The sequence below is a fragment of the Scyliorhinus torazame genome, chromosome 30 (assembly GCF_047496885.1).
Source record: "Scyliorhinus torazame isolate Kashiwa2021f chromosome 30, sScyTor2.1, whole genome shotgun sequence".
Taxonomy (NCBI): domain Eukaryota; kingdom Metazoa; phylum Chordata; class Chondrichthyes; order Carcharhiniformes; family Scyliorhinidae; genus Scyliorhinus; species Scyliorhinus torazame.
In genome coordinates this window covers 10,861,181-10,932,551 of record NC_092736.1, presented here as the reverse complement: position 1 = coordinate 10,932,551, position 71,371 = coordinate 10,861,181, and the positions used below count along the sequence as shown (strand labels likewise).

The window sequence follows — 71,371 nt, the reverse complement described above, 5'->3', positions numbered from 1 at the left end:
TATTTAATAGGGCAACACAAGGTCCACAATGTAAATACATAGACACCGGCATCGGGTGAAGCATACAGGAGTGGAGTGTTAATCAGGTCAGTCCATAAGAGGGTCGTTTAGAAGTCCGGTTACAACGGGAAAGAAGCTGTTTTTGAGCTTGTTTGTGCGCGTGCTCAGACTTTTGTATCTCCTGCCCGAGGGAAGAAGTTGGAAGAGTGAGTAAGTTGGGTGGGAGGGGCCTTTGATTATGCTGCCCGCTTTCCCCAGGCAGCAGGAGGTGTAGATGGAGTCAATGGATGGGAGGCGGGTTTGTGTGATGGACTGGGCGGTATTCACGACTCTCTGAAGTTTCTTGCGGTCTTGGGCCGAGCAGTTGCCATACCAGGCTGCGATGCAGCCAGATAGGATGTTTTCTATGGTGCATCTCTAAAAATTGGTAAGAGGCAATGTGAATGTGCTGAATTTCCTTAGTTTCCTGAGGAAGTATAGGCGCTGTTGTGCTTTCTTGGTTGTCGTGTCGATGTGGGTGGACCAGGACAGATTTTTTTTGTCCCTTCCCTGCCCCCCAAAAAATTCAAAACCTGCACTTCCCTCGCACCCACCACAACCTCAGGATGTCCCAATACACTTTACAGCCAATTAAGTACTTTCTTTCTGATCGGGGACACAATGGTATTGTCGCTGGACTCGTAACCCACGGACCCAGGGTAATTCTCTGGGGATTCGAATCCCACCAGGGCAAATGGTGAAATTCAAATTTGCTAAAAATCTGAAGTTAAAAGGCTCACGGCAACCATGAAACCTTTGCCATAAAAAAACCCATCTGCTTCCCTAATTCCCCTCGGGGAAGGCAATCTGCCACCTTTACCTGGTCTGGCCTACATGTGACCCCATTGACTCTTAAACTATCTAGCCTAGCCATTAGGAATGGGCAACGAATGCTGGCCCAGTTCACATCTCATGAATGAAAAAAAGAGGGCAGCACGGTGGCGCAGTGGGTTAGCCCTGCTGCCTCACGGCACCGAGGTCCCAGGTTCGAATCGCCGGTTCTGGGTCACTGTCCGTGTGGAGTTTGCACATTCTCCGTGTTTGCGTGGGTTTCGCCCCCACAACCCAAAGATGTGCAGGCTAGGTGAATTGGCAATGCTAAATTGGAAAAATGAATTGGGTACTCTAAATTTAAAAAGAATAATTTTAAAAATTAATAAAAGGCATTGAAGTATCGCTCTTGGAAACTCCAAAGCGTGCACTGGAAGCTCCCACAAACAGCAACAGGTAATCTGTTTCAGGTTGGGGGATAGGAAGGAGACGGGAGGGGGCTAAGATAACTCGCCATTGTTCGCCCCTCAATTGGGTCTTAGTGCTCCCCCTCTCCCCCCCCCACCCCCACCCCACAGTCTTGGACTTGAACCCACAACCTTCTGAGTGGCCCACTGAGCCACGGGTGACTGCCAGCAGCTGCCCCTGCAAATCATGTTTTAAAATCCGTCACGTAGGGAGTATTGATTTTAAAATCAGGATTATTTACCCTCGGTTGATTGGAGGATTATTCCAAATTCCAGTATGGGACACTGACCCTGTGATGATTGTAACAAACACATACACATAGGGGCCTGCTGCTGGCTGTTAATTGTCCCTGCACAAGAATTGAACAATCCAGTTTGTCTGCACCACGCCTGTTGTTGGAATGAAGCACGCCCTCTAACAATGCGAAGGATGATTGCCTTTCCGAAGCCCATTAGCAATCAACTCTGCAGTTCCCAGCAATGTGGCCCCATCTGGTGGCAGGAAACTCAACCGCAATTAATCGTCAGCCTTGGGAACACTGGTGCACATTAGAGGCAAGTGCAGCCCTGGGTGCTGCTGTGTTAAATTGCCGAGCCGAGCTCTCAACAAAGGCTCACCCAGGACATAATTACAGTTTGCTTCCCGATAGTTAATTAAAACTGGCACTAAACATTCCAATAACCAGCACAGGAGGAATTTAGTGTTCGAGGTTGGACTGTTTGAAAAGTGCATGGCGATTCTAACATTCTATCGGTTATACAATCAGTAATTCTGCTGCCAAATATCACATGGAAACACGTGTTGGAAGATTTCATCAATGAGATAAGCCATTTCATTTTAAATCTGGAGCCTTTTCCTTTAAAAACCTGTTTTGGGGGAGGGGGGGGGGGAAGAGATGGGGCGTCAATTGAAATCATATCCGAGATTGACAGATATTTGTTATGGTAGAATTTCTACAGTACAGGAGGCCATTCGGCCCATCGAGTCTGCACCGGCCCTTCGAAAGAGCACTCTACCCTTGTCCACTTATCCGTCCAGTCTGCCCTATCCCCGTGACCCCATAACCCAACCTGCACATTCCTGGACACTAAAAGGCAATTTAGCATGGCCAATCCACCTAACCCGCACATCTTTGGACTGTGGTAGGAAACCGGAGCACCCGGAGGAAACACACGGAGACAACGTGCAAACTCCACAGTCACCCAAGGTTGGAACTGAAACCGGGTCCTTAGTGCCCTGAGGGAATAGTGCTAACCAGTGTTAGATAAGGTTATCAAGGGATGATAGGAACCAAAGGGGGTAAATGAAGTTAATGTGCAGATCAGCTGTGATCTAATTGAATGGAACAAGCTGGAGGGGTTGAATGGCTGATCCATGTATGAATTTATCATGTAACTTTTTTTTTTGATTCTCTTTGTTCAGAAGCCCAAAACAAATCAACCACTGATGGAGTGGGAGGGGAAGTCAGGTCGGGGTGGGGTTCAGCGCCCGGCTACATGCAACCGGGGGCCGGTTTAGCTCACTTGAATGAAATGAAAATGGCTTGTCACAAGTAGGCTTCAAATGAAGTTACTGTGAAAAGCCCCTAGTCGCCACAATCCGGCGCCTGTTCGGGGAGGCTGAAACGGGAATTGAACCGTGCTGCTGGCCTGCTTTCAAAGCCAGCGATTTAGCCCTGTGCTAAACAGCCCCTTGGCTAAACAACTGGTCCGTGATGCAGAGCAAGGCCAACAGTACGGGTTCAATTCCTGTATCGAAGAGGTTAACCATGATGGCCCTCATCTGAGATGCGGTGATCCTCAGGTTAAATCATCACCAGTCTGCTCTCCCCCTCAAAGAGAAAGCAGCCTATGGTCACCTGGGACGATGGCACCATTACATGCTCTGTACTTGTGCTCACAGCTGCGAGACGTTGGTGGGTAAAAATTATATAACGGAGATGTTTCCCAGGAATATGAAACAAAGCTCTGGGCACCCACACAGACAACGGAGGTGGTCGCGGCGTAATGGGGCAAAGTCAACGGTTCAGAGGCCAAGGCTTTGGGGACAAGGGAAATCCCACCAATGCCATGAAAGCTAGCCTCGGTGACCATGAATAACGATCATGGAGCCCGGGCAGGTCGGTCGGTAGAGTGCGTGACATTTAATCTGCTCGCGTGATGCCTTCGATAAATGTTGTTCAGTTCCAAATGAGATTTACTGTGAATTCTCTTGCTTCCTGAGCAGAAGTGAAGCAGTTGTCTGTTCAGTTTACCTGGTCCGGACAACATGGACTAATGTGGTTGACTCTCGACTTGGTCTTTGAAATGGCCGAGCAAGCCACTCGATTCAGGGCAATTAGGGATGGGCAATAAATGCTGGCACGCCCACATCCCCGTGAAATAATAAATCAGAAAAAACTTTGAAGGACAGCGCAGCCAATTATAAAAAAATGTGTGTAATGTAGAGGACACTGCAGGGTGATTCCTACAGACTACAAGGAAGGAATTAATTGTAATAACGCAGACTCCAAAATACAAACAGTGAGACAATTTATTTTGATCTCAGTACAGAAATGTTCTAATTTGGAGCTTCAAATTGTTGCAAATAAACAAGAGAAACAAATCACAATTCCTCCTTAGCCTTGATTACATTTTTACAAGAAGCACAATCAAAATTGCACTCCCATCTTCCCGTTGCCTCAATTGGAAACGGATTCTGGTTTTGTAAAAAAAAAAAAAAAAATGGGAACAGCTGTCGAGTGTGCCCACATCAATCTAAAGAGCTTCTTGGAGCTCACCTTCAAGAAGTCTGCATTAAAAGAGACCCTTGCATTTATATAGAGACTTTAATGGCCTCCGATCGTCCCAACGCACTTTTACAGCCAGTGGACTATTTATTGGAGCATAGTCGCTGTCACAAACAGCAAGGACCAGATCATCTGTTTTAGGTGGTGGTTACCCTCCACTGTTGGTAATAGAATCGCAAATTCGACAAATATTCAAATAAAAATATTTCTGTATTTTTTTTTAAATAAAGGGACTAAAAGCTCTCCTGCCATCTCATCCGGGGCATTCAAATTTGAGGCAGGCCAAGGGCACTTTCCCAGCTAGCAGGCAATTAGACCGCTTCAAAATTGCACCCTCGCATGTTCAGGCTGGTCTTCTTGAACACATTTGGACTCCGTGAATATGGAGGGAGAAAGGGATAGGGGCGGAGGAGCTGCAACCAGCTGTTTTAACCAGGGATTAGAATCATGGGCCCACATCACAATGGGCCTCAAATGACACCCAAAGTATGCAGAACTTCATCAGCAGAGTTTACCGTTGGATTAAAACTTAAAAGAGAAGTGGGAGGAATTTCAACCTAATATCGTTAAGCATCCTGGGGCAGTATAATATATGTAATGAGAGAAAAAGATAGTTTGTCACAGAGTACGTCTGTATGCATAGCTCAACTGCAAATTTCCAAAAATATATATATGCATAGAAGTTCCACATTGTACAGAATCACTGTTTTAAACCGGCCACTCACTATTCAGGAGGATAAAAAAAGATAAAAGACACCAGGCACTTCAGGTCAGGTACCGATCTAACTGTCTCTTAATGAACCTCCCTCGCTCAGCTTTGCTACAAAGGAATTAAAAAGGTATTCACACAATTGTCACACTTCTTTCGACCAATCAATGCATCAATTCCTTAGAAGATCCAATTCAATTCCAGATTGAAGTGCACTGGTTTCACTAAAGTATGCTGGAGACCGAAAGGGCCCTGTAGGAGAAACAAGAGATTTACACCCAGGTATCTGGGAGAGAAGGCGGCCGAGCTGCAAAATGAGGGGAACATTGAGCTGTAAAGGTCAACAGATACACAGTCTCATCACTCTGCTGATATTTCGGGAGTAACTGGATGTCCACACTAACCAGAAATGTAGAGAGGATATTTCCCAGAAGCAATGACTCGTCGCTCGACTACTGAGTGGAAGTTGGCCCTAGAATTAAACATCTCACTCAACCCGCTGCCAGCCATTTGTTAATTAAGATTGAATTGGTTTAACTTTCTTTTTCCGACTTTACCAGGGACGCGGTTTTACAGCCGTTGCCGTCAGCGGGATCCGACCTCGGCAGGTCCCCTGACAGCGGAGGGTGCAAAAAATAGGAAACCCCGCTGACAATGGTGCGAGTGGAAGAATCCATCCCCCCTCCCCCAGCCAATGGGAGGCCACCACCACCGAACATGCCATTTGGGAGGGGGGGATCCGCCCTAAATTACTGAGCACAGTCAACACACCTGTAGGAGCTGGAAAGACAGCATCATACGGTACAGGAAGTGGCCATTCGGCCCATCATGCCAATGCCAGCTCTTTGAAAGACCTATGCAATTGGTCCCACTCCCCTGCAAATCTCCTTAGTGCAGATCCAATTCCTTTGAAAGTTACCAATGAATCTGCCTGGAACACTCTCCTTCAGCAGTGCACAATCACGAACTACGTAAAAACACAGGGGAAATACAGAAGAGAGAATAGCAAAAGCTTTCTGGAGCCTAGTACCAGAGAGTTGGACAGTAATGTGATCTAGTATTACAAGTTTATTATTTCCCCTCCCCGTAATGCATTATTAATCCATTAATAACTATAAACAATATGCTACTACAGCACCTTTAAGAAAATAACAGGAAAAATAAATACAATACAAGATGTGAAACTCAGAAGTCTGTGTCCGAGGCGGGCGTGTGATCACATTTCTGCTGCATCATCGATTCAGTTTCTTGATGAGATCCTCCAGCTTCATCGCAAGTTTCAAGTCACCTTGTACCCGTATCCGTCCACTCATGTAGGCAGAAAAAGGTTTCAAGAGCCCCGAGAACAAGGACTGCATGGTGTCTTCTGTCACTTCCAGGGTGACATCGGGATCTCCTTCTGGCATCCCATAGCCTGCCATGCCAGATTCTGAAAGTTAATAAGAGATGGCTATAGATGGCCAAAAACGAATCTCAACATCTTGCTTTGTAAGATTATTTTTGATAAGAGAATGAGAGCTAAAGACAAGTCTCCTGGCCCTGATGGAATGCATCCCAGAGTGCTAAAAGAGATGGCTAGGGAAATTGCAAATGCACTAGTGATAATTTACCAAAATTCACTAGACTCTGGGGTGGTCCCGGCGGATTGGAAATTAGCAAACGTGACACCACTGTTTAAAAAAGGAGGTAGGCAGAAAGCGGGTAATTATAGGCCAGTGAGCTTAACTTCGGTAGTAGGGAAGATGCTGGAATCTATCATCAAGGCAGAAATAGCGAGGCATCTGGATGGAAATTGTCCCATTGGGCAGACGCAGCACGGGTTCATAAAGGACAGGTCGTGCCTAACTAATTTAGTGGAATTTTTTGAGGACATTACCAGTGTGGTAGATAACGGGGAGCCAATGGATGTGGTATATCTGGATTTCCAGAAAGCCTTTGACAAGGTGCCACACAAAAGGTTGCTGCATAAGATAAAGATGCATGGCATTAAGGGGAAAGTAGTAGCATGGATAGAGGATTGGTTAATTAATAGAAAGCAAAGAGTGGGGATTAATGGGTGTTTCTCTGGTTGGCAATCAGTAGTTAGTGGTGTCCCTCAGGGATCAGTGTTGGGCCCACAACTGTTCACAATTTACATAGATGATTTGGAGTTGGGGACCAAGGGCACTGTGTCCAGGTTTGCAGACGACACTAAGATAAGTGGTAAAGCAAAAAGTGCAGAGGATACTGGAAGTCTGCAGAGGGATTTGGATAGGCCAAGTAAATGGGCTAGGGTCTGGCAGGTGGAATACAATGTTGACAAATGTGAGGTTATCCATTTTGGTAGGAATAACAGCAAAAGGGATTATTATTTAAATGTAAAAATATTAAAACATGCTGCTGTGCAGAGAGACCTGGTTGTGCTAGTGCATGAGTCGCAAAAAGTTGGTTTACAGGTGCAACAGGTGATTAAGGCAAATGGAATTTTGTCCTTCATTGCTAGAGGGATGGAGTTTAAGACTCGGGAGGTTCTGCTGCAATTGTATAAGGTGTTAGTTAGGCCACACCTGGAGTATTGTGTTCAGTTTTGTTCTCCTTACTTGAGAAAGGATGTACTGGCACTGGAGGGTGTGCGCAGAGGAGATTCACTAGGTTAATCCCAGAGCTGAAGGGGTTGGATTACGAGGAGAGGTTGAGTAGACTAGGACTGTACTCATTGGAATTCAGAAGGATGAGGGGGGATCTTATAGAAACATATAAAATTATGAAGGGAATAGATAGGATAGATGCAGGCAGGTTGTTTCCACTGGCAGGTGAAAGCAGAACTAGGGGGCATAGCCTCAAAATTAGGGGAAGTAGATTTTGGACTGAGTTTAGAAGGAACTTCTTCACCCAAAAGGGTTGTGAATCTATGGAATTCCTTGCCCAATGAAGCAGTAGAGGCTCCTTCATTAAATGTTTTTAAGATAACGATAGATAGTTTTTTGAAGAATAAAGGGATTAAGGGTTATGGTGTTCGGGCAGGAAAGTGGAGCTGAGTCCACAAAAGATCAGCCATGATCTCATTGAATGGTGGAGCAGGCTCGAGGGGCTAGATGGCCTATTCCTGCTTCTAGTTCTTATGTTCTTATAAGTGATGGACAATTTATAGCATTAAGCACCCTTTGGTCACGTATAAAGAGTAGACTGTCTGAGCCCCAACCTTCAAAGGCTATCTTACTCAACCTGCAGTTGATCTTCAAGCACGCCGTTGTTGCATTTTTCCCCAAAATCTAATTATCTTACAAAAGTATATTTTTAACTTCATGTTGCTGTATTTTTTCTTTAATTGGTTTTCAGGTTGACTAATTGGTCCGACTAATCTAGCAGAGGCCCCATTTTTTGCTGAACCCCTCGCTGAACTCGGATGCTGATGGCGGTGTTAATCGTGGGTCTTCTTGAACCGCTATGGTCCTTAAAATTGGATCCTAAAAATTCAGCATGAAATTCTTAAAAGAGACATGCTGTCGAAGCTTTTCATCTTGGACCCATCAGGACAGATGAAAGAATGCCAAATTTCAAAGAGGGCAACAGTTTATTCTGCATGAGACAAACAAAAGGATGCTGATTGGTTGACAAGTCAATGCAAGCTCACTTTGATTGGTTCAGCCGTTGCCGTGGAGAGTGCAGCAAGGAACTATTGCCCCAATGTTTTTAATTCAAAAAAAGGCACAATGCCTGGGCATGATCCTTTTGCATGCAGTCAACAGGTCCCTCCACATGAAAATGCATGTCGCCTTTAGCACATGTAAGTGAATCACATTGCAAGCCAGACTGAGGATCTAAAATTGGTTGTTAGTGTAACACTCGAGATTGTTCAGCATGCTCTGTCCAACTGTGGAATTGCACCTAACGTTATGTCCTGAGTTTTGCAAGCGCAGGCTGGATGAGCATGGTCAGTACTCTGCCTATTGCGACCACCAAAAGGATGTGCTGTTTGATGCGATCCGCATCCGTCCTGATACGTGCAAGAGAAAAGCTTCGACTGAGTGTCTTTTTTTTCAGCAACGCTCATGTTCCAAACTACCAAGCCGCAATGTGAATTGCTGATTGGTTGGCAAGTCAATGCGGATTGGTTGGCAAGCCCACGTTGATTGGTCTAGGCCTTGGCGTGGAGAGTGGAGCATGGAACTATTGCCCCGATGTTTTTAATTCAAAAAAGGCATAATGCCTGGACATGTTCCTTTTGCCTGCAGCAAACATGTCCCTCCATATGAAAATGCAGTGGCACAGTGGTTAGCACTGCTGCAGAATTCCGCTTAAGTGACTCATTATCAACTTAACACTAGTCGCGTTCCAACTAGGGAGTCCAATTACACTCTTCAAAATAGTGTACGAAAATACAATCTTTTTCTTTCAATGAAAAACAAGTTCACCATTACCTTTACACAAAGCTGCATGACACAATATGAATGAAGAAACATTTGGCTCACCTCTGCTGAGGTCCAGATAATATAAATTCTGAGTTCCATCCTTTTGGTTAACAGTGAAAAGGTAACAGGCACCAATCTGTTTCACAAGGTCTTCCGAAAGGAACACCTTCACTTTAGAAAGTATCCAGTCTGGATTGATAAGGTCGCTCTCGGCTTCTTCAGACGCAGATCCCACAGATGAGGTGTGGGCACTGGCTATAGGGAAGTCAAACAGCACTTCAGAGAGATTGCTTGTCTGGTTAAGGGAGAATTCAATTGACAGATTTCCCACCTTCCCCAAGTGAGCTCATTCAAAACTCTTCCGCCCACTCCCAAGTCCTGTTCGCCCATCTCGCCCGTGCTCATTGATCTACATAAGGTGACACAGTGGTTAGCACAGCTGCCTCATAGCGCCAGGGACCCGGGTCAGTGTGGAGTTTGCAAATTCTTCCCTGGTCTGCGTGGGCTTCCTCTGGGTGCTCCGGTTTCCTCCCACAGTCCAAAGGTGTGGATTCGCTATGCTAAATTGTCTTTAGGTAGGCTACAGGGATAGGGTGAGGGCCTAGGTAGGATACTCTTTCAGAAGGGCAGTGCTGACTCTATGAGCCAAATGGCCTCCTTCTGCACTGCAGGGATTCTCTGATAAGCTTTTAGTCCAGCAATGTCTCAAACTTAAAAATTCTCATCCTCGTATTCAATTCACTCATTGGCCCTTCCTCCACCACCCTTACTCTTTAGCCTCCTCCAGCTCCAGACCCGTTGCAATGCCTCTGCATCCTCCACCTTTTGTGCATCCTCGATTTTCTTGGATCTTCACTTTCAGATGTTTAAGCCCCAAGCTCTAGGACTCCCTCCCTCAAACTCTCACCCTCTTTTTCCTCCTTTAAGTCACTTCTTAAAACCAATCTCTGCTGCCGGTCACTTGCCCCAATATTTCTTTGAGGCGAGTAGTCACGTTTTGTCTATGAACACTGAGTTTTTGCTACACTGAAGGTGCTGTGCAAGGGCTCACCTTCGCTGTCACTAGGATGTAACAAAGGTTGTTCCAATTGCGGAGGGCTTCTGTTTTGCAGAATTTGGGCAGCTAACTTGCGTAAAGGGGCAGGAAGCTTGTTTAATCGAGTTCCGGGGGGAGGTTCCACATCGTGGAGCATGCTTTCCGGTTGCTTTAACACCCGGTGCAGAATCAGGTCAATCCGCTGTACCTCCAGACCCCAGCGTTTGGTCTTGCGGTTAACTTCAACCTGCATGGGACAATGAGTCAAAGCAAAATGAACTTCCGGCATTCAAGACCTTGTGCTCATGATTTAGACTCTTAAAGCAAACACACACGTCCGTTTTAAGTTGCCTTTCCTCCCCATCTTCTGTTGCCTCAGCAACATTCCGTGGACACCCAATGTTAGGCGATGGCTCACCCAGCTCTTTACCCGAAAGCTGTCATTCCCTACCTCTGTAATCTCCTCCAGCCCGACAACCCACCAGGGCCACCACGCTCCTCCAAATCAGACATCCCTGGAACTCACTGACCGAAAGGGTGGGTAGAGGCGGGAAACTTCACAACATATAATGCAGCAAGTTTGTGAGGAAGGATAGACAGTTGCTAGGGCAAAGTTGCACTCAGTGGAATGGGTTAAAGTGTGTTTGTTTCAATGCAAGGAGTGTCAGGAATAAGGGAGATGAACTTAGAGCATGGATCAGTACTTGGAACTACGGTGTTGTGGCTATTACGGAGACATGGATTTCACAAGGGCAGGAATGGTTGTTAGATGTTCCAGGGCTTAGATGTTTTCAGAAGAATAGGGAGGGAGGTAAAAGAGGAGGGGGAGTAGCACTGTTAATTAGGGAATGCACCACAGCTGCAGAAAAGGAGGTAGTTGAGGAGGGTTTGTCTACTGAGTTAGTATGGGTGGAAGTCAGAAACAAGAAAGGAGCAGTCAGTTTATTGGGAGTTTTCTAGACACCCCAATAGCAGCAGTGAGATAGAGGAACAGATTGGGCGGCAGATCTTGGAAAAGTGCAGAAGTAACAGAGTTGTTGTCATGGGTGACTTCGAGACTTCCGGGTGCGACGATGACCAGCTGAGTCGCACGTTTCGGCAGCTCCCTGTGAAACGGACTTTTGGGCTCTTGATAGGAGCCCCAACGGCAATTTTAACGGCTGAAAACACCGTGCGGTAAACCAGAAGGGTGTTCCCCCTGGACACGGATGGAAAAAGGAGAGGAAAGAGGCCGGATTGCAGCGGATCCTTTGGAACAACGGCAAGGAAGGCAAGCAGAAACCAAGATGGCGTCGGAAGGTGGCAGTTTCATATGGGGCCCTGAACAACAAGAGTTTTTGAAACGCTGCGTGAAGGAGATAAAAAAGGAAATGAAGAAAGAGTTGTTGGCCCCGCTATTACAGGCGATTGAAGGGCTGAAAGAGGAACAAAAGACCCAGGAGCAGGAGCTTCGGGTCGTGAAGGCGAAAGCAGCAGAGAATGAAAACGACATACAGGGCCTGGTGGTGAAGTCGGAGATACAGGAGGCACACCAGAAACGATCTGTGGAGAGGTTGGAGGCACTGGAAAATAACGCAAGGAGGAACAACTTGAGGATTCTTGGCCTTCCTGAAGGTGTGGAGGGGGCGGACGTCGGGGCATATGTGAGCACGATGCTGCACTCGTTAATGGGAGTGGAGGCCCCGACGGGTCCGTTGGAGGTGGAGGGAGCATACCGAGTTATGGTGCGAGGACCGAGAGCAGGAGAAGCTCCCAGAGCCATAGTGGTGAGATTTCTCCGTTTTAAGGATAGAGAAATGGTCCTTAGATGGGCGAAGAAAACTCGGTGTAGTAAATGGGAGAACGCGGTGATCCGCGTCTATCAAGATTGGAGTGCGGAGGTGGCGAGAAGGAGGGCGAGCTTTAATCGGGCCAAAGCGGTACTTCACAAAAAAAAGATAAAGTTTGGAATGCTGCAACCGGCAAGACGGTGGGTCACATATCAAGGGAGGCACCACTACTTTGAGACGGCGGATGAAGCGTGGACTTTTATTGTAGAAGAAAAATTGGAATGATTGGACTACGAAAATGAACGTTTGGACAAAGTGGTCGGACGAGTGGGGGGGGGGGGGGGGGGCGAAGAGGGATTGTATGATTAATCCTGCGGTATGGTAACTTTTCTTTCTCCCACAGGTGGTGATGGGGGGAGGTGGGGAGGGAGAGGAGATGGGGCGTTGGCCATGGGAGGCGGGGCCGAGGGAGAGGCGCGGGCTTGGTTCCCGCGCTATGATAATTATGGCGGGAATAGAGAAGCAGGAAGGAGGGGGCGCCGCACGGGGCGAGCCGTGATCACGGGGGGAAGCCGAGGTCAGCCAGAGTTTGCTGACTTCTGGGAGCAACATGGGGGGAGTAATTACGCTAGCGGGGGGTCTAGCCGGGGGGGGGGGGGGGGGGGGGGGGATTACTGGGTTGCTGCTGCTGGGGAAAGGGGGGAGTGGGTGCGGGAAAGGATGGGCGGGGGGGCACCGTCTGGGAGAAATACAGCCGCGTGGGAACTGGGCGAGAAGCTGGAAAAAGATGATGGCTAACCGGCAAGGGGGGGGGGGGGGGTGGGAAGCCCCCCAACTCGGCTGATCACGTGGAACGTGAGGGGGCTTAACGGGCTGATAAAGAGGGCACGAGTACTCGCACACCTTAAGAAACTTAAAGCAGGTGTGGTCATGTTACAGGAAACGCACCTGAAACTGATAGATCAGGTTAGGTTGCGCAAAGGATGGGTAGGGCAGGTGTTCCATTCGGGGCTGGATGCGAAAAACAGGGGGGTGGCTATATTAGTGGGGAAGCGGGTAATGTTCGAGGCAAAGACTATAGTGGCGGATAACGGGGGCAGATACGTGATGGTGAGTGGCAAATTACAGGGAGAGATGGTGGTGTTGGTAAACGTGTATGCCCCAAATTGGGACGATGCCAATTTTATGAGGCGAATGCTAGGACGCATCCCAGACCTAGAGACCGGAAAGCTGATAATGGGGGGAGACTTTAACACGGTGTTGGAACCAAGGCTGGATAGGTCGAAGTCCAGGACTGGTAGGAGGCCGGCAGCAGCCAAGGTGCTTAAGGATTTTATGGAGCAGATGGGAGGGGTGGACCCGTGGAGATTCAGTAGACCTAGGAGTAAGGAGTTCTCGTTTTTCTCCTATGTCCATAAAGTCTATTCACGCATAGACTTTTGTGTGTTGGGTAGGGCATTGATCCCGAGGGTGAGGGGAACGGAATATACGGCTATAGCCATTTCGGATCATGCCCCACACTGGGTAGACTTGGAGATAGGGGAGGAAACAAGAGGGCGTCCACCCTGGAGAATGGATATGGGACTAATGGCGGATGAGGGGGTGTGCTTAAGGGTGAGGGGATGCATTGAAAAGTACTTGGAACTCAATGACAATGGGGAGGTTCAGGTGGGAGTGGTCTGGGAGGCGTTGAAGGCGGTGGTTAGGGGGGAGCTGATATCAATAAGGACACATAAAGGGAAGCAGGAGAGTAAGGAACGGGAGCGGTTGTTGCAAGAACTTTTGAGGGTGGACAGACAGTATGCGGAAGCACCGGAGGAGGGACTGTATAGGGAAAGGCAAAGGCTGCATGTGGAATTTGACTTGCTGACCACAGGCACTGCAGAGGCACAATGGAGGAAGGCGCAGGGTGTACAGTATGAATATGGAGAGAAGGCGAGCAGATTGCTGGTCATGGGTGACTTCAACTTCCCTAATATTGACTAGCACCTCCTTAGTGCAAATGGTTTTGATGGAGCAGATTTTGTCAGGTGTGTACAGGAAGGATTCCAGACTCAATATGTAGGTAGGCCGACTAGGGGGGAGGCCATATTGGACTTGGTGCTCGTCAACGAACCAGGCCAGGTGTCAGATGGCTCGGTGGGAGAGTATTTCGGTGACAGTGACCACAACTCCTTGATCTTTACCATAGTCATGGAAAGGGATAGGAACACACAGTATGGGAAGGTATTTAATTAGGGGAGGGGAAATTATACTGCTATTAGACAGGAGCTGAGGAGCATAAAGTGGGAACAATTGTTCTTGGGGAAGTGCACAGCAGTAATGTGGGGGTTGTTTAAGGAGCACTTGCTGCGAGTGCTGGATAGTTTTGTCCCACTGAGACGAGGAAGGAATGGTAAGGTGAAGGAGCCTTGGATGACAGGAGAAGTGGAGCTTCTGGTCAAGAGAAAGAAGGAAGCTTACCCAAGGCTGAGGAAGCAAGGATCTGACTTGGCTCGAGAGGGTTACAAGGTAGCCAGGAAGGAATTCAAAAATGTATTGAGGGGAGCTAGAAGGGGGCATGAAAAAGCCCTGGCGGGAAGGATTAGGGAAAACCCCAAGGCGTTCACTTACGTGAGAAATAAGAGGATGATCAGAGTGAGAGTAGGGCCGATCAGGGATAGTGGAGGGAACTGGTGCCTAGAGTCTGAGGAGATGGGGGAGGCCCCAAATGAATATTTTGCTTCAGTATTCACTAGAGAGAGGGACCTTGTTGCTCATGAGAACAGTGTGAACCAGGTTAATAGACTCGAACAGGCTGATATTAAGAAGGAGGATTTGCTGGAAATGTTGAAAAGCATCAGGATAGATAAGTCCCCTGGGCCTGACGGGATATACCCAAGGTTACTATGGGAAGCGAGGGAGGAGATTTCTGCGACATTGGCGAGGATCTTTGCGTCCTCACTCTAGTACCGGATGATTGGAGGAAGGTGAATGTTGTTCCCCTATTCAAGAAAGGGAATAGGGAAATCCCTGGGAATTACAGACCCATCAGTCTTAAGTCTGTGGTGAGCAAAATATTGGAAAGGATTATTTCGAAAAACATAGTTTGATTAAAGGTAGTCAGCATGGCTTTGTGAGGGACAGGTCATGCCTCACAAGCTTCACTGAATTCTTTGAGGATGTGACGAGACACATTGATGAAGGTGGGCAGTGGATGTGGTGTATATGGATTTCAGTAAGGCATTTGATAAGGTTCCCCATGGTAGGCTCATTCAGAAAGTTAGCGGGCATGGGATACAGGGAAATTTGGCTGTCTGGATACAGAATTAGCTGGCCAAAAGAAGACAGCGAGTGGTAGTGGATAGAAAGTATTCCGCCTGGAGGTTGGTGACCAGTGGTGTCCCACAAGGATCTGTTCTGGGACCTCTGCTCTTTGTGGTTTTTATAAATGACTTGGATGAGGAAGTGGAAGGGTGGGTTAGTAAGTTTGCCGATGACACAAAGGTTGGGGGGGTTGTAGATAGTGTTGAGGTTGTTGCAGGTTACAACAGGACTGGATGCAGAGCTGGACTGAGAAGTGGCAGATGGAATTCAGCCTCGATGAATGTGAAGTGATTCATTTTGGAAGGTCGAATTTGAATGCTGAATACAGGGTTAAAGGCAGGGTTCTTGGAAGTGTGCAGGAACAGAAGGATCTTGGGGTCCACGTACACGGATCCCTTAAAGTGGCCACCCAGGTTGATAGGGTTGTTAAGAAGGCGTATGGTGTGTTGGCTTTCATTAACAGGGGGATTGAGTTTAAGAACCGCAAGGTTTTGCTGTAGCTTTATAAAACCCGTTAGACCACATTTGGAATATTGTGTCCAGTTCTGGTCGCCTCATTATAGTAAGGATGTGGATGCTTTGGAGAGGGTACAGAGGAGATTTACCAGGATGATGCCTGGACTGGAGGGCATGTCTTGTGAAGAAAGGTTGAGGGAGCTAGGGCTTTTCTCACTGGAGCGAGGAAGGCAGAGAGGTGACTTGATAGAGGTGTGCAAGGTGATGAGAGGCATGGATAGGGTGGATAGCAAGAGACTTTTTCCCAGGACTTCCGGTTGCGGCTATGCGGAGCTAAGTCGCACATTCGGCGGCTCCCGCAAAAATGGACGGTTGGGCTCGTTTCAGGGCCCCCAACGGAACGTTTTCGACGTTTCTCGGTGTGGTAAGGAGATAACAGCTCCCCGATAGTATATGGCTTCTACTAGGAGCGGGGTGACTAAAAAGGTGGTGGTGGACCCGAAGAAGGGAGGGAAGAAGAACAAAATGGCGGCGGGCAGAGACCAGGCAGCGTGGATGCAGTGGGCGCAGGAGCAACAGGAGGGTATCCAGCGCTGCCTCAGAGAGATTAAAGCGGACCAGCTAGAGCCGATGAAGGCTTCTATTGATAAGCTGCTGGAGACACAGAAGGCCCAGGGGGTGGCGATCCGCGAGGCTCGACAAAAGATCTCCGACAACGAGGACGAGATCTTAGGCCTGGCGGTAAAGGTGGAGGCGCACGAGGCGCTCCACAAGAAATGGCAGGAGCGGTTCGAGGAGATGGAAGAATCGGTTGAGGCGGAAGAATCTGGAGGGGCCGGACGTGGGGGCCTATGTGGTCACTATGTTGAACTCGCTGATGGGAGCGGGGTCCTTCCAGGGGCCCCTGGAGCTGGAAGGGGCCCATAGAGTGCTGGCGAGGAGGCCCAAGGCTAACGAGCCTCCGCGGGCGGTGCTGGTGAGGGGGGCTCTTGGAGGGGGGTAGGTAAACGGAACAGGGGTGGTGGACGGCGGTGAAATGGGGCCCCGCGGGGAGGGGGAGGCCCTGGTCGGGGGGGTGAGGGGATTGGGCCTGGGCAAGGAGCTGCACCAGAGGTGGCGGGGCCGGGTAGGCGGGCTTTTCCCCGCGCTGAAGACGGGAGGGGGCGGGACCGGGGAAGCGAGGGTTGTTTCTCGCGCTTAGAATGGAGGGGGAGAGCCTATGGATGGGGAACAGGAGAGGAAGGTGTGTCACACAATGGGGGGAGTCGAAGGAGAGGCGGGAGTGGCCGGGGTCAGCTGACTTGCGGAAGTGCAATGGGGGGAGTAAATCAGCTAGGATGCGTCCTAGCCCCGGGGGGGGGGGGGGGGGGGGGGGGGGGTCGGGTTCGAGTTGCAGCTGCTATGGTCAAGGGGGAGCGAGACGGGGGGGGGGGTCGAGACGGGGGTATGCCGCTGTGGGGAACCGGCCAGGTGTGGGGTGCGGGCGCGTGGCTGGCCGAGGAGGGGTCATGGCTAGTCGGCGGGGGAGGGTAGCCCCCTGATCCAGCTAATAACCTGGAATTTAAGGGGACTGAATGGGCCGGTTAAGCGGGCCCGCGTGTTCGCGCACCTGAAGGGGCTCAAGGCGGATGTGGTTATGCTCCAGGAGACGCACCTGAAGGTGGCAGACCAGGTAAGATTGAGGCAAGGGTGAGTAGGTCAGGTGTTTCACTCGGGGCTGGATGCCAAAAATCGAGGGGTGGTGATCTTGGTGAGAAAGAAGGTGTCATTCGAGGCGTCGAGCATTGTGGCAGATAATGGCGGTATGTAATGGTAAGTGGTAGGGAGAGAGGGTGGTACTGGTCAATGTGTATGCCCCGAATTGGGACGATACGGGTTTTATGCGGCGTATGTTGGGTCGGATCCCAGACTTGGAAGTGGGGAGCTGATAATGGGGGGAGACTTTAACACGGTGCTGGATCCGGCACTGGATCGCTCCAGGTCTAGGACGGCTCGGAAGCCGGCGGCGGGCTGAGGGGGTTTATGGACCAGATGGGAGGGGTGGACCCTTGGAGATTTGCAAGGCCGGGGGCTAGGGAATTTTCATATGTCCATAAGGCTTATTCCCGAATTGACTTTTTCATTTTGAGTAGGGCGCTGATAGCGAGAGTAGAGGATACTGAGTATTCGGCAATAGCCATTTCGTACCACGCCCCGCATTGGGTGGACTTGGAGATGGGGGAGGAGAGGGACCAGCGCCCGCTGTGGCGCTTGGAGGTGGGGCTGTTGGCGGATGAGGAGGTGAGCGAGCAGGTCCAAGGAAGTATAGAAAGGTACTTGGAGACCAACGACAACGGGGAGGTCCGAGTGGGGATGGTATGGGAGGCGCTGAAGGCGGTGGTGAGGGGAGAGCTGATCTTCAATAGGGCCCACAAGGAGCGGGGGAGGAGGGGGGAAGAGAGATAGTGAGGGTAGACAGGAGGTATCCGAGGAAGGATTGTTGAAGAAGAGGCGCAGCTTCCAGGCCGAATTCGACCTGGTGATCACCAGAAAGGCGGAGGTGCAGTGGAGGAAGGCCCAGGGGGCGATTTACGAGTATGGGGAAAAAGGCAAGCCGGATGCTGGCACATCAGCTTCGGAAGCGGGACGCAGCTCGGGAGAGTTAAGGACAGGGGAGGGAGTGTGGTGCGGAGTGGGGTTGGCATCAATGGGGTCCTCAGGGACATTTACGAGGAATTGTACCGATCAGATCCCCCACGGGAGGGAGGGATCATAGATTATCATAGAATTTACAGTGCAGAAGGAGGCCATTCGGCCCATCGAGTCTGCACCGGCTCTTGGAAAGAGCACCCTACCCAATTGAGTGGAGGAGGGACTGGTGGTGGGATTGGGGGCCCCGATTGGGCTGACCAAAGGGATAGGAAGCATGCAGGCGGGGAAGGCACCGGGGCCGGATGGTTTCCCGGTCAAATTTTACAAAAAACATATGGACCTGTTGGGCCCGTTGCTAGTCAGGACCTTTAATGAGGCAAGGGAGGGGTGGGGGGGGCTTTGCCCCCGACGATGTCCCGGGCACTGATCTCCTTGATCCTGAAGCGGGACAAGGATCCCCTGCAGTGTGGGTCTTACAGACCGATTTCCTTGCTAAATGTAGATGCCAAGGTGCTGGCGAAGGTCTTAGCCATGAGGATTGAGGATTGTGTGCCACAGATCATCCATGAAGACCAGACTGGGTTTGTGAAGGGGAGGCAGTTGAACGCGAATGTGCGGAGGCTTTTGAACGTTATCATGATGCCGGCGAGGGAGGGGGGGGGGGCGCGGAGATAGTGGTGGCGATGGACGCTGAGAAAGCCTTCGATGGGGTAGAGTGGGGATACCTGTGGGAGGTGCTGAAGAGGTTCGGGGTTGGGGAGGGGTTTGTCAGGTGGGTTAGCTGTTGTATGAGGTCCCGATGGCGAGTGTGGCCACAAACAGGAGGCGGTACGAATACTTTCGGCTGCACCGAGGGACGAGGCAGGGGTGTCCCCTGCCCCCCTTGCTCGTCGCACTGTCAATTGAACCCCTGGCTATGGCACTGAGGGAGTCAAGGAACTGGAGGGGGTTGGTGCGGGGTGGGGAGGAGCATAGGGTGTTGCTCTATGCGGACGACCTGCTGCTGTATGTGGCGGACCCGGTGGGGGGAATGCCGGAGGCAATGAGGATTCTTAGGGAATTCGGGGACTTTTCGGGGTACAAGCTCAACATGGGGAAGAGCAAGCTGTTCGTGGTTCACCCAGGGGACCAGGAGAGGGGGATTGGCGAACTCCCACTAAAAAGGGCGGAGAGGAGCTTCAGGTATTTGGGGGTCCAGGTGGCCAGGAGCTGGGGGGCCCTTCATAGGCTTAATTTTACACGGCTGGTGGAGAAAATGGAGGAGTTCAAGAGGTGGGATGCGTTGCCGCTGTCCTTGGCGTAGGGTGCATCAATCAAAATGACGGTGCTCCCAAGGTTTTCGTTCCTGTTCCAGTGCCTCCCCGTGTTTATCCCGAAGGCCTTTTTTAGGCGGGTTAACAGGAGTACAATGGGGTTTGTGTGGGCGCGAGGGACTCCAAGCGTGAGAAGGGTGTTCCTGGAGCGGAGTAGAGATGGGGGGGGGGGGGGGGACTGGCACTGCCCAACCTCTGTGGGTACTACTGGGCCGCCAATGCGACGATGGTGCACAAGTGGGTGATGGAGGGGGAGGGGGCTGCATGGAAGGGGCTGGAGACGGCGTCCTGTGTGGGTACGAGTCTGGAGGCGCTGGCAACGGCGCTGCTGCTGCTCCCGCCAAGGAGGTATACCACGAACCCGGTGGCGGCGGCTGTCCTCAAAGTTTGGGGGCAGTGGAGGCGGCATGGGGGGGGGGGATTTGGGGCCTCGGCATGGATCCCAATACGGGAGAACCACCGGTTCGCCCCAGGGAGAACAGGTGGAGGGTTTTTGGGGTGGCACAGGGCAGGGATACGAAAGTTGGGGGACCTGTTTGTGGACGGGAAGTTCGCGAGCTTGGGTGAGCTGGAGGAGAAGTACGGGCTCCCCTCAGGGAACACCTTCAGGTACTTACAGGTAAGGGCGTTTGCCAGGCGGCAGGTGGTGGAATTCCCGTGGCTATTGCCACACACAGTACAGGACAGGGTGCTCTCGGGGGGGGGGGGGGGGGGAGATCTCGGAAACTTACCAGGTGATGCAGGAGGAGGAGGAGGCCTCGGTGGTGGAGTTGAAAGGTCAGTGGGAGGAGGAGTTGGGAGAGGAGATCGAGGAGGGGACGTGGGCAGATGCCCTAGGGAGGGTGAACTCTAACTCTTCGTGCGCGAGGCTCAGCCTCATACAGTTTAAGGTGCTGCACAGGGCACACATGACCGGGACAAGGATGAGACAGGTTTTTGGGGGTGAGGACAGATGTGTCAGGTGCTCAGGGAGCCCGGCATATCACACCCATGTGTTCTGGGCATGCCCAGCGCTGGAGGAATTTTGGAAGGGCGTAGCGAGGACGGTGTCGAGGGTGGTAGGATCCAGGGTCAAACTGGGCTGGGGGCTCGCAATATTTGGGGTGGCAGAGGAGCCGGGAGTGCAGGAGGCGAAAGAGGCCAGTATTCTGGCCTGTGTGTCCCTGGTAGCCCGGCGAAGGATTCTTCTTCAGTGGAAGGATGCGAGGACCCCAAGCGTGGAATCCTGGATCAGCGATATGGCGGGGTTCATTAAATTGGAGAGGGTGAAATTTGCCTTGAGAGGGTCAGTACAAGGGTTCTTTAGGCGGTGGCAACCGCTCTTAGACTTCCTGGCAGAGCGGTAGACATTGGTCAATGGCAGCAGCAACTCCGGGGGGGGGGGGTTTTACTTTATTATTATTTTTGTTATTTACACTGAAGGGTCTGAGGGGGTGTGTTTACCTGTTGTGTTAAGTCGGGGTGTTAATGTTAATTTATTATTTATGTTCAGGGGGGAGGGGGGTATGGAGGGTTGCTTTTCTAGACTGTGTTTTGTACTTAACCCTGTTGGGTTCTTTTTTCATTTTGTTATTGATATTTTATGAAAACCTTAATAAAATGTTTTTTTAAAAAAAGAGATTTTTCCCCAGGGTGGAAATGGCTGTCACGCGGGGACATAATTTTAAGGTGATTGGGGGAAGGTATAGGGGAGATGTCAGAGGTAGGTTCTTTACACAGAGAGTGGTGGGTGTGTGGAATGCACTGCCAGCGGAGGTGGTGGAGTCAGAGTCATTAGGGACATTTAAGCGACTCTTAGACAGGCACATGGACAGCAGTAAATTGAAGAGGTGTAGGTTAGGTTGATCTTAGATTAGGATAAACGGTCGGCACAACATCGTGTGCTGAAGGGCCTGTACTGTGCTGTACTGTTCTATGTTCTATGATTTACATTGCTCCGCCACTGGCAGCTGTTGTTTTCGCAGGCACCGAGGTCACAATTTTGCAGTGCAATTCTAACAGCAGGAGACGCTGTGATACAATGGGCTGCGAGGCAGATGGGCCGCAACATTTACAGCCCCGTTATCAGTGTTTGACACAACAGCCAAAATAAAAAAAGACACCATACTCACCACTAGACGCTCCCCAATTTTACTCTTGTCTTCCTGGAGTTTCGCCAGCGATCTCTTATGCAGCATGAGTACCATTGTTTTCTGGGTAGTGAATGACGTGGCGCTGTCGATATCCCCCACTGCTGCCACAGAGAGGACTGGATTCCAGATGTGGTGGTGGACCTCTGCACCCATAACGATCACAGCTCCATCTCTACTTAGTGCCTGTGTGAAAGAAATAAAAGTTTACTCTTCCTTCCCCGAGCTGTACTGTGATGTGGAGATGCCGGTGTTGGACTGGGGTGGGCACAGTAAGAAGTCTTACAACACCAAGTTAAAGTCCAACAGGTTTGTTTCGAATCACTAGCTTTCGGAGCACTGCTCCTTCCTCACCTGAGCAGTGCTCCGAAAGCTAGTGATTCAAAAAAAATCTGTTGGACTTTAACCTGTTGTAAGACTGAGCTGTACTGTGACATTAGACGATTGTGTTTCTTAATAATGGGAGTGACAAGAAAAAAATAATAGAATCCCATACTTCAAATATATCGATTATTCAAAAAAGGTGCACCTGGTACACAATTTTATCCCGGTACACATCTCTGCTACACTTCAAATGGTACACTCAACATTCCATGTCACAATTGAAAGAGATTTAGAGTACCCAATTCATTTTTTCCAATTGAGGGGCAATTTAGCGTGGCCAATCCACCTCGCCTGCACATCTTTGGGTTGTGGGGGCGAAACCCACGCAAACACAGGCAGAATGTGCAAACTCCACACGGGCAGTGACCCAGCGCTGGGATCGAACCTGGGACAATTGAAAGAGAGGTATCAGGAAATCAAGGAACTCGCAGTGTTTTAATTGATCTCTGGACAAACTCAGCCACAGGTTGAATAGAATGGGCCCACAATCTCTGGAATTTAGGAGAATGAGAGGCGACTACTATAGAAATATTGTGGTGGGTGCAGAACATCGCCATTCGACCCATCCTGTCTGCACCAGCCCAAAAAGAGAAAGAGGAAGCTAACTTCTCTTCTTAATTCCACTGTCCAGCATCCCGGTCCTCAGCCTCGCAGCAAAATGCATTGAAACTTGAACACTGAAACATGTAAAATTCTCAGAGCGTTCTGACAGGGTAGATGCCGAAAGGCTGCAATCCCCCTGGCTGGAGAGTCTAGGACGGGGGAGTCATGGTCTCAGGGTTAGCGGTCGACCATTTCAGATTGGGATGAGGCGAAATTCTTCGGAGGCTTGTGAATGTTTGGAATTCTCCACCTCAGAGGATGTTTAATCGTTGAGTATATTCAAGGTGAGGGCAGCAGTGGCGCAGTGGGTTAGCCCTGCTGCCTCATGGCTCCGAGGACCCAGTTTCGATCCCGGCTCTGAGTCACTGTCCGTGTGGAGTTTGCACATTCTCCCCGTGTTTGGGTGGGTTTCGCCCCCACAACCTAAAGATGTGCAGGTAGGTGGATTGGCCACGCTAAATTGCCCCTTAATTGGAAAAAAAATGAATTGGGCACACTAAATTTAAAATTTTAAAAAAGAAGCGTATATTCAAGGTTGATTTTGGATTCTTATGATAATCAAGGGTTTAATGGGGATTGGACAGAAAAGTGAACTTGAGATTGACGGTTTTATTGGATGGTGGAGCAGGCTTGAAAGGCTCTGTGGTCTCCTTCAGCTCCTGTTTTTGTTGTTATTATGTTCACACAATTTTATCTGTTACCAGACTCCTAAACGACCCTCTTATGGACTGATCTGATCTCTTCACACATAGAACATACAGTGCAGGAGACAGCCATTCGGCCCATCGAGTCTGCACCGACCCACTTAAGCCCTCACTTCCCATAACCCAATAACCCCATCTAAGCTTTTTGGTCACTAAGGGCAATTTATCATGGCCAATCCACCTAACCTGTACGTCTTTGGACTATGGGAGGAAACCGGAGCACCCGGAGGAAACCCACGCAGACACGGGGAGAACGTGCAGACTCCGCACAGACAGTGACCCAGCGGGGAGTTGAACCTGGGACCCTGGCGCTGTGAAGCCACAGTGCTATCCACTTGTGCTACCGTGCTGCCCCTAAATCCTCTCTACTGAGTAGCACTACATTCCCGTATGCTTCACCCGATGCCTGTGTCTATGTATTTACATTGTGTATTTTATGTTTGCCCTGTTATGTATTTTCTTTTCATGTACGGAATGATCTGGCTGAACTGTACACATGACAGTTCTTTTCACTGTACCTTGGTACACATGACAATAAACAAATTAAACCACTTAACAGCAATTAGACAGTGGAGGCCACCTACAGTTTAACAGAAGAATAATGCTGATTTTTGGGTTCTATAATGTGCCTTTTCTTAGAAAACAATGTATTCTCTGGCAATATCCCAAAAGTAAAACTTTTGACCCAATTATTGCACTTCAGGAGTCACAATATGCCTCAAATGCAAAATTCCAGGCCACGCACATCAAAAACCGAGATATTTTCTTGTGGTGTTTTTAGATGGTGGGAAGGATTTACTAGCGGTCACCAATCTAAAAAGAATAATTAACTGAGCTCAGGAACTGCAATTAATCTCAAAGAAACTAAACCTCACCACCTTAAAGGGACAAATCAAATGGCAAAAGACGGCATTCTTAACATTAAAATAAGCAAAACTCCAACAGTCAGACAGGCTCTAAACGTTAATTGTTATCTCTGCCTACAGGTTTTCCAGCATTCGCTGTCATTCTCAACATGGTCGGTAAGATGGTATAACGCTCCACTCCTTTAAAACAGGATATCCTGACTTGCTGTGAGCAATGCCATCCATGGAAGATGTGCTGGTCACTCCAGGCTCCCGTGGAACTGTGCTCCCACGCAAGTGAGCCATTGCTGCCAGGAGAGGAGGGAAAGTGGAGTAGGGCGTTGCAGTTAAAAGGAAAAAAAAAGATGAACTGCGATTGGGAGTTATCCCCAGGATTCTGTCTGGCGTTTAGACTTTGCTGTACACTGGGGCCACAACACCTTAAATCTGATTGCCGTTTGGGTGTTTAACGCACACTAGGCTACTTGTTTGTATGATCTGAACTGGGTTCACATTTCCCACATAATTAACTGCACATTATCCTTCCAGAAAACAAAAAGTACGTCTACGTTTCAGCTCTACTCGCAGAAGGCCCTGATGCCTGCTTCTTTACTGCCACAGGAGCCAGACACCTTTCGATATCGCACATAGGTGGGACACTAATATATTTGGGCCTAGGGACATCTGACAAATTACGAACTTAGCGCAGGTATGTCGCACTGCACCAAGATCGCCATTCTCCTGGTCTGTTTACCAGGGATGCCATCGGCGGTCAAACCCGGGCCTACCGACATTCAGATCTCAGCAGAAACAGGAAAAGAGCGTAAGGCAGCAAAGTCACCACAGGCCAGGACCACAACGAGTTAATCCAGTGTCAAGAAAACAAACAGAAAATAAAGAGGAGAACTTTTCCACACGTGGAACAGGAAAACAATTTAAGACACTGGAGGCAAGGGCAGTGGCCTGAATTCCACACTTTGAAGAACGTTTTAAGCTCCTCGAGCTGCTGTTCTTTGCCGGAGGACAAATAGCGGCCTCGGACATCACCTGAAGCTTCGTTCCAGCATCATTGGTGACCCCGGCCCCCCTCCCGGCAGAAGCAATTTTTGCCATTTGGTTTGCGAAGACCACCAACAGTAATTTAAATGCCTCAGATTTACCGTCTAGAAATCAGGGCTGAAAAGGTCACGTACCTCAAACGGTGTGATGGTGAAAGCTTTACTTCGGAGGTCAACCTTCTGCCACTGGTCAACAAAAGGCAACAAGAGGATCATTCCAGGGCCTTTGCTGCCAATGATCCTTCCTAAGCGGAACACGACAAATCGCTCGTACTTCGGCACCGACTGCAGTTGTAAACAGAAACAATGAGTGTTAGTGAGCACAAGTCCCCTCCATCCCACAGCACAAAGCCTCAGCACTCAAAGGCTCAGCCTAAGCTGCTCCTCAGCTGCAGCCCAGGTGAGCAGCTTGTTATTTACCGCAGGAAAACGGGGCAGTGCCATAGGATGCAATCCTCAAAACACCAGTATGAGTCATTGGGAGTATCAAAGCAGGATTTTGATGCATCGATGACAACAAAAATCGCTGTAAACTAATGTCGTGAAAACAGCCGCCAGAGATCCTGCCGTTGTTCAAGTTCCTGAAAACATGGCTGGGTGGGATATTGGAGGACAGGGAAACTGTCCGGAGGGCAGGCGGGCTGGAAGCAGCAAATGCAGGAAGATTAGCCCTCCCAACCTTTTGAGTGTTAGTTTCGCTCAGTGATCTTCCAGTCGCCATATTCTGATTCAGGCCTCATTCCAGCACTCGAACGCACATTGTAGGCTGACCCTCCAGTTGCAGCACTGAGCAAGTGCTGCATAGTTATTCAGATAACACGTTAAGCTAAGGCTCTTCTTTCCTAACTCAATGGTTGTGGTCAAAGTTAAACGATCCCATATCACTGATGAAGAGTGGGGAGTTCCATTGGAGGCTTGGCTAATATTCCTCCCTCAATTAACAATGTTTTCTGGTCTCAGTTTGGTTCTTGTTTGTGGGACCTTACTGTGTGCAACATTACTGCTCCCATTACACTGTGTTTGCATAAATATAAAAGTATGAATAAGGAGGAGTGTGCCACTCAACTCTTCAAGCTTACTCTGTGATTCAATAAGATCCACACAATACCTACAGTGCACAAGGGGGCCATTCGGCCCATCGAGTCTGCACTGATCCTCTGAAAGAGCACCCTACCTAGGCCCACTCTATTCCTGCAACCTGACGTACTGTTCACAGCCAAGCCACCCAACCTGCACATCTTTTAACTGTGGGAGGAAACCCACGCAGACACTTAGCGCAAGTGAAAACTCCACACAGTCAGTCACCCAAGGCCAGAATTGAACCTGGACCCCTGGCAATGGGAGGCAACAGTGCTAACCAGCATTCTAATCTCGGTCTTAAATGAGCCACCCTTATTTTTAAACACTGACCTCTCTTTCTAGATTTCCCCCACACGAAGAAACATCCTTTCCACATTCCCTTTGTCAGGTCCTCTCAGAATCTTATATGTTTCAATCAAGCGTTTTCTGAACTCCAGTGGATAGAAGCCTAGCCTGGCCAACCTTGACTCATAAGACCACCCACCCATTACAGGTATTAGTCTCGTAAATCTCCTCTGAACTGCTTCCAACGTTTTTTTATCCTTCCTTAAATAAAGTGACCAGTACCGCACATAGTACAGTTGTCTCACCAATGCCCTGTATAACTGAAGCACAACTTTCTCACTCTTGTATTCAATTCCCCTTGATAATATTCTATTAGAGTTACTAATTATTTGCTGTATGGGGAGAGATACAAGGCGATATCACATTTGTTATTTTCCAATTTTACTTTAAAACAACACTTCTCTGCTATAATGAGGATTCCAGTACCACAGACAAACCTGATGGTATTCTTATTTCATGTCAACACACATATGCCAGAATGAGCAGGCACTCTAATTAAACTTTTTTTCCAAACTTAGCTCACATTAGATCAAGTAATTCAACGCTGCCAGGTAACCTAGGGCTTCCTACACTTTCAATTCTGCGACAGAAGGGGCCACCATCGGAAAAAGTACAGATTAGATTTGGCATTCTGGATTCCATACCTTTAGAACAAACCATCCTGTGATTGGAAAAGTGAAGACCACCAACAGAGAAACAAGGCCAATCAGAATCCAGCTGCATATCAACTCTGGGCAACCCCGGGTATTGTCTGAAAGATGAAAGGCAATTATTTATTTATTTTTTTAAATAAGGAGAGCAGATTTAGATTGATCGATCAGAGTAAAAGAGACAGCAATCTTTTTTTTTTTTTTTTTGCAAAGTTTTCGAACACACATAAATTGTGATCTGTTGCATCATGACCAGAAACATCGTTTGAAGAACTTGACTGTAAAGTTAGGGTGCTTACTCCGATTACTGGAATTATCTCGTTCATTAACATAGGACTTTCAGCCCCTTCAGTCTGTTCTTGTTCACCTAGATCATGGCTGATCTGTACCTCAATGTCACTTTCCTGCCTTTTGTTCGGTATCCCTTGATACCATGCCTAACAAAAATATAATGTTTGGTTTAAGAAAAGGGGTTTTAAAATAATGGCGATAATTGAGGATTGTTTAAAACTTGATTATTATTGCTTCCCTATAATCATACGTTTGGCAATAAATTACTTAGTCCATCTTAGCCTGAGCTACATTTCGTTGGTGAAAGGCTGATGTGTGGCTATTAGGGGAAAAAGCTGATCTGTATGTTAGATAAACCATATATTTCTTCTGTTGTCTACCCCAGCAGTAAAAGGGTGCATTGCTTGCACTGGACCAACACCATCCCAAGATATTGTGTCAGCTGTGGCTCGATAGATAGCACCCTTGCCTGTGAAGCATAAGGCTGTGGGTTCAAGTCTCACCCCAGGATTTGAGCACACAAATCAAGGCTGACACTCCAGTGCAGTACCGTGGAAGCGCTGCGGTGTTGGAGCTGTCATTTGTGGGTGAGGTGTTGAACCAAGGTCTAGTCTCCTTTCAGGTATATGGAAAAGATCCCACAGCACTATTTTTAAGAGATGGCAAAGTTCACCCCAGTGTCTTTGCCAATTTTACCCCTCAATCAACATACAAAATGAGACTATTTGCCGCTCATGGGAGCTCAATGTGCAAACTGGCTTCCTTTACTGCATCACCAGCCAGGCATCTATAATACTTCATTGGCTGCAAAGTTACTCAATGATCATGAAAGGTATTATTAAATGCAAGGCTTTCCTTTTTTCTCTATTTATTATGTCATGTTTCAGCTCAAATGGAGGCATGGATTTGTCTTTAGGATGTGATTCTTGCAGTAAGCACAGGTAGATTGTTGGGATAAAAGCAAGAGTGTTATTGATTAACATTTATTACCAGAGCCAAATGCCAAATCCACTACAGCATTGAAATTGAATTGTGGGATAGTAGCTATCTGCTATTTTAGTGCAAGCATTAATGTAAATGGATTAACAGTCAGTTAGCTATGAGTTAGCTATGAAGAGAGATTGAATAAACTGGGATTGTTCTCACTAGAGAGATGGAGGCGGAGGGGCGATCTGATAGAAGTTTATAACATTTTTAGGGGTATAGATAGGGTTAATAGTTGGAGGCATTTTCCCAAGGCGGAAATAACAATTACAAGGGGGCACAAGTTCAAGGTGAGCGGGGTAGGTTCAGTGGAGATGTGCGAGGGAAGTTTTTTCCCCACAGAGGGTAGTGGTGGCCTGGAATGCATTGTTGAGGCAGATACATTAGCGACCTTTAAGGTTTATCTGGATAGGCACATGAACAGATGAGGTATAGAAGGATACGGTCTAGATAGGACACGTGATCGGCACAGGTTTGGGAGGGCTGAAGGTCCTGTTCCTATGCTGTGTTGGTCTTTGTTAATGTTTCAGACAAGCCACTGACATTTGAATATATCAGAGGACTTCACCCAAAAAGTGGTAGATGTGTGTAACTTGCTAGGGAAAGCTAGGCAAATACATGGAGAAGAGGAATAGACGGTTATGTTGATGGGATTACAAGAGAGGTGGGAGGTTGATGTGCAGCAAAAATACTAGCGTGGGGGGGGCCAAAGGCCTATTTCTGTGCTGCAGGTTCTACCCAAGAGCTTGTAATGCATGTTAGAATTGTGTCTTCATACAGTGATACAGCACAGAGAAAGGGACCGTTCAGCCCATCATAAATATGCTGGCTCTTTGACTTTACTGTTGATTCTTATATTGTGCACTGGAGAAATCTACTTGACAACTTTTCTTTTCCACCAGAACTAAGCTCGCCTTGCAATGAACAAATCAACTTTCTCCAGAGTAACAACAGAGGCAGGTAAATAATCCGAGCGGAATTTTAGGCAATGGTAGCTATGACTGAAAGCAAAAACAAGATCACATGAATCGGTGTGTGTGATGTGGCTCAGGTGTAAAAGTCAAGTGATACCCATCAAGAACGGCAATGACTCATTTCAACTTCATAAACCACGACAAATTTCGGCATCTTACACTCTCAGATAGAAACAATCTCAGTAAATGACACAGAAGTGGTTTGGTTCTTTCTCTGACCTATTCTGGATCTGAGTAAAACAAAAATTAGATGAAGATGTCATGTCCCAGGCAGAGTACTTGCTTGCAATAGGAGACCTGGGGAGCCGATTGCACACATTCCAGACATGATCCGTTCAAGGTGAATGAGAAATAACTTTGGTGGATTAAAATTAGGGGCCCATTTTACCTCACTCTTTAAAGCACCAACTCTTGTTGGTTAACAGTTCAGACGTTTAATTTTATAAAGCTAGTCAACGTATCGAAAAGTTATAAAAACAGTTTTTAAACCATCTTAGTTACGGGAAATGATTCATATTTATAATAAATTCTTACATATGACAAACAATGCATTATCACTTCATTATTAAATGAGGAATATTCTAGTCATTGCTCTGCAGTTACCAGACCCACCAAACACTCCCCCTCTCCTTTAACACTGGACTCTCAGATTGCAAACTGCGGGTTTCCCTTCCCCCACCCCCCATCACCCCTGACACCCTCCCTTCCCCCCCAATCACCCCCCTTCCCCCCCCATCAGCCCTGACACCCTCCCATCTGCCATCAATCACCCTCCCTTCCCCCCACCAATCAATCACCCTCCCTTCTGCCATCAATCACCCTCCCTTCTCCCCCATAACCCTCCCTCCCCCCCCCCCCCATCACCCTCCCTCCCCTCTCCTCCAATCACACTCCCTCCGTTCTCCTACCCCCATCACCCTCCCTCCCTTCTCCCCCACCACCCTCCCACCCATCTCCCCCCCATCACCCTCCCTCCCTTCTCCCTCCCCCATCACCCTCCCTCCCTTCTCCCCCCCCATCACCCTCCCTCCCTTCTCCCACCCCCCCCCAATCACCCTCCCTCCCTTCTCCCCCCCCCCATCACCCTCCCTCCCTTCTCCCCCATCACCCTCCCTCCCTTCTCCCCCATCACCCTCCCTCCTTCCACCCCCCCAATCACCCTCCCTCCTTCCCCCCCCCAATCACCCTCCCTCCCTTCTCCCCCCCCCCATCACCCTCCCTCCCTCCTCTCCCCCATCACCCTCCCTCCCGATCACCCTCCCTCCCTTCCCTCCCCCCTCGATCACCCTCCCTCCTTCCCCACCATCCCCCTCCCCCAACTCCCCCCTCGCCCCCCCCCATCACCCTCCCTCCCTCCTCCTCCCCGATCACCCTCCCTTCTATCCCCCACCATCCCCCTCCCCCCCATCACCCTCCCTCCTTTCTCCCCCCCATCACCCTCCCTCCCTTCTCCCCCCCCCAATCACCCTCCCTCCCTTCTTCCCCCCCCCATCACCCTCCCTCCCCTCCCCATCACCCTCCCTCCTTCCCCCCATCACCCTCTCTCATCCCCCCCCCCCCCATCACCCTCCCTCCCTCCTCCCCATCACCCCCCACCCCCTCCATACCAACCTCCCTCCCTTCTCCCTCACCCATCACCATCCCTCCCTTCTCCCCCCATCACCCTCCCTCTTCCCCCCCCCATCACCCTCCCTCCTTTCCCCCCCCCCAATCACCCTCCCTCCTTCCCCCCCCAATCACCCTCCCTCCTCCCCCCCATCACCCTCCCTCCTTCCCCCCCACATCACCCTCCCTCCTTCCCCCCCCCATCACCCTCTGTCCTCCCCCCCCCGATCACCCTCTCTCCTCCCCCCCCCCATCACCCTCCCTCCTTCCCCCCCCATCACCCTCTGTCCTCCCCCCCCCCGATCATCCTCTCTCCTTCACCCCCCTCAATCACCCTCCCTCCTTCCCCCCCAATTACCCCCCCTCCTTCCCCCCCCAATCGCCCTCCCTCCTCCCCCCCCCATCACCCTCCCTCCTTCCCCCATCACCCTCCCTCCTTCCAACTCCCTCCCTCCCTTCTCCACATCACCCTCCTTCCTTCCCCCCATCACCCTCCTTCCTTCCCCCCATCACCCTCCTTCCTTCCCCCCATCACCCTCCTTCCTTCCCCCCATCACCCTCCCTCCTTCCCCCCATCACCCTCCCTCCTTCCCCCCATCACCCTCCCTCCTCCCCCCCCCATCACCCTCCCTCCTTCCCCCCCCATCACCCTCCCTCCTTCCCCCCCCATCACCCTCCCTCCTTCCCCCCCCATCACCCTCCCTCCTTCCCCCCCCATCACCCTCCCTCCTTCCCCCCCCCATCACCCTCCCTCCTTCCCCCCCCATCACCCTCCCTCCTTCCCCCCATCACCCTCCCACCTTCCCCCCATCACCCTCCCTCCTCCCCCCCATATCACCCTCCCTCCTTCCCCGCCCCATCACCCTCCCTCCTTCCTCCCCCCCATCACCCTCCCTCCCCCCCATCACCCTCCCTCCCCCCCATCACCCTCCCTCCTTTCCCCCCCCCCCCATCACCCTCCCTCCTTTCCCCCCCCCATCACCCTCTCTCCTTCCCCCCCCCCATCACCCTCTCTCCTTCCCCCCCCCCCATCACCCTCTCTCCTTCCACCCCCCATCACCCTCCCTCCTTCCCCCCCATCACCCTCCCTCCTTCCCCCCCCTATCACCCTCCCTCCTTTCCCCCCCCCCCATCACCCTCTCTCCTTCCCCCCCCCCATCACCCTCTCTCCTTCCACCCCCCATCACCCTCCCTCCTTCCCCCCCCATCACCCTCCCTCCTTTCCCCCCCATCACCCTCTCTCCTTCCCCCCCATCACCCTCTCTCCTTCCCCCCCCCATCACCCTCTCTCCTTCCACCCCCCCCCCATCACCCTCTCTCCTTCCCCCCCCCCCCATCACCCTCTCTCCTTCCCCCCCCCCATCACCCTCTCTCCTTCCCCCCCCATCACCCTCTCTCCTTCCCCCCCCATCACCCTCTCTCCACCCCCCCCCATCACCCTCTCTCCTCCCCCCCCCAATCGCCCTCTCTCCTTCCACCCCCCCCCCCAATCACCCTCTCTCCTTCCACCCCCCCCCCATCACCCTCTCTCCTTCCATCCCCCCCCATCACCCTCTCTCCTTCCACCCCCCCCCCATCACCCTCTCTCCTTCCACCCCCCCCCCATCACCCTCTCTCCTTCCACCACCCCCCCCATCACCCTCTCTCCTTCCACACCCCCATCACCCTCTCTCCTTCCACCACCCCCCCCATCACCCTCTCGCCTTCCACCCCCCCCCATCACCCTCTCTCCTTCCACCCCCCCCCATCACCCTCTCTCCTTCCAGCCCCCCCCCCATCACCCTCTCTCCTTCCACCCCCCCCCATCACCCTCTCTCCTTCCACCCCCCCCCCATCACCCTCTCTCCTTCCACCCCCCCCCCATCACCCTCTCTCCTTCCACCCCCCCCCCCCATCACCCTCTCTCCTTCCACCCCCCCCCCCCATCACCCTCTCTCCTTCCACCCCCCCCCAATCACCCTCTCTCCTTCCACCCCCCCCCAATCACCCTCTCTCCTTCCACACACCCCCCAATCACCCTCTCTCCCCCCCCCATCACCCTCTCTCCTTCCACTCCTCCCCCCCCCCATCACCCTCTCTCCTTCCACTCCTCCCCCCCCCATCACCCTCTCTCCCCCCCCCATCACCCTCTCTCCTTCCACTCCTCCCCCCCCCCCCCATCACCCTCTCTCCCCCCCCCCATCACCCTCTCTCCTTCCACTCCTCCCCCCCCCATCACCCTCTCTCCTTCCACTCCTCCCCCCCCCCATCACCCTCTCTCCTTCCACTCCTCCCCCCCCCCATCACCCTCTCTCCTTCCACTCCTCCCCCCCCCCCATCACCCTCTCTCCTTCCACTCCTCCCCCCCCCAATCACCCTCTCTCCTTCTACTCCTCCCCCCCCCATCACCCTCTCTCCTTCCACTCCTCCCCCCCCCCCATCACCCTCTCTCCTTCCACTCCTCCCCCCCCCCCATCACCCTCTCTCCTTCCACTCCTCCCCCCCCCCCATCACCCTCTCTCCTTCCACTCCTCCCCCCCCCCAATCACCCTCTCTCCTTCTACTCCTCCCCCCCCCATCACCCTCTCTCCTTCCACTCCCCCCCCCCCCATCACCCTCTCTCCTTCCACTCCTCCCCCCCCAATCACCCTCTCTCCTTCCACTCCTCCCCCCCCCAGTCACCCTCTCTCCTTCTACTCCTCCCCCCCCAATCACCCTCTCTCCTTCCACTCCTCCCCCCCCATCACCCTCTCTCCTTCCACTCCTCCCCCCCCCATCACCCTCTCTCCTTCCACTCCTCCCCCCCCCCATCACCCTCTCTCCTTCCACTCCTCCCCCCCCCCATCACCCTCTCTCCTTCCACTCCTCCCCCCCCCATCACCCTCTCTCCTTCCACTCCTCCCCCCCCCCATCACCCTCTCTCCTTCCACTCCTCCCCCCCCCATCACCCTCTCTCCCCCCCCCCATCACCCTCTCTCCTTCCACTCCTCCCCCCCCCATCACCCTCTCTCCTTCCACTCCCCCCCCCCCATCACCCTCTCTCCTTCCACTCCTCCCCCCCCCCCCATCACCCTCTCTCCTTCCACTCCTCCCCCCCCCATCACCCTCTCTCCTTCCACTCCTCCCCCCCCCCCAATCACCCTCTCTCCTTCCACTCCTCCCCCCCCCAATCACCCTCTCTCCTTCCACTCCTCCCCCCCCCAATCACCCTCTCTCCTTCCACTCCTCCCCCCCCCCAATCACCCTCTCTCCTTCCACTCCTCCCCCCCCCCCCATCACCCTCTCTCCTTCCACCCCCCCCCCCAATCACCCTCTCTCCTTCCACTCCTCCCCCCCCCCCCCATCACCCTCTCTCCTTCCACCCCCCCCCCCCAATCACCCTCTCTCCTTCCACCCCCCCCCCCAATCACCCTCTCTCCTTCCACTCCTCCCCCCCCCAATCACCCTCTCTCCTTCCACTCCTCCGCCCCCCCATCACCCTCTCTCCTTCCACCCCCCCCCCCCAATCACCCTCTCTCCTTCCACCCCCCCCAATCACCCTCTCTCCTTCCACCCCCCCCCCCAATCACCCTCTCTCCTTCCACCCCCCCCCCCCGGTATTTACCGGTCTGGAGCTCTCTGCGGGCCGGGCTGCTGCTCTGCTCCTCGCTGGGGTGTTCCGCTCGGGAGGTTTCCTCGCTGTCTGGGACCGGCTGATAACTCATCCTGCGGCGGCCCCCGGCCCGCTCGGTCCCCCGGCCCGGTTACCGGCTCCCCCTCTCGGCGCCCACTCCCCGGCCCGTCCCCCCCGCTCCTCGGTGCCCCCGGCCCGGTTCTCGGTCCCGGTTCCCCCGCTCGGGCCCCGGCTGCACATTGTGACCTCCGCCGCCGCTGTCACCATCGTGCTGCCGACGAGGCGCGGGGCGCGCCAAGAGGAAGGGCGGGGCTGTGAACCTGAGAGCGCCCCTTAGAGCCTGGGAGGACTCATCAAACCCTCTCACTCACCCACCTGGCCCAGGAGGCGGCTACTCGGCCCATTCTGCCTGGCCTGGCCCTTTGCAAGAACCATTCCTTTAGTCCCACTTTCCACAATCTGGATTTCCCCCTCATTTCCAAATGTACATCCAGTTTACTTTCAAAAGTTACTAATGAATATACTTCTCTCAGCCTTTCCATTTCCACCAAAATCATAGACAACAAAGTCATTACACCCCCAATCTATTGTCCAAAACTTTAAATTAGTCCTTCTTATGCCACCAGCTAATGGGAACAGCTTTTCTTTAATGCTAAATTACTATTTATTGCTAATAGAGATGACCACTTCAAATCAGCCAGGGGAGCTGGCAAAGGCTCCAGTGGCATTTGGGGTTGGGGTGAAGGTCGGCAACATTTTAGGGGTATGTTATAACCTGCCTGCTTACCATTGGCTGAGGACTAATGACAATCCCACAATCCTGTGGGAGTATGAGCTTCCCCACTGAGGGGGGCAGAGAAATCATTAGCAGACTCCCTGTATAAATAAAGCTGGCCAGTTTGGAGCCAGCAGAAAGGAGTGAGCAGCAAGTGAAGTTGTTGCTGGTCTGTGTATATAATTATTGTAAATAAATGTTATTTCTTTGCATCCCTAAAACTTGTGCTGGATTCTTTGTGGCCCTCTCAAAACTGGCGACGAGGATTAAAGTGAATAGTTGTCTACACTGCTGAAGCCACCTCCCTGGATTTTTGTTGGATACAGGTTGGAAATTGTTTTCTATTATACCATGCCTCTGTACGGACGTTTGGATGTTTCTGATGCTGCGCTGGAAAGCTGGAACCAGTATGCACAACGGATGCGTTACTATTTCTGGGCAAACAATATCACTGAAAATGAGTACCAGGTGGTCATATTGCTCACCGCCTGCAGCCTGCATATGTTTGTGGTGATTAGGAGCCTTGTGTACCCAGCTGTGCCGGACACCAAAACGTTTGATGAACTTGTGAATTTAGTGGGGCAACATTTTAACCCAACCCAGTCCACCATAGTCCAATGTTACTGGTTTAATACCGCTGAGAGGACCCCAGGAGAATCCCTTGCCGACTTTCTATCCGGGCTACGCAGGATTGCGGAATACTGTAACTATGGTGAGACCTTGTCAGGAATGTTACGTGACCATTTGGTTTGCGGTATTAACAATGCAGCCACCCAGAGAAAGTTGTCAGCTGAGCCAACATTGACTTTTCAACAGGCCAATCAAATAGGATTGTCCTGAGAGAGTGCAGAACGAGGAGTGCAGGAGCTACAAGGAATGGAGGTGCATGACTTTGGGCACAACCCTTTCTGTCTGAAAACGTCCCCCTGGACTCCTGCGGTACCTTGGGCGAGGCGACGTCTGGATCGACGCCAGTGGCCGTCGGAAATTCTTCCCCGAAGGGAGCCTTCTCCAGAACCAATGGATGAGGAGCCATGTCTGTGTCAGACTTGTAGGCGCCGACCCCGTCGCGGACGCTGGTCATGGGGGCGCCAGAGGTGCTGTCGTTCTGACCAAAACTGGAACCAGCCCAGGGGCTGTACCTTCCATATGGATGAACCTGCAGCGACTACTCTGGAGGATGTGGAGACTGAGGACAACTGCCTGCAGCTGCGTTGTGTGGCAGCTCCCCGTGTGGCCCCCATTAAGGTGACCGTACTGGTCAATGGTCACCCGCTTGAGGTGGAGTTGGACACTGGCGCAGCGGTCTCAGTGATCGCCCAGAGGACATCGACCGCATCAAGCAGGGTATACAGACCCTTACATTAACCGACTCACAGGCCAGGTTGGCCACCTACACGGGGGAACCACTGGACATTGCAGGAACTACAATGACCCCTGTTGTTTATGGACACCAGGAGGGACGTTTCCCACTTATCGTGGTACGCGGTCATGGGCCCAGCCTGTTGGGTCGGGACTGGTTGCACCATTTGCGGTTGCAGTGGCAGCACATCCTCCAAACAATTTCTGGAGGGTTGACTGAGGTGCTAGGATGATACCCAGATGTAGTCTAGCCCGGTTTGGAGAAAATAAAAGGGGCCGTAGCCTGTATCCAAGTCTAACCAGGAGCCACACCGCGTTATTACCGGGTGCGCCCGGTGACTTGCGCCTTGCTCGAGGGTCGAAGGGGAGCTCACTCGTTTGGAGACTTTGGGTATCATCAGGCCCGTCCGTTTTGCTGACTGGGCAGCACCAATTGTCCCTGTAATGAAGCCAGATGCCACAGGTCGCTTGTGCAGCGACTATAAACTTAGTGAATACGGCTTCCCGACTCGACCGATATGCAATGCCTCGCATAGAGGATCTCTTCGTGAACCTTGCAGGCGGACTCTTGTTCACAAAATTAGGTATGAGTCACGCCTACCTACAGTTGGAGCTGGACCTGCCTTCCGACCATGTGTAATGATTAATACATACCGGGGCCTGTATGAATATACAAGTTTGCCCTTTGGAGTATCCTCTGCCTGACCTATTCAACGCGTTACGGAGGGCATTTTGAGAGGTTTACCGCGTGTTGCTGTCTACTTAGATGACGTTTTGATCACAGGGAATTCGCAGCTGTCCTTGGACGCTTTTCGGAGGCTGGAGTCCGTTTTTACGTTGCACAAAGTGCGTCTTTCAGGCGAAGGAAGTAGTCTACCTGGGTTATCGGGTGGACCGTTAAGGTTTGCACCCCGTCGCAGAGAAGGTGTGCGCGATTCAACAGCCCCCCCCCCCCGCCCCGACTTGACACTTCGCATCTTCGTTCTTTTCTTGGCCTCGTAAACTATTACGGGACGTTCCTCCCCAATCTGGCAACTATGCTGGCCCCGTTGCACCTTCTGCTAAAGAAAAATCACACCTGGTTTGGGGTCAGCATCAAGAAACCGCTTTCCGACGGGTAAAACAACAATTGTCGTCGTCAGGGTTACTAACCCACTGATCCTGGAAAGCCTTTGCTCGTCACGTGATGTATCCCCGTATGGTATTGGGGCCGTCCTGTCCCACAAGATGGAAAACGGGGCCAAGCAGCCGATAGCTTTCGCCTCCCGCACATTGACTGCAGCGGAGAAAAAGTACGCGCAGATCGAGAAGGAGGGCCTGGCAGTGGTCTTTGCGGTGAATCGTTTCCACCAGTATGTGTATGGCCGCCACTTCACTATCGTGACTGATCATAAGCCTCGGCTGGGACTTTTCAGAGAGGATAAGCCAATACCGCCCATTGCTTCCGCACGGATCCAGCGCTGGGCTTTGTTGCTCGCTGCATAAGAGTATTCTCTGGAGCACAAACCAGGTACGCAGATAGCGAATGCCGACGCACTTAGCCGATCGACCGGCCCCATGTCGACCCCCACTACCGGTGAGGTGGTTGCAACCCTAAATTTTATGGGCACCATGCCTATCATGGCATCACAGATCCGTGAGTGGACCCAGACGGAGCCAGTCCTGTCAAAGGTTCGGCACATAGTCCTGTATGGTGGGCAGCATAGACAGCGCCCAGGCGAGTTGCGGGCATTTTCCTACAAGCTGTCGGAATTCAGCATGGAAGACGGCATCCTCTTGTGGGGGACGCGTGTAATTGTCCCGGAAAAAGGTCAGGGGGTCAGGAGCTGATACTAAGAGACTTGCTCAATGGGCATCCAGGCGTGACCAAAATGAAAATGTTGGCCCGGAGTTATGTCTGATGGCCAGGCCTCGACACTTGACATAGAGCAGTTTTGGGCCACCTTCTCAATTTTCCAGGAGCATCAGAAGCTTCCGCCGGCAGCGCCCCTACATCACTGGGAATGGCCTTGGGCACACTTGCATGCAGATTTCGCCGGCCCTTTTCATGGATCCATGTTCCTTCTATTAATCGACACCCAGTCTAAATGGCTAGAGGTGCATAAGATGCTAGGCACAACATCCTGCGCAACAATTGAGAAGATGCGTTTGTCTTTTAGTACGCATGGCCTTCCCGAGGTGCTGGTCACGGATAATGGCACTCCATTCACGAGTAAGGAGTTTGCGAGGTTCATTAAGATCAACGGCATACGCCATATCCGCACTGCCCCTTACCACCCAGATTCAAATAGGTTGGTAGAGCGCGCAGTGCAGACATTCAAACGAGGCCTAAAGAAGCAGTCTTCCAGGGCAATGGACGAGAGACTGGCTCGCTTTTTGTTTTCGTATAGGACCACCCCCCCCCCCCCCACCCCCCCCAAATGCGGTGACTGGGGTAGCTCCTGCAGAACTCCTAATGGGCCGGAGACTTCGCACCCGCCTTAGCATGGTTTTCCCGGACATTGGCACAAAAGTACTCCGCGCACACGAACAGCAGGGACATGGTTTTTCTCTGACTCCGAGATGGAGACACAGGCCACATCAGAGGGGGAATCCTCGGGCCGTGGATGTACAACCGTTAGGCCGTTCATCACGGAAGCGCCGGTCTCCGTCTCGTTACACGCCGCCCGATCCAGTACCTCGTGCAAATGGTGTCCGGCCTGTGGCAAAATGAGTCTGACGCCCTCCTTCGCCAGGGTCTTCGGTGGATTCCTTGGACTTTGGGGGGGGGGGGGGGGGGTAAGGGATGTTATAACCTGCCTGCGTACCATTGGCTGGGGACTAATGACAATCCCACAATCCTGTGGGAATATGAGCTTCCCCAATGAGGGGGGCAGAGAAATCATTAGCAGACTCCCTGTATAAATAAAGCTGGCCAGTTTAATACCAGCAGGAAGGAGTGAGCAGCAAGCGAAGTTGCTGTGTGTGTATATATATATATATTTATTATTATAAAATAAATGTTATTTCATTGTATCCTTAACTTGTGCTGGATTCTTCATGGCCCTCACAAAAAGGTAGTGCTGACAGCGGCTATAATACGGGACATGATATACGTTCCAAGGACAGGTTTCATTCGAGGAAGCCAGGAGCTGACATCTACTTTTATCAGATGCTAGGAAATTCCTTACCCTCGGAATATATCCGATATGCGTTAATTTATACGTTCCCCACATGATCTTTTAGAAAACATTCGTTGCATGCATTTCCTGAATCTACTCATTTGTTAAACGCCATAGGATGCATAGGAAAAAAAGGTAAAAACAAAAAAATTCCCAAGCACACCTGTGCAGATGATCATTGGGTCAAAGCACGCCAATAACAGTTTTGATGAACATAACTGTTTTATTCTTACTGAAAAAAGGTCAAATTTCACGGCAACCTGCTGGAAACTTATGACCGATCTGCCATCCTGGGTGGGACTGGTTAGCATTGCTGCCTCACAGCACCAGGGTGCGATTCCTTAAAGGTGTCAAAAGTGCTTTCAAAAGAGGGGAGAAGGAACTGGAAGGAATAAAGACAAAAAGACAGCCACAAAGTCATTAGGGTAACACTTGAAGGAGGGCCACACTTTTAACAAAGGGTCTTACTCAAAATTGTCTTTTTTCCTCCCAGGTGCTGACGAACTTCTGTGCCTTTCCAGTATGCGTTTCAAATTTCAAGCATTCAGTTTTAGATTACCAAGTGAATTCGCGATTGCAGCACAGTGGTTAGCACTGCTGCCTCACGGCACCAGGGACCCGGGTTCAATTCCGGCCTCGGGTCACTGTCTGTGTGGAGTTTGCACGTTCTCCCTGTGTCTGCGTGGGTTTCCTCCCACAGTCCAAAGATGTGCAGGTTAGGTGGGCTGTCCATGCAAAATTCCTCAATGATCAATACGTGGGGTTATGGGGATAGAGCGGGGGCAGTGGGCCGAGGTAGCGTGCTCCCTCGGAGGGTCGGTGCTAACTCAATGGGCCGAATAGTCTCCTTCTATACTATATGGATTCTATGAAAAAAGGAAAGCATAGATTCTTGACACACTAGAATGTCATCCTATATTTTATTCAAACTACACCTGTACATTGACAACAGGGTGAAGGAATGCTGATCATTAACAACAACATTCATCCCAATTTTCAGCAAACAATATGGGTAAATAATTGAACATATTTTTTGTTAAGTCAATCTGGATCATTTCATCCCATTGTACATTGATCACTGAATTTACTCCTAAAGCAAAAGGCTTGTCTAAATAGCAAACGGTGCCTTTCTGATGCAATTAGAGGGTTCTACCTCATCTCTGGTCTCTCGGGTATTGATCTAATTCTCTTTCTCTCTCTCTCTCTTTCTCTCCTCCTCCCCGCCCCCCCCCCCCCCCCCCCCCCCCCGCAATATTGACTGAATCCTTCCACACCCTGCATGAGGGATAGTGGAAAAAAAGCGAGAATTCATTTGTGACCAGCGTCAATACGCGGTGAATGGCTAGATTCAGGGCCCTTGTGATAAACAGGCCTCAAAAATAGCCGCTCCCACTCTTCACATTCCGTCCTTCCTAAAATGGAGAGCTTTATTTTTAAGACACTGTAGGGGATGACAGTCTCTCTGGCAAGGTCAGCATTTATTGTCCATTCCTAGTTGCTGTGGGGTGGTTTACAGTCAAGTGTTTCTCTAGGCATTAATGTGGGTCTGAAATCGGGTTTCATGGGAACTTGAGTAGGCCATTCAGCCTGCTCTGCTATTCAATAAAACCATGGATGAAACTCCTTTGTCACACCCTCCACCCCCGTTCCATAACCCTCCACTCCCTTCAACGACCCTCAGCAAAAAACATTCTCCTCACTGTCATCTTAAGTGGTAGACCTCTGATTCTTAAACTGTGTCCCCTGGCTTTGTCTCCTCCCCCAACACACCTACCCTATCAAGACCCCTAAGGATCTTATACGTTTCAACAAGATCACCTCATTTTTCTAAACTCCAATGGGTATGGGCCCAACCTGTTCCATTTATTGAAGCCTACTTGTGACAATAGGCGATTATTTTCTTCATAAGCCCCTCAACGCGGGAATGATTCGAGTGAACCGTCTGTGCTGCTTCTAATGGAATTATCCTTCCTTGGCAGCTCATTCCAGATGCTCACCACCTTCAATGTGAAGAAATTTACCCTCTGGTCTCTTTTGTATCTCTCCCCTCACCTGAAACCTATGCCCTCTAGTTCTAGACACTTCTACCTTTGGGAAAAGATGTTGACTATCTACCTTATCTATGCTGCTCATTATTTTCTAGACCTCTATAAGATCACCCCTAAGCCTCCTACGCTCCAGGGAAAAAAGTCCCAGCCTATCCAGCCTCTCCTTTTAACTCAGACCATCGAGTCCTGGTAGCATCCAATAAATCTCTTCTGCACTCTCTTTCTAGTTTAACAATATCCTTCCTATAATAGGGTGACCAGAATTGAACACCGTATTCTATGTGTGGTCTTACTAGTAGTGTCTTGTACGACTTCAACAAGACTACCGTTTGCTTGCTGCTCAATGTGTGTGTGTGTGGGGGGGGGGGTAAATTCACGAGTAGAAGCAGCAGCCTGAAATAGTTGCAGGGGTGAGCCTGGGGGACTGCAGAGGGGACAGCTGGGGCAAAACAGTCAGTGTCAGACACATGCCTGTTTTTACAGTGCTGCTAATCTACCAGAAGAACGTACCTACTGCCCATTAACAATGGCAGAACTCAACATGCCTTCAAAACTGAATCACAGTCCTGGCTCAGAGTTCACTCCCTTCATTGACAGTGAGCCAATTTGGAAATTTCCAACTAAAGTCACGGAATGATGGACAGAAAACAGATGTTAGAACTACTGGGTGAAAGGGCAGGTGGACTGAGACATTGACACCTCTCGTGGTGAATTTGCCAAGAAGGGGAGTGGAGATCATGGTGCTACCCACGGCTTTGTGCTACCCAACTCCTTTTGTGCCTGTCTGGAGATGGAGGAATTAATTTTCCTGTGCATAACTTTTTAAAAAATTTAATCACCCTATTTATCGGCACATGCTTCTAATATTCCTTTCACGGAGATAATCTTTTCCCCAAAGTGTGGCCAGAATATGGAACTCGCAAGGAACAGTTTACGCATTATTTTTTATTCGTTAATGGGATGCAGGCTGGGCCAGCATTTATTGCCCATCCCTAATTGCCCTCGAGACAATCACATTGCTGGAGTCACATAGGCCAGACCAGGTAAGGACGGCAGATTTCCTTCCCTAAAGGACATTAGTGAACCAGCTGGGGTTTTACGACAATCGACAATGGTCATCATTCAACCTTTCAATTCCAAATTTTTGTTGAATTCAAATTTCACCATCTGCAGTGGCATTAACCTGGGTTCTGGTTTACTAGTCCAGTGACATTACCACTACGCCACTGCCTCCCCGACCATAGATACATTTAAATAGAAATGAAGTAGATAGGATGAGTTGATAGAATTGAGTGACGGTGGAAGGACACTCACGTGGAGAACAAACACCAGCATAGATCATTTGGCTCAAATGGTCTCTTTCAAATGCTGCAAATACCATGTAGTTCGGTAATACTACTGCTTGCTTCCATGTTACGCAGTTCACAGACCACCAACTTCCTCCTGCCTCTGTGGCAGGGCAATCTGTTCTCTATCCCTCCCCACCCAGATCTGTTTCCACCAGCAAATCAAAAGGTGAATACACAAAATCCTAGCCCATCCACAGGTCTTTTCTCCGATGTGAACCAAACAGATTTTCCACCATTTTATGATTTCAGTTCACATTTTCAGCAGTTTCCTTTTTGTTTGCCACTGTCGGTAGTTGTGGATTGCAGCCACGGATCAATCATTAGCCCCAAAAGTGTGCTGGCAACTGGACACTTGGCAGCTGAAGCTTAGTGATGCTTGTATATTGATAATCTGCCCTCCAACTGCAGGCACACTGCAGTAGCAAGGAGGCAGCCCAAAACACGGCCTCTAACTGGGACAACAACACTTCTAGATCACTTGCTTGAGCTGGAGCATCCAGGCTGGGTCTGCTCTGCAGAGACACTCTCTTTGCCATACAGAAGTGCCAAATCCAGGCTGGGTCTGCTCTGCAGAGACTCCTCTTTGCCATACAGAAGTGCCAAAATCCCTTGTACCCAATGTGCAACTTTCCTTTACTCCCTCATCTCTCCTTACACTGTCTTCTCGCAATCATATAGGTCTTACTACCAATTCAGTGGCAGTAAATGGTTATCAGTTCAAGACTTTTTAAAAGTTAAATTGAGCCCAATATTTAACAAAAATAGATTCACATCTCAATGTGTTTCGTGGAAGACAGATGATTAATTTACACTTCTCCTCTACTTTGCGAAACTTCAGAATCATTTCTTGAAGCTGTTATGGGCCAGGGTTTAGAGAACCCCAAAGTGTATCATGGAGTTCACCTGACCCACAACTTTTAATAGATTGTGGTTATGGGGAGCACATGGGCCTACTCTGCAGGTGTGATGTAACAGAGATTTACAGTACTTTTAAATAAAACCATGTTTATTTATGAAACCAGTTAACACTTTATAAACCCACAGTAAACATCTTAACAACTATCAACACCAATAAATACCCCAAAGAATACAGTACTCTATAAGTAACTCTTAATCTTTCCTTGCAACATCCATAAGACAAAAAAAGGACCCTTTTTAACAGAAGACATCAGGTTTAACTTCTCTACTGAGAGCAGTTACCACTTCGAAATCACCAAATGAACATATTTTGGCTTGCAGAGATTCATACACATCCTGCTGTGACTGCAGCTTCTCCAAATCTAAAAACTAAACTAAGCACATCCTGTAGCTGCGAGCCCAAAGCGAAAGTAAACGTTGACACACAGCCTAGCTTCACCCACTCTGACATCACTGCAGCTATCTAATAAACACCCATTTCTTAAAGGTACACCCACTACAGCTATTCGATAAACACCCATTTCTTAAAGGTACTCTTACATGACAAAGCAGGCATACTGCTTATAACATTGTCAACTTCTGTTATCTCCTGCACCATGAGTCTTGACTGGTAAACTTAAGGTAAATGTTCAAGTAATTCATTGAACTTTATAAAACTCTGAAGGAAAATAAATGTAGTCGAATTATATGTCTTCATTAAAATATCAGTTTCCTCTTTCTCTGCCTTCCAGCTTCCAGAATACACAATGAGATTCAATTCACAGCAGCATTTGTTTAAGATGTAATTAAAATGAGCAAATGTAGTGCAAGGCAGCATGCCTTCGATACCACCTGCTTAGATATGTTTGTAGCAATCTCCCAAGGACACAATGTCAGTATTGCCGTTAATCCACAGGTATTAATTTGACACAACGCGGAACAGGAAAGATAAGAGTTAAAATGCTCGCCAGACTGTCAAATTCTTCTCCCTAGCATTTAAATGCTGGTTAAAGTTTACGCAGGGGGCAAAACAGTCACCTGCCCAAGCCAAGATTAGAAATTCTGCAGGCGATTCCCGTACCTGGTTGGATACTGGGTGGTAATACTTTCTCCTCGCATTGATGCTCCTCCACTTGCCAACGTTCAATCCCCAGATGCATTCAACAGGTTGAAGTGTTGCAGGCCAGGAGCTACTTTGCTCTGGAGCGTATATGGCTAGTGAGGAGCTCAAGCCAGAAACCTACTGAGGAGAGACACCATTCCAACAGGGCTTGTCGGAGACAGGTCCTTGCCGTAATTCTTCAGAGGAACATGCAACGTTTGCACTGCCTCTCATCTGAACTGTCTGGCAGCAGTTAAAAAAATTCTTTTTTCTGAATTGCAAGTACCTAAAGCATTTGCAACAAGCCCTCGGTATCACAGTCACAATAATGAACCATGGTATGATTTTTAGCATGAACAAAGAACAAAAACACAATCAACACTTTGATGGACTATTGGATAAATACTTGAAAAGGGAACATTTCCCAGGAGTGGGGAAGTGGGAATTAATTCGAAATCTTCTTCAAAGAGCTGGCATGGGGCTGAATGGCCTCCTTCCGTGTGACATGTTTCTGTCACTTGTCGGAGGAGGCAGGTACAAACAAAAGATTGAATTCTGAAAACACAATTTCCCAAGGTTGAAAAATCTGCTGCATCGTCCAGTTTGGGTGTGATGAGACAGGCGAAGGAATCGTCACTGAACACCAGCACAGTAAGGGGTGGCACAGCGGTTAGCACTGCTGCCTCACAGCCCCAGCGACCCAGGTTCGATTCCAGCCTCGGATGACTGTCTGTGTGGAGTTTGCACATTCTCCTCGTGTCTGCGTGGGTTTCCTCTGGGCGCTCCGGTTTCCTCCCACAGCCCAAAGGTGGATTGGCCGTGCTAAATTGTCCTTTAGTGTCCAAATTAAGTGCAGGTTAGGTGGGGTTATGGGCCTAGGTTAGAGTGTTCTTTCATAGGTCGGTGCAGACCCGATGGGCCAAATGGCCACCTCCTGCACTTTAGGAATTCTATTAAAGATTTTACGAGGAGAAGTTACTTAATGTCCTGTTCTATTTAAAGGATGGCTCGGGACTTACAGCAGCTGCCACACTTACACAACCACAGGGTTAGCTCAACACTCCCAAAATGAGATATTAAATGTCAGGGAGGTAGATAACATTGGTTGTTACCACAAGACATAGGTTCAGAATTAGGTCATTCAGCCCATCGAGTCTGCTCTGCCAGTCAATCATTTTTTCAAAGTAAATTTAGAGTACTAAATTTATTTTTTCGCAATTAAGGGGCAATTTTAGCATGGCCAATCCACCTACCCTGCACATCTTTGGGTTACGGGGGCGAAACCCACGCAAACACAGGGAGAATGTGCAAACCCCACACGGACAGTGACCCAGAGCCGGGAACGAATCAGGGACCTCGCCTTGAGGCAGCAGTGCTAACCACGGAGCCAGCGTGCTGCCTCTCCGCCATTCAATCCTGGCTGATATGTTTCTCATCCCCATTCTCCTACCTTCTCCCCATAACCCCTGATCCCCATATTAATCAAGTATGATTAATCAGTATTGCAACAACTTTGGCTCAGACTCCCAAATTGGATTGTTCTTTCCACTGTTTAAAAACTTGTTCTTTCCCCCACCCCACCCCCATCAACCAGGGGTTGGGCATTGAGGTTCGCCAGCAAGTGAAACAGCCCCTGACTGCCGATCGTCACGGCGAAAGCTTTGTAAAACAGCCAGGCTGCACCGTGTTAATTCAGTAAACGCATGGGTCGGAGGAGTGGGAGGGTGTGGAACTGAACAGATCAACATGAAAACAAAATAAAAGTTGCCCCAGCGCAAAGCAACAAACGACACAAGCTTACCTCGACTAAAATAAAGCGAAAGGAAAAGGATTGAGCAGGTAAAATATTAAGCGCAAATTTTCAATCTCGTCACAAATGCATAATAGATTTGTTATTTCATATAGATAGCCCCAGTACAATCCGTCCACTGGTCTACAGTACGACAGTAGAGTGCATTTTCAATCACAAGGATATGGAATAGAGGTTCAGAGAAGTTACAGCATGCAGCACGCCCTGAAAAGCAGCATCCCATCCACTGAGTGAATGCACAAGTCGACGGCCTGGTTGGCAGCGATGAACAGCACAGACCCTCGTCGAATCTTGACCTCTGATGGGGCAGCAGTGCCCGTGGCCTCGCCCCGAATGACCAGCAGGATACTTGCAGAATCGATGGAGGATATTGTGTATCGTTTCGCCGAACATGGAATCTGGGGTTGAAGAGATTTTACTTTTGACCATGAAGGCATCGGGTGACACAAAAGTTAACTGATTCAGTCCTCTCCGCTGTACATACAGGTCAGAGCAATCGCCCAGCTTATACAGCACCTCATGCACAGGATGCTGTGTAGAATTGTGGTCTCCATATGAGACAAAGGACACTGAAGTACTGGACAAAGTACAATTATGAATTACTAGGACGATACCAGAGGTGAAGGGGTTTAACTATCGGTAAAGACGGAAAAGGCTGGTGGTCTTTACTTGAGAAACTGTGAACAGATCTGCTGGTGGCAATAGGCGGTACGCTGGCACAGTGGTTAGCACTTCTGCCTCACAGCGCCAGGGTCTCAGGTTCGATTCCTTCCTCGGGCGACTGTCTGTGCGGAGTCTGCATGTCCTCCCGGTGTCTGCGTGGGTTTCCTCCGGGTGCTCCGGTTTCCTCCCACAGTCCAAAGATGTGCAGGTTAGGTGGATTGGCCATGCTAAATTGCCCCTTAGTGTCCAAACGGTTAGATGGGGTTACTGGGATAGGGTGGGGGCGTGGGTCTAGGTAGGGTGGTCTTTCAGAGGTTTGTGCTAACCCGATGGGCCGACTGGCCTCCTTCTGCACTGCAGTGATTTTATGGTGGTCTTTACAATCATGAAGGGACTCGATAAGGTCCTTGGGAGAGAAGATGTTTCCATGTGTGGGAAGAGTCCAATTATTTTTTGTAAATTAAGGGACAATTTAGCATGGCCAGTCCACCTACCCTGCACATCTTTGGGTTGCGGGGGCGAAACCCACGCAGACACGGGGAGAATGTGCAAACTCCACACGGACAGTGACCCAGAGCTGGGATCGAACCCGGGTCCTCAGCACCGTAGGCAGCAGTGCTAACCACTGCGCCACCGTGCCATCCCTTTTTGTCCATACATAATAGGCCCTCAACAGAGTGGCTTGCTCAGCCATTTCAGAGGGCAGTCAATCACATTGCTGTTGGTCTGGAGTTACATATAAACCAAACCAAATAAGCACGGCAGACGTCCTCCCCTGAAGAACATTAACAGATCAGATGGGATCTTTGTGCCAATTAATGGCAGTTTCATGATCACCATTAGAGGCAGGCTCTTAATTCCACGTTTTTGTAATGAATTGAATTTAAATTCCACCAGCTGCCAAGGTGGGATTTGAACCCGTGTCCCCGGTGCAATAGCCTGGGCCTCTGGTTTACTTGCCCAGTGAAAATACAACTACACCACCTCCTTCTCTGTTGTTACACAATCTCCTTCGCTACTCCCAACTTCAGAAGGATGCACTCACTCCCGCAGTGTGCTGTCTGTGCACAAAGTCACCAGCTTGAGGTTTCACCGCAGGTCCTACGGTGCAACCTGCTCTCGTGTTGCTAGATCAACATCTCTTCACAAACTAACTTTGGCATCACGGCAAAACGGCTGCACTGCGCCACTAGGGCTGGGACGCAGAGGCGCCAGAAAGATGCATCAGTCAAGGACCACAGAAGGTCAAATATTTGGCAACAGCGCAGTGACAAACTCCGATCAGCAGCTTATGCCATACCTCTATTTTTATCACTGCAAAATCAGGCACTGGAGGGTCGTACACAAAAACGCATGGATCACCAGGATCCCGAACGGACGGGAAGATCTTCGAATTTGCTGGCGCCGGTGTGTAATTGAGCATTTCGCATAGGGTCTGAACGTCAATGAATTTTGGAGTAAGCCCAGCTCGCACAGTGTTATCAGAACATGCCATACATTCAATACAATCTGGAAAAGATAAAAGAAGGTTCATCAGCGCGTGCTAGTATCTCACCAGCAGTTAAAATCAAAATAGCTCACTTATTAGACAGTAGAATCAGAGGTTGGTTACAAAACTGGCAAGAACCCCACAAGATTAAACAGTCCTCTCTCCACCCTCTCTGTAATACACATGTGGAATGAATGTCAATTAAAAGCAGTTACCACTGTTTAAGCCAACTGCTTAGGTCGATAGCTATTAAATGCATTTGCAGTCAGCAGCTTACAAACACTGGCTAAACAGGCGTCAGGTCATAGAATTCATAGAATTTACAGTGCAGAAGCAGGCCATTCGGCCCATCGAATCTGCACTGGCTCTTTGAAAGAGCACCCTACCCAAGCCCACACCTCCACCCTATCCAAATAACCCAGTAACCCCACCCAACACGAAGGGCAATTTTTGGACACTAAGGGCAATTTTGGACACTAAGGGCAATTTAGCATGGCCACTCTACCTAACCCGCACATCTTTGGAGTGTGGGAGGAAACCGGAGCACCCGGAGGAAACCCACGCACACACGGGAAGAACGTGCAGACTCCGCACAGACAGTGACCCAAGCCGGGAATCGAACCTGGGACCCTGGAGCTGTGAAGCAATTGTGCTAACCACTATGCTACCGTGCTGCCCATGTGTGCGTTTACTCACACTTAAGCGGAGGTCAGGGCATGGATCAAACTCAGAGCAATTAGAGGAAAATCTGGGTAAGCTTCTAAAAGTGCAGAGGGTGCAAGGGGCCTCCTGAATGCCTTTAAATCCAGTTTGAAACTACACACGAGTAATACAACCTCCCTGGGGATGCACATCACGTCATTTCAGATTTAGATCAGGATCGGATTCTGGAATAGAAGAGTGGCATTTTTACTGCATAATTTGGCTAACTATTCTTTTTTTATAAAAAAAAGATTCTTTCACGGGGTAAGAGTGTCTCTGGCTCGGCCAACATTTATTGCCCATCCACAATTGCCCTTGAGATGGCAATGGAGTCAATCTCTTGAACTGCTGCAGCCCATGCGGTGTCGGTACACCCGCAGTATTGTAAGGGAGGGGGTTCCGGGATTCTGACCCAGCGACAGTGAAGGAACGGACGATATATTTCCAAGTCAGGAGGGTGAATGGCATGAAGGGGAACCTCCAGGTGGTGGGGTTGCCTTGCATCTGCTGACTTTGTCCTTCTAGGCGGTTCAGGTTGTAAGTTTGGAAGGTGCTGAAAGGAGGCTTGGTGAATTGATGGCAGTGTAACTTGCAGGTGGTACCCACGGCTACCACTGTGCATTTTAAAGCAAGGCCGAAGGGGAAAGTAGTAAAGATATAGGTGAACCCATTCTGAACAGTGCAAATTATTTAAAATGATTCACAGTTCCAGCTGGCAAACATTATTTCCTGCTGTCACCATTATTGACCATGCTGGTGTGACAACATATAACGCTGCTGATTGCCAAGTCAACAATGATACGAATGGGGAAGCACGGTGGCGCTGTGGTTAGCACGGCGGCGCTGAGGACCCGGGTTCGAATCCCGGCCCTGGGTCACTGTCTGGGTGGAGTTTGCACATTCTCCCCACGTCTGCGTGGGTTTCACCCCCACAATCCAAAGATGTGCAGGTTGGGTAGATTGGCCACGTTAAATTGCCCCTTAATTGGAGAAACAATAATTGGGTACTCTAAATTTATTTTTTAAAAAACAAATGATATGAACACAGCACAGGAAAAACAACGAATGACTGAATCCCTGCAGTGCAGGAGGAGGTCATTTCCACCGATCCTCCGAAACAGCCCATTCTACCTAGGCCCATTCCCCCGCCCTATCCCCGTAACCCAGCTAACCTTTGGGCACTAAGGGCAATTTAGCATTGCCAATCCACCTAACCTGCACATCTTTGGACTGAGAGTGGAAATTGGAGCACTCGGAGAAAGCCCATGCTGACACGGGGTGAATCTGCAAAACTCCACACTAAGGCTGGAATTGCACCTGGGTGCCTGGCGCTGTGAGGCAGCAGAGTTAATGCATGCGCGATAACGTGTTAATGTGCATTAACGTTGATGTGGAGATACCGGCGTTGGACTGGGGTGGGCACAGTAAGAAGTCTTACAACACCAGGTTAAAGTCCAACAGGTTTGTTTTGAATCACTAGCTTTCGGAGCGTAGTTCCTTCACCTGATGAAGGAGCTACGCTCCGAAAGCTAGTGATTCCAAATAAACCTGTTGGACTTTAACCTGGTGTTGTAAGACTTCTTATTGGGCATTAAAGTTGTGCAATGCTTAATTCTACTTCAAATTCCTCTCACTGGTCACACGCGAGTAAGTCAAAATAACTCTCCAGACTAGGTTCAAATGGAAAAGGGCAATTAAAGGAATAATGTTTGCTGTTTTCCACATAAATGAGAGCCAAATGGCCACAATTATGCTTTTGTCAAAAATGAGAGTTGCGCAAGGGGGGGGGGGGGGGGGGGGGGGGCGCTATAATGTGTCAATGCCAAACATTAAACAGCCAAACCATTCCACATCATGGAGTTAATAGGTGCCACATATTATTCCTGGCTTGCTATTTCATAAAGGGGCTTCGAGTCTTACCTCCGGAAAGATAAGCGTGGGGTTCATTAGCCCCCAGAAACATGGCTTCCCCGGGTCGCAGTTGGACCACATTCAGAAAGTAAATGACGAAACACCCAACGTCTCCCGGAAACTGGGAATGTAACCGTAGCAACAGTTCACCGTTACTTCCGGTAGTGTCCTTTCCTCCAGCAGCTACAGAGCATGGGACAGATCTGTTAGTTCCGACCTGTGGCATGCACGGTGTAAAACTGTATCATAGCAAGCGAAAAAATTGAAACGGCAAATACCAAAATCTAAAAACATTCAAATGGTACAAATATAAAAGCATATAGTCAGTTGAGGCTAACCTTCCGGATGGCTGCATTTTTCAGCTCCAACGAGGGACCATGCCCGAAACAGAAACTAGACCTTCTTTCCAAAAGTCATTAAGCTTACTGTACAAATTACAGCATTTTTCTGTTTATCTTTGTTTCCTAGGACCTGCAGAATGGGGAAGCTGGGATTGTTCTCCTTGGAGCAGGGAAGGTTAAAATGGAAATCTCATGCACGTCTTCAAAATCATGAAGTTCTTTCCAGTAGATTTTCATAGAATTTCCAGTGCAGGAGGAGGCCATTTGGCCCAGCGCGTCTGCACCGGCCCTTGGAAAGAGCACCCTACTTAAGCCCACATCTCCACCTCATCCCCGTAACCCAGTATTCCCACTTAACCTTTTGGACACTAAGGGGCAATTTAGCATGGCCAATCCGCCTAACCTGCACATCTTTGGACTGCTTTTCCATTCTTACAACCTAAGTGAATAACATTTTACTTCATCTGCCACATTGTTACCCATTTCCTTAACCTATCTACGCCTCTTTGCAGCCTATGCCCTCCTGGTAGCCTGCCTTTCCACCCAATAATAACAATCGTTATTGTCACAAGTAGGCTTACATTAACACTGCAATGAAGTTACTGTGAAAAGCCCCATGTCGCCATATTCCATAACGAGTGGCGGTGAAGACAGGTTTAAGATGATCTTATTGGAACATACAAGATCCTGAGGGGACTTGAGAGGGTGGATGCTGAGAGCATGCTTCCCCTTGGATGGGTGAATGGGTTTGTTTATCGTCACGTGTACCAAGGTACAGTGAAAATTATTTTTCTGCGAGCAGCTCAACAGAACATGAAAAGAAAAGGAAATAAAAGAAAATACATCTCTCCTTGTGAGAGAGATCAGAACTAGGGGGACACAGTTTTAAAAAGGGGTTTCTCATTTAAGGCAGAGACAAGAATAAACTATTTCTCTCAAAGGGTTGTGAATCTTTGGAGCACTCTTTCTCCCCCCCGCCCGAGAGTGCAGGCAGGGTTGATGAACATTTTTGAGGGGTAAAAAGGGGTAGGCGGAATGTGAAGTTGAGGGCACAATCAGGTCAGCCATGGTCTTATTGAATGGCAGGGCCAGCTCAAGGGTCCAAAGAACCTACGCCTTCTTCTAATTTGTACACTTGTGTGGCAGCAAATACCAGAGGAGAGATGAGGAGGATTTGACACAAAGTCATTATAATCTGGAAAGCACTGCCTGAAATGAAAGGTGGAAAGAGATTCAATAGTAACTTCAAAAGCCACTGTTTGCAGATAAGACAATGCATTTAGGCACTGGCAGTCCATGTGGAATGGTCGCACAAGTGGTTAGCACCTGTTGCTTCACAGGGTCCCAGGTTCAATTCCCGCTTGGGTCACTGTCTGCGCGGAATCTGCACGTTCTCTCCGTGTCTGCATGGGTTTCCTCTGGGTGCCCTGGTTTCCTCCCACAAGTCCCAAAAGACGTGCAGGTTAGGTGAGTTGGACATTCTGAAATTTCCCTCTGTGTACCCGAACAGGCGCCGGAGTGTGGCGACTAGGGGATTTTCACAGTAACTTTCATTGCAGTGGTTTTTTTTTCTAAATTTAAAGTACCCAATTATTTTTTTTCCAATTAAGGGGCAATTTATCATGCTCAATCCACCTAACCTGCACACCTTTGGGGTTTTTTCATAGAATTTACAGTGCAGAAAGAGACCATTCGGCCCATCAAGTCTGCACCGGCTCTTGGAAAGAGCACCCTACCGAAGGTCAACACCTCCACCCTATCCTCATAACCCAGTAACCCCACCCAACACTAAGGGCAATTTTGGACACTAAGGGCAATTTAGCAAGACCAACCCACCTAACCTGCACATCTTTGGACTGTGGGAGGAAACCGGAGCACCCGGAGGAAATCCACGCACACACGGGGAGGATCCGCACAGACAGTGACCCAAGCTGGAATCGAACCTGGGACCCTGGAGCTGTGAAGCAATTGTACTATCCACAATGCTACCGTGCTGCCCTCAGGTTGTGGGGGTGAAACCCACGCGGACATGGAGAGAATGTGCAAACACCACACGGACAGAGACCCAGGTCCGGGATTCGAACCCGGGTTCTCAGCACCGTAGTCCCAGTGCTAACCACTGCGCCACATGTCGTCCTCTTCATTAGTGTTAATGTAAGCTTACTTGTGACACTAATAAAAGATTATTACATAATAATGATTATTATTATTATTATTATTATTAAGCAGAACAAGGTCGCACGGCACTACGTGAAGGGAAGGGAGTTCTCCCGATGTCTTGCTCAACATCACTTCCTCACCAACTGGTCATTCATTTTATTCCTACTCAAGAGATCATGCCAAGAGTAAAATAGTTGTGAAATGTATTTGCATAGCAGCATCGCTCAGTGAGACATGCCTGACAGCTGTGATGTGGTAGGTAAATGCAAATACTTAAACAACTCCATTGGTCAACATGCTTACTCATAAAAATAATTCGATATAAACATTAGTTTTGCAAGTGCAAACTATTTTACATTTAACTTTAACCCTGTTCTTCAATCAGATTATTAACGTCACAAACCTTCTTTCAACACCCTCTTCACCAACATGTTCAGCTGATCCACAAAGGTTTTCGTTTCACAGTTCATCATTCTGGTGAAGCACTTTTTTAAAGCAGCAGATACCCGGTGTGGGTCACCCGGGCTGTTTTCAAGGGTTTCGGCAGCTTCATTGCCAATCACTACGTGGAATTCTGGGACATCTGTAACAAAGCGGACGTATCTCGGGGATAAGGAAAAACGTGCAAATCAGACATTTGCTTCAGTTTCCCTCCGAAAGAGAAAGGCAGTCTAATATTTTGGCTGTAATACTTAATCAGAACAATTAGGATGCAAACAAACCAAGTAGGAGATGCAGGCCCCTCGATCGTGGCCGATCTTTTTTGTTTATAAATTTAAAGTGCCACTGTGCCATGTGGCCGATCTGATTGTGACCTCAATCCCACTTTCCCGCCCGCTCCTTCATCAGACGGGAACCTATCTATCTCAGGGCAGCACGGTGGCACAGTGGTTAGCACTGCTGCCTCACGGCGGCGAGGTCCCGGGTTCGAACCCGGCTCTGGGTCACTGTCCGCGTGGAGTTTGCACATTCTCCCGTGTCTGCGTGGGTTTCACCCCCACAACCCAAAGATGTGCAGGGTAGGTGGATTGGCCACGTTAAATTGCCCCTTAATTGGAAAAAATTAATTGGGTACTCTAAGCTTATTTTAAAAAAGGGAATCTATCTATCGCGACCCTAAAAATATTCAATGAACCCATCACCGCTGCTCCCTGGGACGGGAATTCCAACACTCCGAGAAATTTTCCTCACCTCAGTCATAAGCACCCCTTATTTTCAAACCGTGTCCCCTAGTTCTGGTCTCCCCATGAGGGGAAACATCAATTCAGCATCCACCCTATGAAGGATTTTATTTGATCATCTCTCATGGATACAGGGCCAGTCTTTCCAAACTTTCTCCCTACGATAGCCACCCCCATACCAGGTATCAATCGAGTGAACCTTCTCGGAATTATTTCTCATGCATTTATATCCTTTCTTAAATAAGGAGACCAAAACTGGACCCAGTTCTCCAGGTGTGTCTGTACAACTGTAGCATACATCCCTACTTTTGTATTCCATTTCCCTGGCAAACAACATTCCATTTGTCTTCTTAACCACTGCCTGTACCTGCAAGCCAACTTTTTGTGGGTAGTGGAGAGAGAGAGAGTATGAGAAAAGGAGAGAGTATGAGAAAGAGAGAGAGATAGAGAGAGAGAGAAAGTGAGAGGAGTGCGAGAGAGAGTGCGAGAGAGAGTGCGAGAGAGAGTGCGAGAGAGAGTGCGAGAGAGAGTGCGAGAGAGAGTGCGAGAGAGAGTGCGAGAGAGAGTGCGAGAGAGAGTGCGAGAGAGAGTGCGAGAGAGAGTGCGAGAGAGAGTGCGAGAGAGAGTGAGAGAGAGAGTGAGAGAGAGAGTGAGAGAGAGAGTGAGAGAGAGAGTGAGAGAGAGAGTGGGAGTGAGAGAGTGGGAGTGAGAGAGTGGGAGTGAGAGAAAGTATGAGAGAGAGAGAGACAGAGAGACAGAGAGAGAGAATGAGAGAATATCAGCAAAGTTCCTGGACATAATTAATACTGACAATGGCCAAAATGCACTTCTGCAGATTTTACATGAGATGGGGCAGGCTTGGCTGGGAGGATTCGCACAGTTGAATATCGATGTTCAATTTTGTGTACAATCACATTTGCAAGGTATTGGACAATATTATTTGAATGAGGAACCATGAGCCCATACAAGTCATTCTCACCAGGAAACGAGAGGCGAAAGGGCTATATGGTGGGAGGATAAAGAAATAAAGGTCATTAAAGTATTACTTTTTAGTTTGATTTATTAATGGTATACCAATTGACATGGGAAAATATTTTTGCATTAATAAGTTACAAACAGATATCATGGTGTGACTGATAATAAATAGGAAGAACTTGCATTTATACATTGCCTCATTGCCATCCTCAAGTCCACTCCAGGGCTCATCACAGGTGATTAATGAACATTGACTTTAAAGAGGTAAATTCAGCAATCAACGCATCCAGAAAAATACTGCGGATGCTGGAAATCGGAAATAAAAACAGAAAATGTTGGATAAAGACAGCAGGTGTGGCCGCATCTGTGGAGAGAGAAACAGGGTTACCACTTCGGGTCTGTCGGACTCTTCAGAACTGTTCTGTAGAAAGGTCATACACACCCGAAGCGTTAACTCCATTCCTCTCTCCACAGATGCTGCCAGACCTGAGTTTATCCAGCATTTTCTGCTTTTATTGCGTACAGCAATATCTGACACACAGTATATAAATGAATGTCGAGATACACCATTTTGTTGGAATTGTTTGCAGAAAGATTGGTCGGGGCACAAGGAGCACACCTTGCTGTTTCAAATTGGGACCTTTTATTGCCACCTGAGCAGTCAAAGGATGGGTACATCCAACAATGCAGCCATCCCTGATTACTGCACCCGAGTACAAGATGTGCTCAACGCTCAAACCCAAACTCTCAGTCCTGAAAGTAAGAATACTGCTAAAGTGAGCCCGCCCGATCACTGATCGCTCAGAAGTCACAGTGATACTAACAGGACTGAAAACTGCTCCAGAGATTCGAAGTCATAATATGACAGTACATTTAGTGACAGGAAAATATCAGGGAAATCCAATAAATTGGAATGTGCTCTGCTGGTTATATATATTTTTTTAAACTGTTGGAGAACGTAAGCTGCTTAAGGCAGGGGCAGTGTGGTGATGCTAACGCGGGACTAGTGCTTTCGTTATTTTGGTGAGCCTAGAAACACTGTAAACAGATGTTTACCTAAGGCAAGCTGGTAACAGAGAGGAGCATGGTGGCACAGTGGTTAGCACTGGGACTGCAACGTTGAGGTCCCAGGTTCGAATCCCGGCCCTGGGTCACTGTCCGTGTGGAGTTTGCACATTCTCCCCGTGTCTGCGTGGGTTTCACCCCACAACCCAAAGATGTGCAAGTTAGGGGGATTTAACACGCTAAATTGCCCCTTAATTGTAAAAAAAAAAAAAATTGGTTATTCTAAATTTATTTAAAAAAACAGAGGGGAACAGAACTTAAAGGTTTGAATGCGATGTTAGAGATTCAAAGGAGAAGACAAGGCAGATTCACGAAATGAAGGTAATTAAGTTTGACTTCTGAAGAAGCTAGTTCAGAAAAGGGAAGATCAAAAAGGAAAAACTGTGTATCAGGAGGTGGTTCAACAAGGGTTATACAAGGGTAGCTGCTTCCAACCTCAGAGGTTAACTCCAAGCAAGCCGGGTCTGTTAAGAAAGCCTGCCTTCAGAAGCCAGTTGTTTGTTTTACCTCAGAAGCGAAACGCAATTTGAGATATAACTGCAAGGCGTGGTAACGGTTACTGGATTTTTGTTCTAGTTTTTAATTAACGTGTTTGGAACTGGGTAGAGATACTGTGGACAGCCAACATCTTAGTTTAAGGGTACTTCTAGTATTTTGTATTGTTGTTTATTTAATTGTTTAACAAACATTTATTTTATTTTAAATCTTCACAACACACTTGGGACATCATTCTCTGGATTTCAAATCTTTTCTCACATTATGTCAAATTGCAAAATACAGCTGAGGGCAATTGTTTCAACTTTCCCTTCTGGGATTTGGAGTAATACGCGTTCACCATCAACCGTGTTCTTAACATCAGAATGGGGAAAAGGCATACTGTATTATTTATAAGTCAATGATCAAGATTCACTGGAGTTCTTACTAATACATTAGAAATTCTCTTACTTTTCAAAAATCCAATAATTTCCTCAACTGGTCTAAATCCGCACAGCCCTTCAAATGGAGTCAGTGCGATGGCCATTTCTGGTTTGTGATTTTTATCTGGGTAGCGATCTGGAAACTGAGCGTGGAGTTGTACAGCCAGCTCCTGGAAAAGACATAAAGTTGGAAAACTATGAGGAATGCAGCACTGACTAATCTATGAACAATTTAGAAAGAGACTGTACACGTTTTCTAATACAGTAGAGTGTTGATTTCTGTAAACAAAAACCATGTATCGTTTTTCAATGTGATTGAACCCTGAGATATGAGACGGGAACAGAATGAAGCACTTCCAAGTGTAGCAAAAACTTAGCCTCAATATCAATTCATTCTGTCCAAACTGTGGAGTTGTACGTTCCCCCAGTGTCTGTGTGGGTTTCCTCCGGGTGCTCGGGTTTCCTCCCACAGTCCAAAGATGTGCAGGCTAGGTGGAATGACCATGCTAAATTACCCCTTAGTGTCCAAAAAAACATTAGGTGGGGTTACGGCGATAAGTGGGGGCGTGGGCCTAGTAGGGTGTTCTTTCAGAGGGCCAGTGTAGATTTGATGGGCCGAATGGATTCCTTGTGTTGTAGGGATTCTATGATTCTATAACTTTACCCACTCTCTTATTCACCCCGTGTCTGCCTGGGTCTCACCCCCGCAACCCAAAGATGGCAGGGTAGGAAGATTGGCCAAGGGCAGCACGGTGGCGCAGTGGGTTAGCCCTGCTGCCTCACAGCGCCGAGGTCCCAGGTTCGATCCCGGCTCTGGGTCACTATCCGTGTGGAGTTTGCACATTCTCCCCGTGTTTGCGTGGGTTTCGCCCCCACAACCCAAAAATGTGCAGGGTGGGTGGATTGAACACGCTAGATTGCCCCTTGATTCGAAAAAAAATGAATTGGGTACACTAAATTTATAACAAAAAAAGGAAGATTGGCCACGCTAAATTGCCCCTTAATTGGAAATAATAATAATTGGGAACTCAAAACTTTCTCTGCCCCAATTCATCTGCTTCACTATTTTTAGCAAAATGAAAAATGTACACAAATCACATTTCTGATTCTATAAAAAGGAGAAGTGGATATATATTTATATGCTCTTCCACGCTCCTAACTCCAATATGAGGAGAGTACCTCTGAATATAATAATGTAAATAAACATCAGCTATATTTATGACCTCATGTGAAACTGGCCATCAAACTGCATAAGTTAAATTAAGAATAGTCCTGTACTGTGTATTCACCTTCAACTGTGACTGCTTGAACATTACTTCATTTAGGGCCCTTACAGTTAGCAGAGAGATAGAAGACAATCGCGATCAACCAGCTTGTGCTTGAATTAAAAGTACCAGAGGTGAAAGCCAGGCATGTAAACCCTCAAACCCCATTCATACCATTAATATGCAAATAAGGACCATAAACAGAAGCATGCTTGTTGTTTCAGCATTTTTGGAAACACTAATTTAATGCTCAGATGTGTCACATACACATCTAACTAATCTGCACAGTTTGTTGTTATAAGTGGGTGCATGCAGTTAAGTCTGCCCAATTGGAAGAGTACAGACAAAGTGTTGTATGGTTTCCCACTCTGATCAATGTGGGCAATGGTGCAATGCATTCTCTTTCACCCTATACCACCGATTTTGTTGGGGTTACGAATTAAGCGGTTTGTCATCCTACAAAAATGTATTTCTTTTTTTACAAATTGTGTTTAGCCTCCCAAAGAAAGGGCAGTGAAATGTATACGGTCTGATCTATTGGGCAGCACGGTAGCATTGTGGATAGCACAATTGCTTCACAGCTCCAGGGTCCCAGGTTCGATTCCGGCTTGGGTCACTGTCTGTGCGGAGTCTGCACATCCTCCCCGTGTGTGCGTGGGTTTCCTCCGGTTTCCTCCCACAGTCCAAAGATGTGCAGGTTAGGTGGATTGGCCATGATAAATTGCCCTTAGTGTCCAAAATTGCCCTTAGTGTTGGGTGGGGTTACTGGGTTATGGGGATAGGGTGGAGGTGTTGACCTTGGGTAGGGTGCTCTTTCCAAGAGCCGGTGCAGACTCGATGGGCCGAATGGCCTCCTTCTGCACTGTAAATTCTATGATTCTATGATTCCCGCTGTAATCAGAGACCAAACTGGGACTCACGAGGAAACACCTGAATTCATCGTACTTCTGTCAGTCAGACAGACTGTCTTACAGCAGAACACGCACTAGGTTGTGACAGTTTCGCAGAACACGCACTAGGTTGTGACAGTTTCGCATTAACTTACTAACCCATTCTTTACATTACTGCACATCAGCTAAGATATTATTCTGCAACAATAGAACCATTTTCCTGTGGGCAACCGGTCCCACCTTTAAAAGACAGGACATGGGCAGCTGGAAGTGCGTCAACAGTTGGGAGATGGTAATCACACCGTCCAAGATAATAGGTTTTGCTTTTGCACGTGATGTATTTTAGCACAAATGACATTCAGCCTCTGGACTAAGTTTTCCTCTCTCAGAAGTACAGTTTTGTTCAGAATTAGATTCAGGGTGCACAAAAAAATCTGTCCAAAATGAAAAAGTGTACATTCCAGCAAAAACAAAAGCAGTCATCGGCCCAGTTAACGAGGAACACTTTTAAATTCACGATTAACCATGTTTTCACTTACTTTGTTTGGATGGGCTTGAATAGATAATGAGATGTTAACCGATAGCACCTTGAACAGAAAGGGCAGTTGCCCCTGGAAAATATCCTTCACCTTTGACCCCAAACACTCGGGATGCTCGGCAATCCATTCCCCAAGGGTCTTCTGGGAAATTCTGTTGTCGCAGATAATGGCATCCCCTTTAGGATGTGCCCCCATCCATAGCTAACAGAAAACCACAACAAAAACAGCATCACCTTTCAAGCAAGCTAATCATTTCAACATTTTGCCAGATTGCACATTTATTCTGCACATTTTCATGTTCTGGTGTTTCTCATCAGCAGGGTGACACCGTTAAAATTGTAATGTGTTATGAATAATTTCATATGTTCTGTGTTTCCTTTCAAAACTGCCACCTGAATTTATCAACACCCCTTCTTCCACAACCGGAAGTTCACCTTGTGGAGTCTGCACGTTCTCCCTGTGTCTGCGCGGATTTCCTCCGGGTGCTCCGGTTTCCTCCCACAGTCCAAAGATGTGCAGGTTAGGTGGATTGGCCAGGCTAAATTGCCTCTAGTGTCCAAAAGGTTAGGTCGGGTTACTGGGATTGGGTGGAAGCGTGGGCTTAAGTAGAGTGCTCTTTCCAAGGGCCGGTGCAGACTCGATGGGCCCAATGGCCTTCTTCTGCACTGTAAATTCTAAGATAACTTGCATGCAGAATTGACATTTCAGTAAGTGGGACAGTCTCTTCCTTCTCCTTCAGGTACCATGCCTTAAGAGGGCATTGATCACCATGGACTTCCATTGGATTGGTGCATGATTACGCTTGGCAAAGTACTGAGGTGGTACACAGGTAATTGACAGCACAACCCTTGTTGTAAGCGGACCTCCCACTCAAAATAACAATCTTGGATTTTGTTTGCGTAAAGCGAAGTGAACAAAAGAATACCTCGGCATAGGGTTTCTCTTGCTCAACAGCTACAGTTGGATCGTCGCTTAAAGTGAGTTTTGCCACCTCGCTATCCAGGCCAACCTTCCCCCAGGCGTAATGCTGCACAGCACACTTCAACGGGAACACTGGGAAAACAAAAGATTGAAGATTTCTATCAGTCTCCAAATTATAGCGCAACACTAAAGATACTTGATCTCCAAATTGTCGGATCTAGGCTATGTGAGGAAACGTAGGTAGTTTTAAATAATCCCTATTTGTATTTGTGGGTATTAGAAATGGGATGTAGCTTTTACGTTTAATTTTGTGTTTCTTTATTTGAAAGGGTTTGGTTTCGATGCATATTGTAATGAGCTTCACAACATGAAAGCAAACAGGGTTTAAAGGAGAACTAGGCTGTTGCTTAGCAACCAAGGGCCACACGAAGGACAGGAAGAACTTTTGAGTTAGTTGTAACCTAGAGCCAGGAGACGCTGGACAGGACAGGGGAACTGCAGAAAGTGGACTTCTCTAAAGAGCAGAAGAAAGTCCCAAAAACCAGTGAGTGGGGGCAAAGAAATGTCAGGAAGACAGTTACGTTAGAGATACAAAGAACAAGAAGTTGAACAAGGTCCTGTACGGGGGAATTCAAGTAAAAGTGCTTTGTGTTAGAGAAACAGCTGCAAGAAACAGATTTAAAGTTGGCTCGGTGAGAAGCCAGACATCAGAGGCAAATCAAACGTTTAGAGACATCTTAATACATCCTGTGAAGTAGTTGTGTTCGGTTGGCATAGCTGCGCACCTGAGAGATAGTATAGAAACTTGAATGCATGTGGCAATCCAAGGCAGAGGAATACCAAAAGGAGAGACTGAAATCCTGGAAGTGGATCCTTGGTGAAAGCATCTGGGAGAAAGCATTGTTTGGGGAGAAGGTTTCAAACATATTCGAGTGTGGAGTTTGGAAACACTCGTGTGAAAGTCAGAGTTCCATTGAGACCAGTTGGCTCACAATATGGCAAGCATCTGACGGGATATGATGAGAAATCCACAGACGTCGTATTGAATGGCATCTGCCACTTGGTTTTCAGAGTGCAGTGTGTCTGACCACATTTTGCCTATCGGTTTGCTGTGCATGCACGGAGAACATTAGAGCACAAGTTTTGCAACTTGTGCTACTCTTATAAATCTGTAGCTGGGGTGAGGGAGTATTGCACGAGTGTTAATCTTTTCTCGTTTAATGAATCTTTTACCCTTTTGTTGAGTTAATTGGCAGCCCGACAACTCTCTCCATCCAAGTCTCCAAACAAAAAAAAAGTTATGGGGCACGATTCAGCCACCGCATTGCGGTTCAGGTGAATCCAGCGAGAGCCTCAAATTGGGCACCATGCCAGACTAACTGCAAGTCACCCGACCTGCTCCGCCAGGTGCATTCTGGACCTTGCCGCCCGGGACGTGATCCAGATCAGCATATTTAAATGAGCCATTTGGATGCCCAATGCATCTGGCGGCCAGGAGTCAACGGCAGTGCCTGCGAAACCTCAACTGGGTGCCGTTTAGCACTGATTTCCAGAAACATGGACCAGGCGTGATGACACCTCGGGGGGGTTTTGCAGGCCATTAGAGACCCTGGGCGGTCACGGATAGGGAAGGGTTGCACCCTGGCACTCGGGCACTGTCAAGGTGAGCGGATGGCACCGTCAGGGTGATCAGGCGGCACTGCCAGAGGGCCTTGCCCAATAGATGGGGTTCCAGGGGCCACAAGATTGGATGGGGGAGAGGCAGCCTCACGGCGCCGAGGTCCCAGGTTCGATCCTGTCTCTGGGTCACTGTCCGTGTGGAGTTTGCACATTCTCCCCGTGTTTGCATGGGTTTCGCCCCCACAACCCAAAGATGTGCAGGGTAGGTGGATTGGCCACGCTAAATTGCCCCTTTATTGGAAAAATGAATTGGACACTCTAAATTTATTTTAAAAAATGATTGGGGGGTGGAGGCGTGGGGGGGGGGGGGAGGGAGGGCCTGAAAGGGAGTGGGGGAGGGTGCAGAGATCAGGGCTGCTGGTCAAAACATCGCCCCAATCTGAGAGTAGTCGTTTCTGCCAGCGCGTTCAGCTCGTCCATGCTCTATCGAGCCAGAGTTCTGCTATGGGGCCTGGCTGCCCAGTAGTAACATCAGCTGGGAATGGAACAGTTAGATGATACAGGACTCGGTTTTAGCTTTCCGACCACTTGCGCAGTGTGAAAGCTGCAAATCTACATTGAACAATACAAAAGCATAATTTGAATGTGTTTACCAGTCAAACAGGACATTTTAGTTTGCCCCTCCCAGTTGCAACCAATCTCCGGGTTAATATTTGCATTAGACAAACCAGGAGGGAGGTGCTCGAGATTAGAACACTTCTCACCCCGATGTTCTTGCACAAGTTAAACTGCCAGTAGCAGGGCCATGATTAGTCGATAAGTACATGTTCTTATAAAGTCCAGGAATGTGGCAATGGTGGGCAAGAGGTCTTCACAACATGGATCTACCCAACAGCCAGAGTCTTGCTGCAAAAAGCTCATTGAACGGGAAAGGTTGAAAGCCATTTACAAAGGCACATGTTGACACAAAATTTACCTTAAATACTGATAATCAGAAGGAAGGTTTGTGGTATTGTGGGGAGTGTCTTATGCAAGATTTTTGAGAACATGTTTGTATTGCTATGCCCAAACAATTGCAAAATCTCTGGAATCCCAGGAAATAAAAGTCTGTTTTATGACTTAATCAATCCCCATCACCTAATCCAATATGTACCAGGCGGAAAAAAAAACCTGGTAATAAACTATGAATTATTTAATGATGGAACTTTGCGGTAATGGTGTTGCAATTATTAATCTTTACCTGACGGTCACTGAGCATCCATACAGAGCATATTAACACTGACCGCTACTCCAACCGCAAAAGCAAAATTAAAATAAATACACACCCTGCAATAATTACAGAAGCGTAATCTTACCCATGAGTCACAAGTGACATGCAAAATCCAACTAGCTGCCTCAGTGAGTGACTGCAGGCACACAGACCAGGTCTAATCTGAACTTTGGTGTTAGCAGGTGGAGCAATTGGGCTGCTACGTTTGAGCTCAGGACGATCACTACTCAAGTAACTCCCACACATCACACTGACAGGTCAAGGCACAAATCAAATTCAATTGTGCTGCCCTCTGCAGTTGATTAGGCCTGGGGAGAGTCAGCACCTTGATCTTCAAGCCCTTAATCAGGTGATTTCTAAGTCTCCCTGTTTGTCAACCCATATCATGCCTTACTGAACTTTTACAGGCCAGATTATTCCATTCGCACTATATCACAAGGTAGCTGTCAGAGCGAATACAAGTTATTCAACCTTATTGCACTTACTGAACGCTTAAAATACATTACCAACTTGATATTGCACCAAATGATCTTAAAAATCTGATCTGAGCTCCATTGCTCGGATACATCCTTGGAATCAATCCAGACAGTCTCATTCATGTATCTAGAACATGTTTGTATTCCAAGTTGATGAACAAGTCTATTGTAAACTTGCTCAACTGAGAACCTTCCAAACAATATGTCCAAGTGTTTGCCCACTATGGACAAAGCACTGGAAACTTTTCACAGCCCTTCTTTGCTTATATGATTACAGAATTACTTCATGGCAATTTTTCTTTAAAAAAAATTTTTTACTTTTCTTTATTTCATCTACTTCATAGGCTGCATTTTACTGCTGGCCGTGCGGGCAGACTGTCTGAATGCTCTTCACCGCTTTTCTAGTTCCATGTAACCAAAGAATCTGGAAGCCAAGGTTGCCAGTTCTGACTAATATTTGCTATGTGGTCTTCAATGCTCGTGCAGACATGTTTTCCATGCCAACGTTCTGTCCTGTACCTCCGCAATGAACGTTTTGCCTGTCACTCTCTAAAATATCTCATAGATCCACAATAAAAACAAGCTATGACTGAATTATAAAGCCTACAGGATACTGGAATTACAAAAGATGCCCTTTGTACCAGGAATTTATATAGGCAGGGAAAAAGAACAGACAATTACATTAAAACGTCTTTCTAATCAAGTACAGAACACGATTAACGATTCTCAAGAACCTAACACTGCAGACTCCCTGTTCACTGACTTTAAAAATTCAAATTAGGGGTGGCACAATGGCGCAGTGGTTAGCACTGCTGTCTCACGGCACCAAAGACCCGGGTTCAATCCCGGCCCCGGGTCACTGTCCATTTGGAGTTTGCACATTCTCCCCGTGTCTGCGTCGGTCTCAACCCCATAACCCAAAGATGTGCAGAGTAGGTGGATTGGCCACGCTAAATTGCCCCTTGTATTGTTCTGTATAAAGTCCAGACAGATTGTTTCATACATGAAAAACATGGGACATACGATAGACATGCAATGTAAATAGACAGACATCAGGTGAAGCATAGGGAGTGTAGTACAACTCAGTAGAGAAGATGCGTGGAGAGATCAGTTCAGTCCATAAGAGGGATGTGGTTGATTTATTATTTACTCATATCTGGTCTAGAATTTAGTCGACACTCCGCATGCCAGTATGGATTTAAAATGCTTCAGATAAATTTTAATTTATTTGCCTAGCCGACATCAACTGATTACATGTTACCAAGCCCCAAAGCGTAGCCTTTGTTCCATTGCCCCCTTGACAATGGGCAGTTACAATCTCACTCATTGCTTATAAATGTTTTGATTAAATTAAGGATGCACGAGGGCCATGGATCTTTTCTACCCATCTGCCCCAGAACTGAAGGCCTTGGTTTAACATCTCATTTGCACCTCTGGCACTGCCGCACTCCCTTCCATCCCCTATAACCTTTGACTCCCTGTTCAGCCTTAAAATATTCACTGGTCTCTGGGGAAGAGATTTCCAAGACTAATGACTGTCCAAGAGAAAATATTTCTCTTCATCACCACCTTAAATGGGAGTCCCGTTATTTTTCATAGAATTTACAGTGCAGAAGGAGGCCATTCGGCCCATCGAGTCTGCACCGGCCTTTGGAAAGAGCACCCTACCCAAGCCCACACCTCCACCCTATCCCTGTGACCCCACCTAACCTTTTGGACACTAAGGGGCAATTTATCATGGCTAATTAACCTAACATGCACATCTTTGGACTGTGGGAGGAAACCCACGCACACGCGGGGAGGATGTGCAGACTCCGCACAGACAGTCACCTGAGGCCAGAATTGAACCCAGGTTCCTGGAGCTGTGAGGCAGCAGCGCTAATCACTGTGCCACCTTGCCTCCCTAAACTGTGTTCCCCTAGTTCTAGTCTCTCCCACTAGTCTCCCTAAACTGTGTTCCCCTAGTTCCAGTCTCTCCTTCTTGGCCTGTCAATTCCATTCAGGATCTCATATGCTTTATAAAAAAAAAGAATCACCTCTCATTTCTCATGATCCTATCAAATGGCAGAGCCGGCACGACGGGTCTAATAGCCAATTCCTGCTCTTAATTCGTACGTCCCTTGGAAGTATGTTAACATCAGATGGACAGCACGACCAAGGAATAAGAAGAAGGATTTGAATGGCCAAAGACATTCAAGAAATGAAAAGGATTATGTTCGGCTCAAAATTAGCCATGAGCACAAAGCTGAGAATCCTGGAACTACATCACAAGAGGTTTGGCATAGGGAAGCGAGTGTCGGACAATCAGTGAAACAATGCAGAGATTGGATTTGGATTTTGTTTATTGTCACGTGTACCAAAGTACAGCGAAGTATTTTTCTGTGAGCAGCTCAAACAGATCATTAAGTACATGAAAAGAAATGGAAATAAAAGAAAATACATAATAGGGCAACACAAGGTACACAATGTACTACATAACACTGGCATCAGGCGAAGCATGCGGGGGTGCAGTGCTAATGAGGTCAGTCCATAAGAGGGTCGTTTAGGAGTCTGGTAACAGCGGGGAAGAACAGAGACTGCAGAGTTGCGTGTTTTGAGGCAAATAATGATGACTTCTTGGGACAGGTCACGCTACACGTTAAGAGGTACAAGTAAAGTCTGCAATCAAAGAACTCTGCTGTCCTAGGGAATGTCTTGGGCAAGCAATAAGAAAGCAAGATTTGGAAAAGTCTGACGCTGATAGTGAAAGAGATCAAGGTGGACAAAGAACCATCTTTTTGCAACTACCAACAAAGATGATCTGCGTCTCAAAGGCAAGACTAACACAGAGGTCTATGGTCTCCAGTGCTCTCTCAGGGAATGGTAGTAGACAATCAGTAGACTCCCTGCAGTTCAGAAGGAGGCCATTCGGTCCATTGAGTCTGCAACCGCCCTCTGAAAGAGCACCCCAACCAGGACTACACCCCCACCCGATCCCTGTAGCCTTGCAACCCCAATTAGCATTTGGACACTAAGGGGCAATTGAGTATGGCTAGTCCACCTAACCTAACCATCTTTGGACTGTGGGACCCTGGAGAGAGTAGGGGAGACTGTAGAATTCACTACCACAGAATATAGTCAAGGCCAAAGCACTGCATGCTGTCAAGACGGAGTTAGATATAGCACTTGGGGCAAGAGGGTCAACGGATATTGTTTGGGGGTGGGGGGGGAAGACGGCGGTTGAGTTGGATGATCAGCCATGATGATAATGAAAGGCGGCAGAGTGGCACTATGGTTGGTTGGTTTGCATTGCTGCCTCGCAACTCCGGGACCCAGGTTCGATTCCGACCAGGGTCGACTGTCTTTGTGGAGTTTGCGTGTCCTCCCCGTGTCTGCGTGGGTTTTCTCAAATAACGATAAGTCTTGGGACAGGGCACGCTACACTTTAAGAAGTGCTAGTAAAAACTGAGACCAAAAGAACTTTGCTGTCCAAGATCAGGAAGGGCCTACTAGGAGTGTCTTGGCCAACCAATAAGAAAGCTTCCTCTCACAGTCCAAAGATGTGCAGGTAATAATAATAACCTTTATTGTTACGAGTAGGCTTACATTAACACGGCAATGAAGTTACTGTGAAAATGCCCTAGTCGCCACATTCCGGCGACTGCTCAGGTACACAGAGGGAGAATTCAGAATGTCCAATTCACCTAACAGCACGTCTTTCGGGACTTGTGGGAGGAAACCAGAGCACCCGGAGGAAACCCACGCAGACACGGGGAGACCGTGCAGACTCCACACAGACAGTGACCCAAGCCGGGAATCGAACCTCGCACCCTGGCGCTGTGAAGCAACAGTGCTAACCACTCTGCTGCCATAGGTGGATTGGACATGCTGGATTGGCCCTAGGTGGGATTACAGGGATAGGGCAGGGGGATTGGGTCTAGCATGGGGCGCCCTTTCAGAGGGCTGGTGCAGATTGGATGGGCTGAATGGCCTCCTTCTACACTGTGGGGATTCTACGAATAGGCTCGAGGGGCCGAAAGGCCTGCTCCTATTTACCATACCCAGTAGGGGAGGGACGGGGTGTAAGCCTGGATTTTGTGCAGGGTTAACACTGCAGAGGTGACAAGCCTGTCTGACAGGACAGAGGCCTGCAGCTACCTCTGCGCCTCCCTTAAAACGCCATCCTCCCTCATAACTACTACCTCAGCGCCGCCAAAGGCCCGTGGCCGCGATAAAGGAATCCGCCCTTCCCCTGGCCGGAGCCGGATTCCCCTCACCTGTCGCCGCCGCCATTGCCCAGCCGGATCTGCGCCTGCGCGCCGCCCCGCCCGTGACGTGAATCCCGCGCTGCCTGCCGGGAGTTGTAGTCCTCCTTCGCTAAAAGGGGGCGGGCTGCCCCCAGAATGGACCTGTAGCCCTGCTGTCGGTGCTTTCATAATACCCACAGAGCTGAAGGAGGACATTTGGCCCATCGGGTCTATACCGACCCTCACAAAGATAACCCAGCCTCACCTGTAGCCCACAGTTTTTTTTCCCAATTAAGGGGCAATTTAGCGTGTCCAATCCACCTACCCTGCACATCTTCGGGTTGTGGGAGTGAGACCCACGCGGACGCAGGGAGAATGTGCAAACTCCATACGCACAGTGACCCCGGGCTGGGATCGAACCAGGGTCCTCAGACCCTTGAGGCAGCAGCCATAAGCCCACCTAACCTGTTAGACACTAAGAGCCAATTTTAGCCAACTAACCTTCACATCTTTGGACAGTGGGAGGAAACCGGAGCACCCGGAGGAAACCTATGCAGACACGGGGAGAAGGTGCAAACTTCACACAGTCACCTGAGGTCCCATGGCACTGTGAGACAGCAGTGCTAACCACTGTGCTGTAAGATTCTTTGGAGTGATGGTCCTATGTAAGCATCCATGATCTTTCCATTTGCCTCACCTGATTTTATATTGTTGAGAAAATATTACATTTATCTCATCATTTATCACATTCTCAGGACCTCCTAAGCCAATGAGCAATCATTTCAGTGAACAAGTTATGTAATGCCACGTTTGTTACATAGGCAAAGTGACACACAACCTATGCACAATAAAGCACCACAAATATTAAATTATCAACTTTTTTATCGGGAAAAGTGTTGGTCAGAACATTAGGGCAGGGGTTCTCCATCCTTTCACACCAGCAGGACTCTCTGGTCCCACTGCAATGAATGGGAGTCCTGACTGACTTGTCACATTCTCCCTTCTCGCTAAGTTGTGGGGGACACTGGGGTCAGAAAATCCTGGCTTAGATTTTCCTTCTCTGAATATAGAATCCATACAGTGCAGGAGGCCATTCAGGCCTTCGAGTCTGCACAAGCCCTCCAAAAGAGCACCCTGCCTAGGCCCGCTCTCCCGCCCTATCCCTATAACCTGCAGCCCCACCTAACATGAACACCTTTGGATTATGGGAGAAAACCAGAGCACCCAGAGGAAACCCACGTAGACACGGGGAGAACATGCAAACTCCACAGTCACTGAAGGCTGGGATTGAACCCAGGTCCCCGCTGCTGTGAGGCAGCAGTGCTAACCACTGTG

The 71,371-nt window shown here is 48.9% G+C and overlaps 2 protein-coding genes across 3 annotated transcripts; both read right to left on the bottom strand.

Annotated features, from left to right (window-relative positions):
- Window positions 1–3,792: 3,792 nt before the first annotated feature.
- On the bottom strand, window positions 3,793–35,069 carry stoml1 (stomatin (EPB72)-like 1). 2 transcript variants are annotated; one of them, XM_072492800.1, is made up of 7 exons: window positions 34,913–35,069; window positions 27,470–27,576; window positions 25,536–25,685; window positions 21,789–21,992; window positions 10,218–10,449; window positions 9,227–9,421; window positions 3,793–6,204 (listed from the first exon to the last, which is right to left on the bottom strand). In XM_072492800.1, the coding sequence occupies exons 1-7, from the start codon at window positions 35,010–35,012 to the stop codon at window positions 6,008–6,010; spliced, it is 1,185 nt and encodes a 394-aa protein (XP_072348901.1). In that variant the 5' UTR covers window positions 35,013–35,069; the 3' UTR covers window positions 3,793–6,007. The 2 variants fall into 2 exon arrangements, with proteins under 2 accessions (XP_072348901.1, XP_072348902.1); XM_072492801.1 differs by lacking the exon at window positions 9,227–9,421.
- Window positions 35,070–41,125: 6,056 nt separating this feature from the next.
- mpi (mannose phosphate isomerase) lies at window positions 41,126–70,098 on the bottom strand. The gene is made up of 8 exons (XM_072492799.1): window positions 70,067–70,098; window positions 62,449–62,576; window positions 61,524–61,724; window positions 58,858–58,999; window positions 55,095–55,274; window positions 52,200–52,373; window positions 49,389–49,597; window positions 41,126–47,823 (listed from the first exon to the last, which is right to left on the bottom strand). Exons 1-8 carry the CDS (start codon window positions 70,080–70,082, stop codon window positions 47,611–47,613), a joined length of 1,263 nt encoding a protein of 420 aa, XP_072348900.1. The 5' UTR covers window positions 70,083–70,098; the 3' UTR covers window positions 41,126–47,610.
- Between the last annotated feature and the right edge of the window lie 1,273 nt (window positions 70,099–71,371).

Bases quoted from the DNA above. Each gene is read 5' to 3' on its own strand.
- stoml1 (XM_072492800.1), bottom strand. From the start codon at position 35,012: ATGAGTTATCAGCCGGTCCCAGACAGCGAGGAAACCTCCCGAGCGGAA. The intron at 21,993-25,535 runs GTACGTGACCTT...TCTTTCACACAG, and splicing joins TCACCATCACACCGTTTGAG to GCACTAAGTAGAGATGGAGC. The intron at 9,422-10,217 runs GTGAGCCCTTGC...ACTTCCCTATAG, and splicing joins ACATCCTAGTGACAGCGAAG to CCAGTGCCCACACCTCATCT.
- mpi (XM_072492799.1), bottom strand. The intron at 49,598-52,199 runs GTAAGACTCGAA...TATCTTTTCCAG, and splicing joins CCACGCTTATCTTTCCGGAG to ATTGTATTGAATGTATGGCA. The intron at 47,824-49,388 runs GTATGGCATAAG...CTTCAACCCCAG, and splicing joins TTGCAGTGATAAAAATAGAG to ATTCCATGTTCGGCGAAACG.